General features: G+C 46.0%; 3 protein-coding genes, 1 long non-coding RNA gene and 1 pseudogene across 12 annotated transcripts in view; 2 read left to right on the top strand and 3 right to left on the bottom strand.

Annotated features, from left to right (window-relative positions):
- Window positions 1-14,169: 14,169 nt before the first annotated feature.
- On the bottom strand, window positions 14,170-21,116 carry LOC146892472 (interferon alpha-inducible protein 27-like protein 2). 6 transcript variants are annotated; one of them, XR_015739205.1, is made up of 9 exons: window positions 20,986-21,116; window positions 20,714-20,767; window positions 19,920-20,071; window positions 19,080-19,211; window positions 16,541-16,570; window positions 15,516-15,677; window positions 15,007-15,144; window positions 14,693-14,874; window positions 14,170-14,263 (listed from the first exon to the last, which is right to left on the bottom strand). XR_015739205.1 is itself a non-coding variant. In XM_087911553.1 (7 exons), the coding sequence occupies exons 2-7, from the start codon at window positions 20,035-20,037 to the stop codon at window positions 14,753-14,755; spliced, it is 702 nt and encodes a 233-aa protein (XP_087767679.1). In that variant the 5' UTR covers window positions 20,038-20,071; window positions 20,804-20,822; the 3' UTR covers window positions 14,170-14,752. The 6 variants fall into 6 exon arrangements, 1 of the variants encoding a protein (XP_087767679.1); XR_015739204.1 differs by lacking the exon at window positions 20,986-21,116 and adding an exon at window positions 20,893-20,908; XR_015739206.1 differs by lacking the exon at window positions 20,986-21,116 and having other exon boundaries at window positions 20,714-20,872.
- A 4,775-nt stretch (window positions 21,117-25,891) lies between these two features.
- LOC148120459 (uncharacterized) lies at window positions 25,892-36,244 on the top strand (annotated as a pseudogene). The gene is made up of 5 exons (XR_015739166.1): window positions 25,892-26,279; window positions 26,769-26,920; window positions 27,692-27,827; window positions 32,084-32,256; window positions 35,980-36,244. The product of XR_015739166.1 is annotated as an uncharacterized LOC148120459 (transcript).
- A 2,735-nt stretch (window positions 36,245-38,979) lies between these two features.
- LOC146892471 (interferon alpha-inducible protein 27-like protein 2A) lies at window positions 38,980-40,899 on the bottom strand. Its single transcript, XM_087911552.1, has 5 exons — window positions 40,884-40,899; window positions 40,434-40,485; window positions 40,287-40,316; window positions 39,624-39,785; window positions 38,980-39,168 (listed from the first exon to the last, which is right to left on the bottom strand). The coding sequence occupies exons 2-5, from the start codon at window positions 40,438-40,440 to the stop codon at window positions 39,089-39,091; spliced, it is 279 nt and encodes a 92-aa protein (XP_087767678.1). The 5' UTR covers window positions 40,441-40,485; window positions 40,884-40,899; the 3' UTR covers window positions 38,980-39,088.
- Window positions 40,900-48,295: 7,396 nt separating this feature from the next.
- Window positions 48,296-50,137, bottom strand: LOC125398428 (interferon alpha-inducible protein 27-like protein 2A). 2 transcript variants are annotated; one of them, XM_085697871.2, is made up of 4 exons: window positions 49,945-50,137; window positions 49,617-49,643; window positions 48,975-49,136; window positions 48,296-48,520 (listed from the first exon to the last, which is right to left on the bottom strand). In XM_085697871.2, the coding sequence occupies exons 1-4, from the start codon at window positions 50,120-50,122 to the stop codon at window positions 48,447-48,449; spliced, it is 441 nt and encodes a 146-aa protein (XP_085553997.2). In that variant the 5' UTR covers window positions 50,123-50,137; the 3' UTR covers window positions 48,296-48,446. The 2 variants fall into 2 exon arrangements, with proteins under 2 accessions (XP_085553997.2, XP_048287141.1); XM_048431184.3 differs by lacking the exon at window positions 49,945-50,137 and adding an exon at window positions 49,762-49,882.
- Window positions 50,138-64,811: 14,674 nt separating this feature from the next.
- Window positions 64,812-66,195, top strand: part of LOC125398429 (uncharacterized) — a 2,126-nt gene continuing 742 nt past the window's right edge. Inside the window, exons 1-4 of one of the 2 annotated variants that reach the window (XR_015004524.2) lie at window positions 64,812-64,985; window positions 65,064-65,143; window positions 65,266-65,339; window positions 65,646-66,195. The exon at window positions 65,646-66,195 is cut by the window's right edge and continues 742 nt beyond it. This is a non-coding gene — a long non-coding RNA (uncharacterized LOC125398429). Of the gene's footprint in view, window positions 64,986-65,063; window positions 65,340-65,645 lie in introns of both variants that reach the window. The other variant, XR_015004523.2, reaches the window with a different exon arrangement.

Here is a 66,195-nt window from a genome sequence, read left to right as displayed (position 1 = left end):
ATTCTATGGCAAAGGTGAGAGGTAGCCATGAACATTGATGTCAAAGCTCTTGGACCTTTGCCATCAATGGTTCTCAATAAGCAGGCGGATGAGCAGAACAGACCTAACCGACTGTACTGCTGAAAGACTGACAGAGGAGCTAACAGGGATGTACTAGGGTAAGAAAATGCCCTGGTACCAAAGGAAGGAGATAGAATCAAAAATGCTCACCTCCACACTATGTCTATAAAGTTGAAAAGGAGGCTGAAATTTCTGCCTTATGTCCTGGGACACTGACCATACCCCCACCCAAGGTCGGTAGTCATCACCCATGCAATGCATAATGCAGGGCTGGAAAAGGTCCACACTGATGTCCTGAGGCAGAAAGATTCTGCCCTTTGTCAAACCATTGGGACACAGTATACCATTCACAGTAATGATAGTCACAATCTTGGAACTCTAAGAGTCAAGGGCTTGATCTTCAGGGAATGATGCGGAAGACTTACAGGAGGAGGGACAAATAGATGCCTCAAGGAGAGGCACCCAGAAATCTCTCAGGGGGAGCAAAGCAGAGACATAAGGCTGTGTGAGGGCATCAGCTAGGTCTGGTCTGCTGGCTGCCCTGCATTAATCACTTCCAGGCAATCATGGAGAAACTCTGTCGGGTCATTGTCTATCAGCAGGATGGCTGGGATGATGGCTGAAGTTTTTCAGAAACAGGTGTGCGGCTGGTCCAGAAGTGGTTGATTGTTGAGTCCCTACAGGACAGGCCATCGCATCCCCTTCTTGATCTGTTTTGCACCCTTGAAATTGGTTGAAACAAGGTACAAAACCAGGACCAATCTTTTGTTTTCAGCAATGTTTCTAAGGATGTTTACCCCTAAGTCATTGAGTTAAGGCGATGTGATTCCTGCTTTTACTGTCTTGGCCTCCCCTGCTGAGGGCTATATATACTGTGTTAGAAAGTGGAATAAAGGCTTGTCTGCAGAACCTGAAATTGTGTTGCATTTTAATCCTGACGTCCCAAGCTCAGAACTACAGTTGCCATGCTGGGGCGGCAAAGTTGAGGTTCCCACCAAGATCTGAGAACAAAGGTGTAGAGGTTCATCCTAGGTTCATCCTAGGTTGGTAAGGATGAATTGGGGTAAAATGGGATCCACAAATAATAAGAGACACCTGATATATAAGATAGTTAAATTGTTAGAGAAACAAGGAACCACAGTCAAAGAGAGAACTATAGAGGATTTTCTTAAGAATATAGCCGCAGCAAGCCCATGGTTTTTGACATGTGGAGGTTTGAACATCTCCAATTGAAAACAAGTAAAAACAGATTTGCAGAAACGGCTGCAAAAGGAGGGTGCCAATAGCATCCCTATATTTACCTTTTCACTGTGGCACCTGGTTCGCAATGCCCTACTTACTGATAAAGTGAAAGTGAGACTGGATGTCTTTGCTGCCAAAGAGATACATGAAGAAATACAGAAGGAGGAAACTCACTGGTACATAGGATCAGCAGAGTTGCATTGGGACAAAAAGGAAATGTCAGAGGTGCCAGGGGGAACTTTGGAATCTGGCCCAGGACTAAGGCTAGCGCCAACGTCTATCTGCTTTCAGGTGCAAAATCAGATAGCAATAACCTCTGAGTCAGAAAATGGGGAAGACAGCCTCAGCTCTAGTGCAGAGAATAGTTATCTGATGGGGAAGCACAGCTAGTGCAGAAAATTAAGGCACTTCAGAAAAGGCTGAAGCGCTGCAAGGGGAAGGATGCCTTATGTGTGCCGTCAGTCCCACCTGCTTTTAATGCATATTGGGGAAGGAAGGAGTCCCGGTGGGGACTGACAGATGACAGGGAGGCAGAAGAGGACTCAGGAAGAAGAGGAGGTGTCTGTTTTCAGCCTGGGCACACAGTTGTTCCGGTTATAGAGGTACCTGATCCTAACAATCCAGGACAGAATCTGACACAACATGTGGCCTTGAGATTTAAAGGAGATGAAGCAATTGAAAGAGGCCGTGGTGGTATATGGCTCTCAGGCCCCATTTACTCTTGCCATGGTAGAGTCTTTTGCAGCATTAAATCTTCCACCTATTAATTGGCAGCAGCTATACCATGCAGTACGATCGGGAGGAGATTACTTATTGTGGAGGGGAGAATATCAAGAAAATTGTTTACAAATGGCTAGGTTAAATGTGCAAGCGGGACAGGCACAGTGCAATCTAGACATGCTAACTGGAGCAGGAGCTTATGCTGACTAGGCCAACCAAATTGTGCTCGATCCTGCTGTATAGCTCCAGATGGCGACTGTGGCTTCCAAAGCTTGGAAAGCCCTGCCAAATAAGGCTGCCGGGGATCAGCTGTCGAAAGTTCTACAAGGGCCTTCAGAACCATTTCAGGACTACGTGGATAGGATATTGCAGTTGGCAGGGAGATTATTTGGTGATGTGACCACAGCTATGGCCATAGTTAAGCAGCTGGCATTTGAGAATTCAAATAAATACTGTAAGGAAGCCTTGCGGCCACATCAGGGAAAAAGCTTAAATGAATACATCCAGATCTGCTGGGATATTGACAGGCACTCATTTAGGGCCACGTGATTGCCACCGCCATCAGGTTTGGGCAACGATCCCAGACAACTGAGCATAAAACCTGCTTTAACTGTGGTTCTGCTGGTCATTTTAAAAAGGAACGTCCACAGCTCACTCAGGGAACTACTGCCAGACCAGGAAAGTGCCCATGATGTAAAAGGGGGGGCACTGGGGAAATGATTGTAGATCTAAGACAGATGTAGATGGAAGGCCTCTGTTCATCCAAGGCCAACAGCAGGGAAACTGGTAGAGGGCCCCACTCCAGGGCCCCAGAACCTCAGTGTATGGAGCAATGACACCAGGAGTCAGGTGGTCCCACCCCAGCAGTGGCCATTTCCAGTTTGTTCCACAGGGCAATCCTTTTGCATTGCGGACCTTGCCTGCGCCATCCCAGAAAGTGGAGGACTGAACCTTAGTACCTCCGCCCGAGCAGTCTTGACAGCCCAAATGGGGGCTCAAGCTTTACCCACTAATGTTTTTGGGCTTCTCCCTAGAGGGACCTTGGGACTTATCTTAGGAAGAAACAGTACCATCTTGAGGGGACTTCAAATTCATCCTGGGGTTGTTGATGCAGATTATCAAGGAGAAATAAAAATTATGACATCAGTTACTCAAGGAGTTACAGTAATTCCTCAGGGGGATGGTATTGCCCAATTGGTCTTGGTACCCTTAGTTAACACCTCCAAACCCGTGGCCAGGTCCAGTTGGGGTGCTGAGGGTTTTTGGTCATCTGGCACTGCAGCCTTTTTTGGTAGCTCATATGAAAGAAAGGCCACGATTGGAACTGATTATTGATGGGAAGTCATTTAATGGAATTTTAGACTCTGGAGCTGACGTCTCCGTCCTGTCCTTAGAATTCTGGCCTAAGAAGTGCCCATTAGAAAGTAGTACTGCTTCCCTACAAGGAATAAGTCAAGCAAGCCCCAAGAAGAGTGCAAAAATATTAAAATGACAGGATAATGAAAGTCATGAAAATTACTTCCAGCCATATGTCCTCCCAGGATTACCTGTTAATCTCTGGGGAAGAGATGTCCTGAGTGAGAAGGGAGCTGTCTTGACCACTCAACTAACACTACCACCACCAGCATCCCAAATTATGCAGCAACTGGGATGGAGACCAGGACAGGAGCTGGGAACCAAGCCTGCCCCAATTCCTATAACTTGGAAATCTGATGATCCAGTTTGGATGGAGCAGTGTCCCTTGACTCAAGAGAAATTGCAGGCTGCTCATGCCTTGGTCCAGGGTCAGCTGCAGGCTGGGAACATTGTCCCCTCTACTTCCCCATGGAGTACACCCATATTTATCATTAAAAAGAAATCTGAAAAATGGAGACTATTACAGGACCTCAGGGCTGTCAATAGGATGATGCAGCCTATGGGTCCTCTTCAGCAGGGATTGCCCTTCCCTTCAGCCATACCCCGAGGCTGGCATATAATTGTAGTAGATTTAAAGGATTGCTTTTATACTATTTCTCTAGCCAAACAGGATTGCCCTCATTTTGCTTTTAGCCTCCCTTCAGTTAATTTTAAGGAACCAACTTTGCTAGTCCATTGGATTGTAGTCCCACAGGACATGGTAAGTAGTCCTACCATCTGTCAAACTTATGTTGCTGGTGCTTTGGAGACTGCCCGCTGTCAGTTTCCACAGTTATATATTGTTCATTATATGGATGATTTATTAATAGCAGGGCCTGATCAAGATCAGATGCTCAAGGCTTATACTCAAATGCAACAGGATTTAGAGAAGGCAGGGCTGATCATAGCTCCTGAGAAGGTCCATATGCAAGCCCAATATTCTTACCTTGGGTACCAATTGGCCATGGAAGGAATTAAACCAAAAAAAAAATTAACTATTGACACCTCTCATCTTAAAACCTTACATGATTGGCAGCAGTTACTGGGAGACGTACAGTGGATACGCCCCTCACTAGCAATCAAAACAGGTGACTTAAGACCATTGTATGATATGCTCTTGAGAGATCCTGACCCAACCTCTCCCCGAATATTGATGCCTGCAGCCAGGCAGGCCTTAAGGTTTCTTCTGGACAACATTAAAGGGTCCATATCCAGCAGATTAATTATGGTCAATCATGAAATTTTGTAGTTCTTGCTTCTAATTTTGCCCCTACAGGAGTCTTTTGGCAGGATGAACCTATTATATGGGTACACATGCCTGCCTCTCCAGCAAGGGTAGTCACCCCATACTATGAAGCTATATTACAATTACTTTGGAAAGCTAATAAGGTTGCTGCCCAGACATTTGGGAAGTACCTGACAAGATTATAACACCTTATAATAAAGATCAGCTAGTACAATTACAGCAGTACCATGATGAGTGGACCCTTTTTCTCACCTCCTTTTCTGGAAGTTTTGATTCTCATTATCCTCAGCATCCATTAATGGTCCTGTTCAAAAATCATTCATTATATTCCCCCAAGTGATTAGAGGATCTCCCATACCCTAGGCTTGTGCTGTCTTTACAGATACTTCCCCTAAAGGTAATGCAGTAGTGGTCTCTGGAGGAAAAGTATGGAAATGTCCTGTGGGGGATGTATCAGCCCAAGCTGCAGAGGTAACAGCCTGCCTTATTGTACTCTAGCTCTTCCCTGGGGAACCTGCAAATTTGTATACTGATAGTGTGTATATGGCCCACATCTTTAAGCCATTGGAGACATCTGCATATATATCACCTACCTTTAAGGTCCATCATCTGCTCAACTGCATTCAGCATTTGAATTGGCAGCAGGCTGAGCCTTGTTTGTCAGAAATATTCCCAGTCATACTCGGCTGCCTGGGCCATTGTCAGCAAGTAATGATTTAGCTGACAAATATACACGTTTGCTTTACTTCTGACCGCACCCAAGAAATACATGATAAATTTCACCTTAATGCACGCTCCCTTCGGCATCATACTCAATGCACACGAGAAGTAGCACAAGCCATTACATCTTCTTGTCCTCAGTGTGCTCCTTTTCTAAGCAGCCCCAATTTAGGAGTTAACCCACAAGGGTTACAAACAAACCAGTTATGGCAGATGCACGTTACACACCTGCCTAATGCAGGGAAACTTAAGTTTGTCCATGTATCAGCAGACACCTTTTCAGGAGTAATTTTCACATCCTTGCATTCAGGAGAATGAGCAAAAGATGCCATTGCACACTGCCTATCTGCTTTTGCCTATATGGGCAAAACTGAGGTTATTAAGACAGATAATGGCCCAGGATATACCAGCAAATATTTTTAACCTTTTGTTCATTCTATGAAAATTTCCATAAAACAGGCATCCCATATAACCCAATGGGTCAAGCATTCTTGGAAAGAGCCAATCAGACGCTCAACAATATTTTCAAAAGACAAAAAGGGGGAAGTTCATATTATCACCTATGGAGCGCCAAACACAAGTTAGGGCTCAGAGCCTAGGATGGGTTCGTTGGAAAGATTTGCGAACAGGAAGATGGATGGAACCAACCCCCCTTGTTGGCAATGGTGAGGGGGGCTGTATGTGTATTTCCCCCAGGAGTTGATAAATCAATTTGGGTGCCAGAGCAGTGTGTAAGGTCAGTGACCCAGGATGAAGAACACGATGCTCTTTCTGCTTCAGGTGATGACTCTGGTAATAACAACAGAATTATGAGTGGTGGGGAGTATGCTGAGAAATCCCCCACTTTTAATGCCAGTTAGTATTGCATAATACCTATGGTCCCAAACCTGCTCCTCAGTGTTGGGATGCTGATAGAGATTTTAGTCTCCACCCCACATTTATGTGGGTAAAATGTGTCACTCAAGAGTCTGATTCGCTATACTGCTGGGCGCAATATGACTCTTTGATCCTCTGCTTGCTTTCCTGTCACATTTTTCTTTGTATTCTGGAATGGCGCTTTGGGGGGTGATATTCTTAATTGTTCTTCCAGGATCTGCAAGCTGAGTAATTTCTGGGACAGTTCTGATGGAGGTTTGATCGAGTGCCTGCTGTGATTCCTCTGCCGGTGCTGGTGTCTCAAGAACCTCAGGAGATCATCCCTTATCGACAGCAGGTAAAGAGCTCCAATTGTTGCTGCTATTGCTGTCACTGCCACTGTGGCTACGGTTGCTGGAGTTGCCATTTCACAAACAGATGTAACTACAGAGACTGGATCATCTCTCTGGAAGGGTTAGCAAGTCCCTGCAGACACAGAGTGCTCTCTCTCATATTGGACTCGGACTTTTAAATTGAAATCAACAAACTCCTTTTGCAAAAAAAGATAGATTCCCTTTGACTCCTGCAACAAGTGTCTTGTATGTTACACCTGCTAATGTTATAAATGCTTCTGATATGATTGAACAGTTGAATGCATGTTTGGATGGCCCATGGAATTTCTTTTTGAATTTCACCCCGCAGACAGCTTATCATATTGTTAGTATTAACAGCACATGGGTCCCTGCTGTGTCTGGATCCAGTCAGTAGAATGCCATGGCCCAGCTTGGGGGCTTGGTCCAGCGATTGTCTGGAATGCTCACTTGTACTCGTATTGCTATTGGGGTTATCTGTTTTTGGATTCTCTGCCACTTTATGTGGCAATCCCATGTACAGCACACTGTCACTCGACAAGTGTTGCTTGGACTGTCTTCTGGTAATCAGGAGGTGCCCCAAGTCTGGCTGCAGATATTGCAGAAGTCATGAGGGATCCCTACGACGGGCAACTCTCCTGGTATAGTGAGCTCGCCTAAGACAGGGATTAAGGCCTCCCGTAGACGGGTAAGAGTCTCTATCTGGGGGAATTCTAAAACAGGGGCTCACATGCTTTTCAAATAAAAAGGGGGAATTGTTGTGTCCCTAGAGGACAGGCCTTTGCACCCCCACTTGATCGGCTTTACACTCTTGCAGTAGGTTGAAAACAGGAACAAAACAAGGAAAAATCTGTTGTTTTCAGCAATGTTTCTAAGGATTTTTACACCCAAGCCATTGAGTTAAGGGTGATAAGCTTCCTGCTTTTGCTTTCTTGGCATCCCCTGCTGAGGGCTATATATACTGGGTGAGAAAGTGGAATAAAGGCTTGTCTGCAGAATCTGAAGTTGTGTTGCGTGTTAATCCCGGCATCCCTCGCTCAGAAAAACAAAGGTTGACATGCTGGCATGGCAGTTGATAATGCATCATTCAGGCATTTGATACCCACCTCTCTGGAGTGACCACTCTTGAGGGCCTCCATAAAGCAGATGGGGTTAGGAATCAATCCTGGTCCGAAGTCAGTCTCTCAGCTTCCTTATTAGCATAGCAGTAGTAGCCAAGAGACAGGAACAGGATCAAGTCTGTTGGACAGATAGGCCACTGGCCTCTTCCAGGGTCCCATTATCTGAGCTAGGATGTCCTCCATCTTTGAAATCATTTACTTAGGGCAGGATGCCCTCGATGCCCCTTCTTTACTGGGGTCTCTGATTTCCCTTCTGGGATTTCTTTCATAGGTCTTTGTGAGCATGGCTAATACTGCTGAGGTCAATCTTTGGTTTTGCATTTTCTCCTACAGACGTCATGGTTATGTTAACCTTTACAGCAGTCTCCAGTGATTAGGGCTTCTTCGTATCTGACTTGAGAAGTTTCTTTCTACTAACTGGGCTGACACCATAAGAAAACAGAGACTATAGCTGGCTGCATTTCTGTTCTTTCTGTGCTTATGGGAGTAAAATTCAAGTGAGGGTCACAGAAGCGCCTTGGGACCCTGTGGGTGATTCCGGGGACTCTTGTGTTAAGTCTCTTACTTAGACACACTGGTAAGTTTTCCATAAGCATCCTTCAATCCTTGTAAAAAGGAGCTGGGAAAAATTGCTCAGAGCCTGCTTTTCTTGGGCAATGCTGGAGTCCAAGTCAGGTCAGGAAGAAGAGAAAACGCACTCTAAGAGGGCTTCAGTGTCTGGCAGTGATCCTCGGTCAGGACCCAGACTGGCTTTTCTGCTCCCATGCCTGAGTCTGTCCCAAGTAGAAAACTCTACAACTTCCTGAGATCAAGTGTAATCAGTGAGGCATTTTCCGCATACCAAGCATGGTCAAGATCTGTGCTGGACATACAAAGGGGAAGACAGTTCCCTCCAGTGAGGCTGTGCAACCGAGAGAACAGGCAGAGGTTTCAGGTTTCTGTGTGGTAACTGGGCTGAGACAAAAGGTTAGAGTGCAGGTCACCAGTAACAATCACTGGATACATAGTGCAAGGGCGGTAGGAATGCAAACCAGGCTCTGGTGATGAGACCAGTGGCTCAAAGCAGGATGCCATGCTAAATCCTCATGGGGACCGAACCCACCTACACCTGCCTGGTCGATTCAGGTCAATTCCCCATGCAGGGAGCAGCCACTGAGGAGGTGACAGGGCAAAGAGCAACTTCTGTTTGCATGCTGAGATCTTTTCACCTGAGCACTCACCTACCCCTGTGTCTCTGTGAGAAGATGGTGGAGACAGAGGTGAGACTAACACACCCAAGCCCAGGGAACAGAGGCGACATGCCGTGCCATCACCGGAACTGTCGTTCTTCTGAGCAAGGGATGTCGGGATTAACACACAACACAACTTCAGGTTCTGCAGACAAGCCTTTATTCCACTTTCTCACCCAGTATATATAGCCCTCAGCAGGGGAGGCCAAGACAGCAAAAGCAGGAAGCTCATCACCATAACTCAATGTCCTGGGGTAAACATCTTTAGAAACATTGCTGAAAACAACAGATTGTTCCTGTTTTCATTCCTGTTTTCAACCAACTGCAAGAGTGCAAAAGAGATCAAGTGTGGGTGCAAAGGCTTGTCCTCTAGGGACACAACAATTCCCCCTTTTTATTTTAAAAGCATGAGAGCCCCTGTCTTAGGACTCCCCCAGATAGAGACTCTTATCCGTCTAAGGGAGGCCTTAATCCCTATCTTAGGTGAGCTCACTATACCAGGAGAGTTGCCCGTCGTAGGGATCCCTCATGACTTCTGCAATATCTGCAGCCAGACTTGGGGCACTTCCCTATTACCGGAAGACAGTCCAAGCAACACTTGTCAAGTGACAGTGTCCTGTACGTGAGATTGCCACATAAAGCGGCAGAGAATCCAAAAACAGATAACCCCAATAGCAATACGAGTACAAGTGAGCATTCCAGACAATCGCTGGACCAAGCCCCCAAGCTGGGCCATGGCATTCCTACTGACTGGATCCAGACACAGCAGGGACCCATGTGCTGTTAATACTAACAATATGATAAGCTGTCTGCGGGGTGAAATTCAAAAAGAAATTCCATGGGCCATCCAAACATGCATTCAACTGTTCAATCATATCAGAAGCATTTATAACATTAGCAGGTGTAACATACAAGACACTTGTTGCAGGAGTCAAAGGGAATCTACCTGCTCTTGCAAAAGCACAGTTGTTATTTCAATTTAAAAGTCCACGTCCAATATGAGAGTCCAGAGCACTCTGTGTCTGCAGGTACTTGCTAACCCTTCCAGACAGTTAATTCACAGTCTCTGTAGTCACAGTTGTCTGTGAAATGGCAACTCCAGCAACCGTAGCCACAGTGGCAGTGACAGCAATAGCAGCAACAATTGGAGCTGTTTGTCCATTGTCGATAAAGGATGATCTCCTGATGTTCTTGAGACACCAGCACCGGCAAAGGAATCACAGCAGGCACTCGAATGATCAAAGCTCCATCAGAACCATCCAAGCAATTACTCAGCTTGCAGATCCTGGAAGAACAATTAAGAATATCGCCCTCCCTCAAAGTGCCATTCCACAATACAAAAAAAAAAAAAAAAAAATGGGGGAGGAACACAAGCAGAGGATCAAATAGTCTTATTGCGTCCAGCAGTATAACAAATCAGACTCTTAAGTGATACATTCTTCCCACATAACTGTTGGGTGGAGATTAAAATCTCCATCAGCATCCCAACACCAAGGAGCCGGTTTGGGACCATAGGTATTATGCAATACTAACTGGCATTAAAAGTGGGGGGTTTCTCAACATACTCCCCATTACTCATAATTCTGTTGTTATTACCAGAGTCATCACCTGAAGGAGATGGAGCACTGTGGTCTTCATCCTGGGTCACTGGCCTTAAGCACCACTCTGGCACCCAAATTGGTTTATCAACTCCTGGAGGAAATACACATACAGCCCCCCTCACCTTTGCCAACAAGAGGGTTGGTTCCATCCATCTTCCTGTTTGCAGATCTTTCCAACGGATCCATCCTAGGCTCTGAGCCCTAACATGTGTATGGCCCTCCATAGGTGAGCGCCCTTCAGCATCCTCAGTCAAAAAATTTAAAATAAAGAGAATGGTGGATAATTGAGTAGCTGGAGAGAATATGAACTCCCCCCTTTTAAGTTTTTGAAAATATTGCTTGAGGGTCTGATTGGCTCTATCTACGATTGCTTGACCCATTGGGTTATATGGAATACCTGTTTTATGGGAAATTTCATAGAATGAACAAAAGGATAAAAATTTTTTACTGATATATGCTGGGCCATTATCTGTCTTAATAGCCTCAGGTTTGCCAATATAGGCAAAAGCAGATAAGCACTGTGCAATGGCATCTTTTGCTCGTTCTCTTGAATGTAAGGATGCGAAAATTACTCCTCAAAAGGTGTCTACTGATACATGGACAAATTTAAGTTTCCCTGTGGCAGGCCGGTGTGTAACGTGCATCTGCCATAACTTATTTGGTCATAACCCTCGTGGGTTAACCCCTAAATTGGGGCTGCTTAGGAAAGGAGCACACTGAGGACAAGAAGATATAATGGCTTGTGCTATTTCTCGCATGCATCAAGTATGATGCCGAAGGGAGTGTGCGTTAAGGTGAAATTTATCATGTATTTCTTGAGTGTGGTCAGAAATAAAGCAATCATGTGTATATTTATCAGCTAAATCATTACTTGCTGACAATGGCCTAGGCGGCCGAGTATGACTGCAGATATGTCCAACAAACAAAAGCTCAGTCCATTGCCAAATCAAATGCTGAACGCAGCTGAGCAAATGATGAACCTTAAAGGTAGATGATATATATGTAGATGTCTCCAATGGCTTAAAAATGTGGGCCATATACACACTATCAGTATACAAATTTGCAGGTTCCCCAGGGAAGAGCAGGAGTGCAATGACACAGGCTGTTACCTCTGCGTACCATAGCCCACAGGACGTTCCCATACTTTTCCTCCAGAGACCACTACTGCATTACCTTTAGGGGAAGCATCTGTAAAGACAGCACAAGCCTAGGGTATGGGAGATCCTCTAATCACTCGGGGGAATATAATGGGATGGTTTTTAAACAGGACCATTAATGGATGCTGAGGATAATGAGAATCAAAACTTCCAGAAAAGGAGGTGAAAAAAAGTGTCCACTCATCATGGTACTGCTGTAATTGTACTAGCTGGTCTTTAGTATACAGTGTTATAATCTTGTCAGGGTACTTCCCAAACGTCAGGGCAGCAATCTTATTAGCTTTCCAAAGTAATTGTAATATAGCTTCATAGTATGGGGTGACTACCCTTGCTGAAGGGGCAGGCATGTGTACCCATACAATAGGTCCATCCTGCCAAAAGACTCCTGTAGGGGCAAAATTCGAAGAACTACAAAATTTAATGATTGATCATAATTAATCTGCTGGAGATGGACCCTTTCAATGTTGTCCAGAAGAAGCCTTAAGGCCTGCCTGGCCGCAGGTGTCAATATTCGGGGAGAGGTTGGGTCAGGATCCCCCAAGAGCATATCATACAATGGTTTTAAGACACCTGTTTTGATTGCTAGTGAGGGGTGTATCCACTGTATGTCTCCCAGTAACTGCTGTCAATCATGTAAGGTTTTAAGATGAGACGTGTTAGTAGTTAATTTTTTTGGTTTAATTCCATCCACGGCCAATTGGTACCCTAGGTAGGAATATTGGGCTTGCATTTGGACCTTCTCAGGAGCTATGATCAGCCCTGCCTTCTCTAAATCCTATTGCATTTGAGTATAGAACTTTTGACAGCTGATCCCCCGCGGCCTTGTTTGGCAGGGCTTTCCAAACTTTGCTAGCCGCTGTAGCCATCTGGAGATGTACGGCAGGATCGAGCACAATTTGATTGGCCAAATTGGTATAAGCTCCTGCTCCAGTTAGCATGTCTAGATTACACTGTGCCTGTCCCGCTTGCACATTTAACCTAGCCGTTTGTAAACAATTTTCTTGATATTCTCCCCTCCACAATAAGTAATCTCCTCTCGATAGTACCGCACGGCATAGCTGCTGCCAATTGCTAGGTGTAAGATTCAATGCCGCAAAAGACTCTACCATGGCCAGAGTAAAAGGGGCCTGAGAGCCGTATACCGACATGGCCTCTTTCAATTGCTTCATCTCCTTAAAGCTCAAGGCCACATGTTGTCTCAGCATCTGTCCTGGATTGTTAGGATCAGGTACCTCTATAACCGGGGCAACTGTGTGCTGGGGCCGGAAACTGACACCTCCTCTTCTTCCTGAGTCCTCTTCTGCCTCCCTGTCAGCTGTTGGTCCCCAACGAGACTCCCTCCTTCCCCATTAAAAGCAGGCGGGGCTGAAGGCACACATAAGGAATCCTTCGCCTTACAGCACTTCAGCCTTTTCTGAAGTACCTTAATTTCCTGCGTTAGCTGTGCTTCCTCATCATATAAACTATTCTCTGTACTGGAGCTGAGGCTGTCTTTCCCATTTTCTGACTCAGAGGTTATTGCTATCTGATATTGTGCCAGAAAGCGGGTAGACTTTGTGCTAGCCTTAGTCCTGCGCCAGATTCCAAAGTTGCCCCTGGCACCTCTGACATTTGCTTTTTGTCCCAATGCGACTCTGCCGATCCTATGTACCAGCGAGTTTCCTCCTCCTGTATTTCTTCAAGTATCTCTTTAGCTGCTATGACCTCCGGTCTCACTTTCACTTTATCAGTAAGTAGGGCATCGCAAACCAGGCGCCATAGCGAAAAGGTAGATATAGGGACACTATTGGCACCCTCCTTTTCCAGCCGTTTCTGCAAATCTGTTTTTACCTGTTTCCAATCAGAGATGTTCAAACCTCCACCTGTCAAAAATCATGGGCTTGCGGCGACTATATTCTTAAGAAAATCCTCTATAGTTCTCTCTTTGACTGTGGTTCCTTGTTTCTCTAACAATTTAAGTATCTGATATATCAGGTCTCTCTTACTGCTTGTGGATTCCATTTTACCCCAATTCGTCCTTACCGGTCTAGGACGACCCCTTCTTTCTCAGATCTGGGTGGGAACCTCCACTTTGCCGCACCAGCATGGCAACTGTCGTTCTGAGCGAGGGACGTTGGGATTAACACACAATACAACTTCAGGTTCTGCAGACAAGCCTTTATTCCACTTTTACAAACAGTATATATAGCCCTCAGCAGGGGGGGCCAAGACAACAAAAGCAGGAAGCTCATCACCATAACTCAATGGCTTAGGGGTAAACATCCTTAATAAATTGCTCAAAACAACAGACTGTTCCTGTTTTCATTCCTGTTTTCTACCAAGTGCAAGAGTGCAAAAGAGATCAAGTGGGGGTGCGAAGGCCTGTCCTCTAGGGACCCAACAGCCACAGTCCCTGCTCAACCTTCACCACACAAACAGTGTACATGATGATGAGGAAAACGCTGGCAACACCTTGGTTTTATTTTTTATTTCCAATTAGGATTCTGACACTGGCAGATCGTCTTCTGGCATTAACTGATCCCTCCCAAGGTTGACCAACCAGGGAGGTGTGACCCGTCCAGCAGGCCAGGTTATTTATGGGTCTCGAGGGGGCCTCACCTGAAAATAATGGGGGGCGAAAGGGAAAGGGAACCAAGCGCGTAAAGAAAGACAAAGTCAGTCTGAGATGCGTCAAGGCTCCGTTTATTGCAGGCACAGTTTCATTTTTATAAGGCAGTTCTTGCAGGGAGGGGGTGAGGGCAGAGGGGAATGGAAAGCTTCCAAGCCCCAGATGCCCAGGTCAAAGAGGAAGTAACTGTCTTGCTTCTATAATCTATATGGCATATCTTGCGGTCACATTGCTGTGAAAACTATGCCACAGCTGTCTGCACTTTTCTGCAGCAGACTGATTATGTAACAAAGGTGTGAAAATATGAAGGAGGTGTGAAAAGTTGGCCAGCTCCTCTGGCTTGGGGGTCTTTTGGTCCCTCACAGAGGTGTCACCTCTGCTTCCCTGTCCTCTCAACAGAGAAGAACTGGATCTCACACAGGTGCCATTACACTATCCAGAAGAGAAGATCCTGCACATCCCAAGAGGACAGATCTTTCCCTGAGGTTAACGGATCACTCTCTGGGTTGGAGATGCTGGGGGGTGTCTCTTCTGCTTCCTTGTCTGCTTCTGTGAGGAGAGAAAGGGTAGATATCTTAGAGACGCCATTATGCTGACACAAAGATAGATCCTTTAGATGCCAGGAAGACAGATTGTCTCCTGGGGTTAACTGAACGTTCTCTAGGATGGACAAGCTGGTACCTGTCCCTTCTCCCTTCATGTCCTCTTCTCTGAGGAGAGAAGAGCTGGAACTCTGTGAGATGCCCATCACACTGGCCACCAGGGCAGATCCTGCAGAGCCTAAGAGGACTTTAGATGACACGGAGAGTCCTGCAGCTCCTGAGGAAGAAACAAGTGATGAAAAATGTCAGATGGGATCAAACTGGGTCCCAGAGGGTCATCATGGCTAGCATCAATCAGATGGCCTAAGGCACAAACTCTCCACAACATAGCTACTTCCAAAGTCTCTGGGATCTGTGTCCAGCACAATTACTTTTGCTAGAAACAAAAGGAAGTCCATAATTGAACTCTAGGGATATCATCCCTGTCTGTTAGGGAAGTAGGCTGGACCCAAGGTGGAGCTTTGTCCCCCAGATAATCCTTCCCTCCCTCTTCAATCTCCCCTGCTAAAACCCTGACAGAAGACAAAGCAGGAACTGAGAAGCTGGACTGTGTTGCCTTCTCTCTAGTTCTCCTGCCATGATACTTACCCACTGACTGCAGAGTGGCCACCAGGCTACCAGCTGCGACTCCACCCCCATTAGCAATAGCTGACAAGGACATCATCTTAGCTGCTAGAGAGGAGGCAGCAATTCCTGTCCCAGTGAAGCCCACAGCGCCCAGCACGGGGGGCACAGCAGCGACGGTCATGGCTGTGGGAAGAGGCTGGTGTCAGGTGGATTTGGGGAAAGGGACCCACAACAGCCGGGGTCAGAACAGAAAAAGACTGCTGGGGTCTGGAGAAGGAGAGGATGAGCAGAGCAGACTGGGTCAGGGCTTTTCCTCTTCCCTCTAAGGCCTCCTTAGGGAAGCCCAAAGCACAGGTGGAAAGTGGGGCCAGAGGCAGCTCTGAACCAGAGAGCCAGGACTCAGGAATCAGGGAGCATAGGCAAAGAGTTGAAGTTTGTCACTGAAGATAGAGTCCTGGGCTGGCTCTGATGGGTAGGAAGACCTTCACCAGGAAAGTTGCTGTTGAGGCCTCAGTGTCTGTCCTGATATGGTCTCATATTTGGGGAAGAGATTGGCCCAATGTATGTGTTTGCAGAGGATCACATTTTTCCCAGGAGACAGGAGATCCAAGGGAAACAACCACTGAGGCTGGAATGAGGCGTCAAGAGCCCTGCTGTGTTTGTGTCTCCAGTGAGCATGTCAGAAGCCAGCAAGCTGATGCGGCCTGCATAGCATGTGTAGTATGTTCCAACTCTCTCATCTCAGACATACAGCACCCTAGTCATCTCTAAGTTCCCTTAACAAGGTCATTTTTATAGAGGAAAAGTAGGAGCTTGAAGGAGTTTCAATCCATTCCCCAGGCATCAAGGTGACTATTCTTAAACAAGAAAGGGGGGTACCTGCTACAGATGTGGCCTGTGACTACAGTCACTCCACCCTTGTGTCAGGACCATTTCTTCCTCTCATCTTCAGCCTTGCTTAGCACCTGCAACATGGGCTGCTTCCTGGCTCCCTGTTTACAGGGAGGGTGGCAGTAGACCTGTACCCCTTCCCTGAAGATACTTACCTCCCCCAATCACAGCAACAGCAGCCTTGGCTAGAAAGAAAAAGAAAATCCTGTGAGAGGCTCAGCACTGTCCCCTCCCCCATCCGGCTTACAGGAAGGACTGAGCCCTGTCTGTTCTTCCCTGAGAGAGAGAGAGAGATAGAGAGGACCCACATGCATCTGTCTGCCCTGAGGAGGCACAGGATGCTTGGCTCTGGAGAACTTAGACATCTCACATGGATTTGCTCTGTTCTTCCATGATTTGCCTGCTTGCTGTTTGCCTGTTGTGGGGAAGGAAGTCTGATGTGGTTACCTTTTCTTTTCCCTGTAGACCCCAATGCAGGTCAAATTCAAACTAAACAAAACCAAAACCAGCTGGGGACACAGACTGATAAGGAAATGACGGTTGTGGCTCCATGAAAAAAGAGAAAAAGAACACTATTCCTGTGGGTATCACTAGATAGCATGTGATAGCCTCTCTCGGTGAGCACAGAGTCCTCGGACTGTCATTGGCAGTCATGGTTTGATGATGGAGGGCTTATCTGTCATTATGGTCAGGAGCACAACAGCAGGCAGGAAGTCACAGGAGGTTTTTGAAACCTCAGAATCTAAACCCAGTGACACACCCCCTCCAACAAGGCCACACCTCTTAAATGTTCCCAAAATCTTCCACCAACTAGTGACGCAACAGGGTAATATGTGAGTCTTTGGGTTCTAGTCTCATCCAAACACAATAGCTATGATGGTGGGTTCTTCACTTCACATTGGCTGCTTCACATTGGTTGACAGGAAGCAGTTTCAGTGTTTGCCAGTGTGGATTATCAGACACTCTCCTTGTTCCTACAGGAAGTAGAAAATCTCTAGGGCAGAGAAAGAGGTACTTCTTGGTAGGGTCTAACTGAATCGAGGCAGCACATCTGTGATGAAAACTTGTGAACTGAATGTTACTTTTTTTTTTGTTTTGTTTTTTAGGCTACAGTGTTTCTCTGTGTAGCCTTGGCTGTCCTGGAATCACTGTCTAGACCAGGCTGTTCTTGAACTCAGAGATCTACTTGCGTCTCATTTCCAAGTGATGGGATTGCAGGCATGTGCTACCACCACCCGGCTGAAGGCTACTTAAGAGACCTGCTTGGGTGAACTGAGGTACCAATTCATTGTTCACTTCTCCAGGAAGCCTTTCCAGATCCCTTTGAACAGAATTCATTAATTTAAATATAGAGCTACCATATTAAGCCTTATTTGGGCACACATGATTTCAAGGCCTAACAGTGTGAGCCTCCAGGCAGCATGCAGGATCCTGGTCCCCAGCAGACACTTGGGCCAGGATTGAAAACTCTGAAGCTGGTAGTGCCAGGAGGTCAAAGGTAACGCAGAGAGCTTAGGCAGCTCTCTACTGGCCTATGGGTTAAGCTAGGGAAATGGAAGCCAGGTTTGTACAAGGCAGGTACTGAATTGCCAGGAGTGTTACCTGGATGGCATGTGGAGTCATGGCTTATGAGCATGGTTGGAAAGCATCTGCTGTTCACTGGAACTGGCAAGCAGGGGAGGTAGTTACCAGGCTGCCCTGGCCATGAAACATGAAGGCCTTTGCTCCAAAAGAAGTGCTATCTGTCGCAATAACAGCATGCTGGGCTCCACTGAAGGCCACAGAAGTAGGCAAGTGTTTTGGAGATATTAATAACTTCAGTCTTGGGCTTCTTCCCACCATCACTCCCACAACTCTGAATTTCCTTTTAATTTACTGGCCGTGGCAGAAGGAAAACCCTCCAATTCCTCCTGCCCAGGGCCTTCAACAGTGGCCACTCTGGTCAATGAGGAAGAATAATGACAGGCATGGTGACTGTGCCAGCAGTTTCAGTATTGAGACAACGGACAGGAAATCTGTCACAGGCTTAAGGACAATTATTTTTACTGGGCGACATGCACAGTGACTCCTAAGCTAGCCTGGGTTATAGATTCAGCCTTTGCTCCAAAAAGGGAGGGCAACAATGTTATCTTCCTCTGAGGCTATTAGAACACTTTAAGGAACTTATCATTGTACTAGGTTAAAATTGAGGCATGAATCCATGCAATAATATCCTACTGATCCTAAATTATCTACTTTTCTGGATTCCCTAACGGTGCATTTTTGACAAGCAGAAAGGAAAGAAAACTGTTGCCTGTTGTAGTCCTTGTTTAGTCTTGAGCTTTCTCCAGGATCCTGGCATATACCTCAGACCCCTGGCATGGGAATTGTATTAAAACTAGTCTGAACTCCAAATCCCAGCATGCTAGTTCCTGACTGGTCAGGACCACTCCCACAGGGTATTTACGTGGGCTCCCAGAGGAGAACAAGCAGTTTCCGGTTTGCATGTGCTCCCTGCTTTCCTGTCCTCCTGCCATGAGCTCAGCCTCCCAAGAGCATTGTACTTAATAAATGATGGGCATTTTAATTTGGTTTGATCTGACCTAATTGGATTTCATTGCGTCAGCAGAGATGCCCCTCTTCACATTTTTTTCTAACTGTTCTCCGTGGCAATTCCGGGCTCAAGTGGGCTGTCTGATATGCAGGGCCACTTACCTCCAGTGGGACAAACAGCCAAGACATAGGCAGGACCCCCTGACAGGATGCTTCCAGCCTTCAGTGCTCCCAATGCAGATCCAAACACAGATGTTCCAGAGCCCAGGGCAGTCTGGGCTAACAGGGTGAGCCCTGAATGGATAATGTTACAATTTGGGAAGTGTCAGAAGCACATCCTCCATGAATTACCTGCTGTGTGGTCTAGAGAAATCCTCAAGTGCATCTGCCTGGGGATAGAAAGGAAAAGAACACTACCTGCACAGAAGACTGTGTGTGCTTTGAGAATCCATGTCTCTAGGTTCTTCTAGGGACACAGGTGGAGAACCATGCAAAAGATAAAATCTGTCTGCAGAAACACACACACACACAGACACACAAACACACAGACACACATTGACACTAAAACCCTGAAATTTGTGCGTGAAAGAGAAGATATCTGTGAGGAAAATAAATAAATAAAAGGAAAGAGGGGCCCACACACACTGGAGGAAGGACTGCAGGGTAGAACTTTTGAAATCGACACCCTTCCTTGTAGATTCAGAAGGTCGAAAGTTTGGAAAAGAAAAAATGTGAATTTTTCTGGTACATCAGAGACATGAGAACAGAATATAGCACCCAGATCCAGACCCCAGGAACCAAGTTCTCTCAGTAGAACCTTATGAGGCATGTAGGTCTGTGCTGTCAGGGAATAAATGCCCAGGACGATGCTAGGGTCTGGTCTCCTTCAGGGCTTTCTCAGAGATGAGGCCAAGTGTTTGACAGTGGGCAACAAAGGGCAGGATGCTGTACTCTGAATCACTATCTCCTCACACCCACTCTCGAGCCTCCTTGGTCACTTACCTTGGGAACCAGCTAGAATGGTGCCCGAGACTGCACCTCCAGCTTTGGCCATAGCTGTTGAAGCTATTATCTTGCTGACAAGGGAAGCCACTAGTGTGCCTGTTCCAGACAATGCCATGGAGCCCAGTAGAAGATTCAAACACAACCTGAATCTGTTAACGGAATTGGAGTTTTGCTGAGGAGACTGGGGACCCAGTAGTGGATTCCCACCATCCAACCTGGAAATCCCTGAGACTCCAGGATGGATTGAGTTCCCGGTCAGAGTTATTGGTAACAGTGCAAAATCCTGGACCTGTTTAATTTGGGAGCTCAGGAACCATTTCAGTCACTGCAAGTGATTTGCACAGAGTGAACGGCTCCATGGCAAAGACATGCCCGTCCAGCTCCTGACAAATGACAAGCTCTCACGATGTTGTTCTAACCCTTGGAGCTCATCTCACCTACTCTGGAGCCTACAGGGGCAGCTGAAGCCTTGGGTCCCTTCCTCCTAGCTAGGCACTCTTGATGGTGCTTTCATGACAACAAAAGATGGGTCAGAGAGTGAGGGTACACTGGCCTCCTCTCAACCTTGAAGGGACTAAGCCACCAAGGCTAGAGGCTCCAGGAAGGAGCAATCTGTCTCCTGTCCTTACCCAGTATAGGTTTTCTGAGTATCCTGAAATGACACTTACCACCACCAACCACGGCCCCACCCTTGAATCTCTCCACCACTCCACCCCCGCCATCTTGAATCTGTTTCTGTTAAATTCACTTTTTTTTCAGAGTGGAAAATCTACCCTTGCTTGAAGACACACCTAGAGATGCACAGCTGTCCATTAAATAAGTTTCCTTTTCCTCTGTTTCCAGTCCTGAAAAAAAAAAATCCACTCTTGTTGAAGACACACCCTGTGGTCCAAGGCTGCTGATGAGACAGTTTTCGTTTTCCCTGTTCTCCCCAGTTCTGAAATAAAATCCAGTCTTGTTGAAGACACACCCAGTGATCCAAAGCAGCCAATGAGATAGGTTTCATTTTCCCTGTTCTCTCCAGGCCTGAAAAAAAAAAATCCACTCTGATCAGTCGACAGACCCAGTGATCCAAAGCAGCCAATGAGATAGATTTCGTTTTCCCCAGTTCTCTCCAGGTTCTTCTGTGCTGTAGCCAGGGCAGCCTGGATAGCTGAGACTGGTGGGGGTGGGGGGTGTGCCGGGAATGAGACACAGAGGTTTCTTTTCAGGTGGAAGAACAGTAACCTTTATTTTGCCCAGCAACCTTTTATACCTCTACTGCTTCTGTGGAGACCCACCGGCCAGAAAGAACACAAACATCCTTGTCAATTACAGACCACAAGGAAGTTCCACTTTCAGTCAGGGGGAGTAAGGACAGCTGGATCACAACACTTCTGGGGTGGAAAGAATATGCTATTATTCTATAACTGTGGCCTTCTGAGTGTTACTGTGTTTACAATGTATTGTAACATATTACTTCTCTGCTGGGGCTGTTTTTACCCCAACCCATGACAGTGTCCTGTAGGAACTGAATGCAATAAAATTGATGTTATGAAGATTTATTAAATAATCTTGCTTAGGAACTATTATGCCACATTAAGTGGAATTTATCTAAAGAAGTGCTGCTTCCAATATGACTATAAAAGTTCAAGTTATATAAACAGGTTTGTTGTAGGTTGTCATAAAGAAAAGTTTGTTATATAGTGTAGAACCCTCACCCCTTTTTCTCAACGGGGTGAGAAGAAATTTCCTAGCAGAATGTTTTCCCAGGAAGAGTCTGGTCTTCCCCTCCACTACTGGGGAGATTCCAAGCACAAGGACACTAGGCCCAGACTAGCCAGCCACCTGGTATAGGCTGATAAAAATGGCCTAACTCAGGAACTCTCAGAACAAGGAAAAAGGTGACTTAGCAGGATGGGAGGGAACAAAAGTCCTTGCACCCGGTGCCAAAGCAGCTTCAAAAAGCCTCTTTGTAATTATGTCTTTAAAAGCTTACCCCACAGAGGAGATACAACTCCTCTCTCTACCTCACTGTACTGGGGTCAGGAGACAGGGGTTCCAAACATGTTTGTATTATGCTGATTAAACCTTGCTTATTACAGTCTGGGCCTCTCTGGTGGTCTCTCTCTGGGGGTTGTAATCTGGGCACAACAATAGTTGAAGTTTCAGGTTGTTGAGAAAGTTTCTGCTATTGTTCACCGTGATCGACCCCCACACCCCCAATTAGGCCCCATTCCCATAGCAACAGGAGACAACCCTGACTCTCAATCAACCATTAGTTCCCTCCTCAGGGAGCATTGCAAGGTCACAACTACCAGTGGTCCTGGTCTGCCATCAAGGTCCCTGATCTCATATTAGGTGGGCAAGATGGACCTGTACCATAGCCCAGGAAAGGAATTGCCAGCTTCTGGACTGTGGGCAGGGTTCAGAGGAGAGTTCACAGCATTGCGAAGCTAAGACTTTTTGCTATCTGAGGGTGTTAGGGAAAAGGAAAAAGCACACACTTTCCTGTTGACTTCACTCTTTATTTTCTCATGTTGAATTCTGCCACCTCTGTTTGTTCGTCACAGCTTATAAAGACCCACAAAACCTTTCAGGCTTTATATCTGAAGGTCGCATGCCATTTCTTAAGTAAATGGTAAGAAACAGAGTCATAATAAATCCAGATCAACGGTCGCAGGAAGGAGCATGTTCTCTCAGTCAGCTCCCTAATTAGTGGGCTGCAAGCCTAAGCTGCAAAATGAGGAGTCTTTTCTTATCTTACCCATAGAGGTAGGCTCACAGAAGTAAACTCCTAAGTAGACTAGGCGTAATAAGGAAGTTGTGTGCTATATTCTGTACTACTAAGTGTATAAACATTTTATACATTTTTGTGGTTAGTGATCTTAAAAGCAGGACGTTCTCAGCCTGGAGACTGTTTCCAAAGGGTGATTGCTGTCAGAGAGAGAGGCAAAGCTGAGTCAGTGCTCCCCTGAGAGGACCTTGCAGTGTGAGTTATAGGGCAGGGGTGGGGCCTGAAAGGCAGATGAGTTCATGCAGCCTTCTCCAAGGCACGGTGACTGTAAAAATATTTGAAATCTTACAATATATTTTCTGTCCTGCATGTAACCCTTGACCATGGAAAAGGAAACTTGTAATGCTTGCTTGGGGCTATGACGTTAGTTTATTTTTTGTAGCCCCGGCCTGTTAGAGAACCTGTTGGGACCAGCCCCAACAAAAAACAGTTCTAACCAGGGTAGAGGCGTGGGAAAAACAAAGACACAACTCACACAACAGTATCAAGACGGAGTTTCAGGGATTATTCAGATCCCGAAATCGCCCACGTTTATATTTTCCAAAAGATTTTATACCAAAGGTAATCTGGGGGAGAAGGTAACAAAAAGCTTTATTAACGTTCTGTTGCCTAGGTAGCGGGAATGACTCAAGTCACGTTTCACGTATGTCCACTTGGTCACGTAGGCTAAAACACCTCCTCACCAAGTGACCTCATCGTTACAATGGAAGGAGCAGAATCACATTAGCATATCCTGGCACCTCAGGATGACGCTGAGTTTTCTTTACTTCATAAGAGCCAGGCAACCATCTCCTGTGTGGAAGATACAAATTGTGCCTGTAAGTCTTTGGACTTTGTTTCTCAGAGCCAAACTTTTTTGCCATAATGTTTTATGAATAATCATGCTCCTGGGCTGGAGAAATGGCTCAGCAGTTAAGAGCACTGACTGCTTTTCCAGGGGACCTGGGTTCAATTCCCAGCACCCACATGGAGCTCACAACTGTCTGAAAATTCAGTTCCAGGAAATCTGACATCTTTACACCAATGCACAGAAAAGAGCCGGGCAGTGGTGGCACATGCCTTTAATCACAGCACTCGGGAGGCAGAGGCAGGCGGATTTTTGTGAGTTCGAGGCCAGCCTGGTCTACAAGAGCCAGTTCCAGGACACGCTCCAAAGCTACAGAGAAACACTGCCTCAAAAACAAAACAAAACAAACAAACAAAATACAAAACAATGCACATAAAATAAAGATAAATAAATCATAAAAGATTTTGAAAAAAAAGTAACCATACTCCTAAAGGCAATAAGGCAATAGTCTCCTGGTTAAAGGAGAGGAGATCACCTGGGTTGAAAATGTTTTCTTCAGCTGGTCTAGAGCACCTCTTAACAATTTTATACTGTATCAAAATCTAACCTAAAATTCTTAACAAATGTGTTAAATTCAAACACTCACAGGACATGTCAAACTTTTCCTAACATCTTACAAGCAATTACAAATATTACCAGGTCACCGGGTGGATCTGGTTAATGTTCATTGTCCTGGCCAGTACTGAATAAGGCTTGCTTCAAATTTGGCAAAAAAAAAAAAAAAAAAAAATTGTGGTAGAGGTCTTATTCCTCTCGGACAGAATGAACACCCTCCCAGAGGACATTTGATGTAGTAAGTCAGTAAAATTCTGAAGTATTATCCCTTTTGAAGGTTCTGTTTTTATTGCAATAATATGCCTTCCCTGTGAGAAATCACTCCACATCTGTGGAGATTAGTAAAGGAAAAGTGGGAGGAGATTGGGCTCAGTGGTTAAGAGTACTTCTGCTGGTGCCTACGACCTGGGTTCAATTCCCAACACCCACATGGAGGCTTACCACCTCCTCAGACACCAACTGCACAGATATACATGCTGGCAAAACACTCATACACATAAAATAATAAAAATGAATCTAAAACATTTTTGAAGGAAAAAGTTCACTAGTAAACAAACAAATAAATAGGCTCAGAGGATCTGGCCATGCATTTAGGATTTGGCCACGAATAGAAGATTTTACTAGTGTCTTTACACCATAGGCTTAGCATGCCACACATGTTGTCATCCTTAAATCTCTTTGAGTCCCAGCCCTAGTGCTCACACACTTTCAACAATTTAAACTGAGACAGGAGATTGCACGTCTGGTCACGTGAGCAGGCAGGAGGTTTATGCAGCAGAGATAGTGTCAGAATCACTTCTTAAGTACATCAGCGTTGTTCTTTTCAGATGTTTGTACCCAGGTCCATCTTGCCACCTGCAGGATCAAGCCTTTCCTGATGTGAGGCCAGGGGACTTGATGGGAGACCAGGGCTCCTTGGTAGTTGTGACTTTGCAATGCTCCCTTAAACTGCCCTTTAGAGGCCTGTTCTTTGATGTAAATGGAACTAATGGATGATTCTGAGTCAGGGTTCTCGCCTGTTGTTGTGGGAATGGGGCCTAATTGGGGAGGAAGAATCTTGGTGAATAGCAGAAACTTTATCAACAACCCTAAACTTCAATTATGGTACCAACTTTTCTTTTTTACAGTCTGTAACAAACCTGGTTATATACCATTCACCTTCTAGTCATATTGGAAGCAGCACTCCTTTAGATTAGTGTGACTTAATATTTTCTTAGCAAGATTATTAGTAAACTTTCATAGAATCAATTTTATTTCTTCAAGTTTCTACTGCATCACTGTCATGGGTGAGGAGGGGTAAAAAACTGTTAAGCCTGAGTCCTGAGACCCCGCCCCCCACCCCATTCCCCCACCCCCCCACACCACCAGCAAGACCACCATGGAGTCGACTTGCGATTCAATTATACAAGTTTCTTTATTGTACAGACTTACAAGCCCTTGTCCCACACACCCGGTACAACTGGTAAGGGAGAAAGGCTCCAAACTCACAGTGCAGGGGATCTTTAAGGGGAAAAAAAAATCCCAAGTAGGGAGTTACATACCTTGGCATTACCGGATTGAGTAGGGGGATAGCTGGCTCTGAGTCAGTCAGGAGGAGATTTTTGTAACTTTCCACAAAACCACCAGGTAACTGTAAAAGAAAAAACAAAACAAAACAAAACAAAACAAACAAACAAACAAACACAACTGTTTGCCTAGCTTCTGGTTGGCTGTCCTCAAGTCTCTGGGCAACCAGGCAATTTTGGGGCCAGTTGTGGCTTTTCTCTGAATTCCCAGCTACATGGAGTGGGGTTCCTGCTAGGTTAGACTCTCGCAAGGATCAGGCCTGGGTTTAAAATGGCTTTAGTCTTATCTCTTCAAAACAACCCTGGCAAAGAAGTAATATGTTACAATACATTGCAAACACAGTAACACTCAGAAAGCCTCAGTTATAGAATAAGAAAGCCCTGGAGAGATCAAGGAAAACGAAACCCTCTCACTGGCTACCTTCCGTCATTGTGTGAGTTTTCAGCCACAGTGGATGTTTTCCAGGATTGGAGAGAACAGGAAAAAAAAAATGAAAACTGTCCCATTGGCTGCCTTGGATCACACTGGGTGTGTTTTCAACAAGAATGAGTTTCCCAGGCCTGGAGAGAGCAGGGAAAAAGAAAACCAGCTCACTGGCTGCTTGCATCTCTAGGTATGTCTTCAACCACAGTGGATTTTCCACTCTAAAAAGAACTGGATTTTCCAGAAACATATCCAAGATCCAGCAGGGACTGGCGGAGGGTAGGGATGTTGTGGTTGTTGTTGGTGGGTATCATTCCAGCTTCCTCAGGAAATCTCCCTTGGGTGAGGTCAGGAGACAGATAGTTCCTTCCTGAAGCCCTAGCCTCAGGTGGCAAAGGCCCTCCGTGTCTGAAGGGAGGCCAGTGTACAGCCCCTCTCTGACCCTCCTTTTGTTTTCACAGAGGAATCTATCATCAAAGCTGTTTACCCAGAAGGGAAGGGACCCAAGGCTCCACCTACCTCATTAAGCTAGAGGGTAGGTGATATGAGCTCGAGTTAGGGGTTACCACCAATTCTGAGCAGGCAGTCTCTATACCCTGGAGTCTCAGAGTTTTCAACTGATTGGTGGGAATGCACCTCTGGATCCGCAATCTCCTCATCAAAGTTCCCCTTTTCACAGGTTTGGGTGGTGTTTGGAACCTCTACTGGGCTCCATGGTGCTGTCTGGAACAGGTATGGTGGTGGCTTCCCCTGTCTCGAGGATAACAGCTTCAGCAGCCATGGTCAAAGCTGGAGGGACAGTCTCTGACACCATTCCAGCTGGTTTACAGGGTGAGTGCCCACGGAAAGTTCGAGAGTGGGGAGGAAGGGGGCAGTTTCAGAGAGTACAACATCCCGTCCTCAGCTGCCCCCTGTCACTCCTCCACTGTGCCTTATCGCTGAGAAAACCCTGAAAGAGATGAGACCCTAGCATAGTCCTGGGCTTTGAGCCCCTAAAAACACAGACCTACATGCTTCATAAGGTTCTCCTCAGAGACCTTGGTTCCTGGGTCTGGGTTCTGTATTCTGTTTTTATGTCCCTTGGATTTATCACAAGAATTTACCTTCTTTCTTTTCTTTTTTCTTTTTCTTTTGCTAAAGGCTTGTCCTTCTAGATATATGAGCTCAGGTCTTGATTTCAACAAAGTTCTACTCTTCAGTCCTTCCTCCGTGTGTGTGGCCCTCCCCACTTTTGTTCATTTCTTCTCCTCACAGATCTCTTCTCTCTCACCCCCAAGTTTCAGCCTGCTGTGTCAATGTGTGTCTCTGTGGGTGTGTTTCTGCAAGCAGTTTTTATCATTTGCACGACTCTTAGTTCTCAATGGATAACATTGTTTTATTCCTTTGCTTTTCTTGAACTGAGGCTGTAGAATCCCCCAGTGTCCCTAGATAGAAGAACCTGGAAGACATGGACGGCTAAATCCACACACAATCTTCCAGTGCTCTTTTCCTTTCTGTCCCCAGGGCAGACACACTCACGTGTTTCCCTAGACTCCAAACCACACATTTCACGGGGATGGGCTTCTGATTCCTCCAAGATGACCTGTGTCCTTCTCCCACCAGGGCTCACCCTGTTAGCCCAGACTGTTCTGGGCTCTGGAGCATCTGTGCTTGGATCTGCTTTGGGAGTATTGAAAGTTGGAAGCATCCTATAGAGGTGCCCTGCCTGTGTCTTGGCTGTTTGCCCTACTGGAGATAAGTGACCTTGCGTATCAGTCAGTCCTCCTTGGACCCCAAGTCTGCATGGAGAACTATGATCAGCCACAGCTTGCTTTCCTTTCTTCTTGTAAGAAATGCAGGTGGTTAGGGAATCCACAGGAGCAGTAGAATTTTAGTGCACACATTGAGGCCTCAATTGCTAGCCTATTACACTGATAAATTCCTTGAATTATTCTAGTGGCCGCAGAGGCAGATAACATTGTTGCCCTCATTCTTTTGGCTAGTTCAGGAGACACTGTGTATGTAGTCCAGGATGATTGCCCTTAAACCTGGGTCAATTTTCCTGCAAGATTCCTGAGTGCTAGGATTATTGGCACAGCCACCATGCTTCTCAATATTATTCCTTACCTGACTGGTGGGGACCATTGCTCCAAGGCCCTGGGCAGGAGGAATTGTGGGAGTTTTCCTTCTGCCAGGGGCAGTAAGTAGGAAGGAAATTCAAAGCTGTACAAAAGTAGGGACATGGGGCTGACGGTGGCATGAGGCCAAGAACTGTAGTTCTAAACACCTTCAAAAGGTTTGGCTAATTCTGTGGCCATCAGTTGAGCCCAGCATGCTGGCAACCAGACAGATAGTGCCCCTTTTCTGTGGGTGGGTCTTGCTGTCTCATGGCCCAGGACAACAAGTTTCCAGGCAGCCTGGTAACCATCTCCCCTGTTGGACATTACAGTTGAATGGCCAATGCCTTCCTAAAATATACTTGAGGTCCTGGGTCCGCATCCCTGCAGGTATTCCCTAAGGCCACTCATACCTGCCTTGTACAAACCTGGCTTTCATTCCTCCACCTTTACCCCAAGGTTAATGGAGAGATGGCTAACCCTCATGGTTCCCTTTGACCTCATGGTCAAAGCGCATCTTCAGAGTTTTTAAATCCTGGCCCCTGTGCCTAGGTGGGACCAGGATCCTGGAGCCTATGTTGGGAGCTGAGCTCAGATGGACCTAAAGAAGGCTCAGGACAGTAGCTCCATGACTAGAGTAATGAATTCTGTTCAAAGGAATCTGGGAAACTTCCTGGAGGAGGGGACAATGTCGTGGAGCCTTAGTTCATCCGAGCATGTTTCTCAAGTAACATTGAGATGAACATGTTTGCATCACAGGTGCTTGACCTGGATACAATTAGATCCTCCCATGAAGCACCTCTCGCTAGCCTGAGAATTTCCTACCTCTGTGGGATAAAGAGAGTATCTAATAGCTGACACTGGCAAATGCTGAACCTGCTTCTAATTAACTAGAAGCCCTACGGTGGAGGGAGGTGCTTTGGGAGCTCCTTCTGTTCCTTCAGCCAATAGCCTTTAAAATACCAGCCCACTTGGGCATGGTCTCTTTTGTTTTAAAAAACAGCAGTAGCCTTGCTCTCTCTTTCTCTCTCTTGCTTCCAGTTCCGCTTCCAGCTACTAGACTCTGTTCCTGGTCTTGCAGAGGGCTGTTGTCTAGGACACTTATCTGTAATTTTTCCCCTTAAATAAATAACTCTTTTATTAATCATAATTCCAAACTGGTGTGGGATTGTTTTGTGACTTACATCCACACCTGGCGCCCATGTGGATTTAAATGCCATGCCTCCCGGGCTCCACGAGCCCAGACAGTCTCTGCCCTCCTGGTTTGCTCTTTCCTGAGTGGTTTTTAAATTCCCGTTACAATGCAGCGCAAGTCAGAGCACAAGCAGTTGCCAAATGCTGCAACACCACGGGACTACTCATTGTTGTGTGGCAGCATATGCAGCTTCCGGTTTGCTGTTTTCTACCCCTGGAGTCTAGGTTTCTGGCTCCATGTATGAAATTGATTTAATTACATTTACTTTGTTGAGCAACTCATATTTTCCAGTATTTAACAAATACCAAGTGGACCCTGAAACAGGGCCCCGATTCTGTCACCTTTGCATTAATTCTAGTCGCGACACTGCCACCTGCTGGATAACAGGTAATATGGCAGTTTTCATTTCCAATGCAACTTTTACTGCTTCTTTTACTAATACAATGGATTATATCCTGTCTCTGCCTCCCGAGTGCTGGGATTAAAGGCATGTGCAACCACTGCCTGGCACTGGGTTTAGATTTTGAGGTTTCAAAAGCATCATATGACTGCCTGCCTGCTATCATATTCTGGACCATAATGGTAGTTATGCCCTCCATGAATCAAACCAGGAAAGCCAACTACAGTCCCAGTACTCTGTGCTCACTGAGAGAGGCTACCACATGGATTCTAGCGACACCCACAGGAATAGTGTTCTTTTTCTCTTTTTACATGGAGCCACGACAGTCATTTCCTTATCAGCCTGTATCCCCAGCTGGTTTTGTTTTTGTTTAGTTTGAACCTGAACTGCTTTTGGGGGCTGCAGAGAAAAGAAAAGATAACCACATCAGACTTCCTTCCCCACAACAGGCAAACAGCAAGCAGGCAAATAATAGAAGAACAGAGAAAATCCATCTGAGATGTCTGAGTTCTCCAGAGCCAAGCAGCCTGTGCCTCCTCAGGGCAGACAGATGCATGTGGGTCCTCTCTCTCAGGGAAGAACAGGAAGGGCTCAGTCCTTCCTGTAAGCAGGATGGGGAGGGGACAGTGCTGAGCCTCTCACAGGATTTTCTTTTCCTTCCTAGCCAAGGCTGCTGTTGCTGTGCTTGGGGGAGGTGAGAATCTTCAGGGAAGGGGTGCAGGTCCACTCCCACCCTCCCTGTAAACAGGGAGCCAGGAAGAAGCCCATGTTGCCCCAGGAGACTTCCCTGCAGGTGCTGTGGCAAAGGTGTAGATGGGATGAAGGAAGTGGCTAGAAAGAAGGACCTGGGACTGGAGGATGGCTCAGAGGATAAGAACACTTACTGGCCTCTTCCAGAGGTCCTGAGTTCAATTTCCAGCACCCACATGGCAGTGTACAATTGCCTGAAAGTCTATCTCTAATTGAGCCAACACCCTCACACAGACATACATCAGGCAAAATACCAATGTACATAAAATAAAAATAATCATTAAAAATTAAATAAAATGCTTTTTCTATAAGCTGTCTTGGTCATGTTATTTCATCACAGCAAGAGGGCAGTAATTATGATAGTAACTTTGTCTTGAAAGAGAGAGAGAGAGAGAGAGAGAGAGAGAACTGAAACAAGGAAGTCTCAGGGTCCCGTCTGACTTGTTTGTCTATGTTTGGTGGGAGGGATGAGGATTAAGACATAACTGATAGAAGCAGGAGGGCATCCACTGCATACTCTGATTCGCCAAATTTATTTACCATATCCCTTATCTACCCCAATCCAAAAGCAGGGAGGGCAAAAAACTCCTTTACCATAATATAAAGAACACATAAATGTGATTACCTCCTCACATCTCAAAACACCACCACCTAGAACACAATATCCTTTGTCTAAGCAAAGCATTTTAAACCACACCTTAGGTCAAAATATCCTGCCTATAACCTTGATGGAGCAAGAACAGATCTGAACTCTCTGAAAACTCATTGACGTGGAAGGGATTCACTTCTGTGGTCCTCCACAAGGAGGCAGTGTCGTGCAGCCAGAGGCCACATCTTTAGTAGGTACTCACCACTCTCAGTGAGAAAGTCACCATGGGGCCTAGTGAATGTATTTAAACTCTTCTGAGCTCCTGTTTCTTGGGAAAAAAAAAAAAGAGCCTGTCAAGCTAACTTAGAGATATCTAGGGTGCTGTATGGCCAAGATGAGCAGAGAGTTGGAACATACTAGACATGCTATGCAGGCCCCATCAGCTAGCTGGCTCCTGACAAGCTCACGGGAGACACAGCAGGACTCTTGAAGCCTCCTCCTGTCTCAACAGTTGTGTCCCATGGATCTCCTGTCTCCTGGGCAAGATGTGATCCTCTGTAAACACATACATTGGGCTTTTTGCTTTGGGCATACTTTGCTCTTATCCCAGCATTAGACCAGGACAGACACTGAGGCACCAGCAGCACCTTTCTTGATGAAGGTCTTGCTACCCCTCAGAGCCAGCCCAGGACTCACTCTATCTTCAGTGACAAACATCAACTCTTTGCCTTTGCTCACTGGTTCCCGAGTTCTGGATCTCTGGTTCAGAGCTGCCTCTGGCCCCACTTTCTACCTGTGCTTTGGGATTCCCAAAGGAGGCCTCAGTGGGAAGAGGAAAAGCCATGGCCCAGTCTGCTCTGCTCATTCTCCCTTTTTCCAGACCCCAGCAGCCCCTCCCCACTTTGACCCAGTGTGTTGTGGGTCCCTTTCCCCAAATCCACCTGACACCAGCCTCTTCCCACAGCCATGACCGTCGCTGCTGCCCCCCCCCCCCCGTGCTGGGTGCTGTGGCCTTCACTGGGACAGGAATTGTTGCCTCCTCTCTAGCAGATAAGATGACGTCCATGTCAACTATTGCCAATGGGGGTGGATTTCCGGCTGGTAGCCTGGTGGGCACTCTGCAGTCCGTGGGTAAGTGTAGTGTGAGACCACTTGTTTGTTACCAGCTTCTCAGTCCTGAAATAATCACACAGAAACCATATTATTTGCAATACTTTTGGGCCAACAGCTTAAGTGTATTTCTGACTATCTCATATCTTAAATTAACCCGTCTCCATTAATCTGTGTATCGCTATGAGGCTGTGGCTTACTAGGTAAAGTTCCAGCATCTGTCTCTGGCAGGGTTACATGACTTCTCACTGATTCCACCTTCTTTCTCGCAGCATTTGGTTGAGTTTTCCCCACCTAGCTAAGTTCTGCCTTGCTATAGACCAAAGCGGTTTCTTAATTCATTAACCAATAAAAGCAACACACAGACAGATGGACCTCCCACACCATTTCCCCTTTTCTGTTTAAATAAAAAAGTTTTAACTCTAACATAGTAAAACTACATATAACAGAACAGGCATTAAACAAGATTACAGTTACAATATTTATATCTCCTTTATCTTTTATCATAGCTAAGGAAAACTATATCTGTAACTGTCTATTCTTCAATTCCATCAAAGACTCCAGGAGGATATACTATTACCTAAGTAAACAGGAAGCCCATTGTAAGCAACTTTCAAAACTCCAGTGTAGTAGCAAGTCGCTAGCTCATCCTGGACACTCAGAACTGAAATAATCACATGGAAACCATATTAATTAAATCACTGCTCAGCCGATTAGCTCTATCTTCTCATTAGATGACTCTTACGTATTAATTTAACCCATTTCTATTAACCTATTAAACTGTGTATCTCCATGTGATTGTGGCTTACAAGCTAAAGTTCCAGCATCTGTTTCTGGTGGGGCTACATGGCTTCTCCCTGACTCTGCCCTTCTTTCTCCCAGCATTCGGCCTAGCTTTCCCTGCCTAGTTCTGTTCTTCCCTGCCATAGGCTCAAAGCAGTTCTTTATTCATTAACCTATAAAAGCAACACAAAGACAGAAGGAACTCCCACACTGTGCTAGAATTGACAGAGCCATCTTGCTACTTGGACAGTCATCCAAAGTTCTCCTGTAGCATTGCAGCATCCAATCTTCAGCCTACAGGCCCATAGTGTCTGACAGACTTTTCCATGAAGCAGGAAATTTCAAAGTCAGTTCCGCCTATATTGGCAGTTTGTCAGTCACTTTTTTTCTATGTCCTGCATAATGTCTGCAGATCTTTCATGTAGCAGGAACCCAAAGGTCCATGTCACCTTTAGGCAAGTTCAGCAGTCTTTTCTCTGTGGGTCCTGCATGTCTGGTTCATCAGGCAAGAGCAGTTTCTTGCCCAAATGGCTAACAAACTCCATAAGGAGCCTTTTAGATGCCCATCTTCTTCTTGAAGTGATTGGTGCTTCCAGGAGCAGATGTGTCTCACTGTCATGAAAAGTCCCAAGTTCTTAAACATTTTAAATGTCATATTCTGAAGTTCTCTGAAAGATTTGAAGAATACCTAACTGAAATATATCTCTCTATATCTATAAAACCTAACGAACATAACTACAAACTTGACTATTATGGATGATTTTCAATTAACCTATCTTTCTTAATTATACATTACATTTTTAAATGAACTGTAAACACAATACTTTAATCAAGAGCAGAAATATATTTAAAATATACATAACAAAATTGATCTTAAATTTGTATCAATAAATCAAGATCCATACCAATGCAAAGTATACATCTCTATAGCATATCCCCCTTTAAATGTAAACAAACATTTATAAACAATATTTGGGAATTTGGGCATAGTCCTCTCCAAACTGCTTCCTGCTTTTTGTTGTGTGAAGTAATTTTGGGGGGTGTTCATGGCAGCCTTTCAGGGGCTCCTGGGCCATCAAACTACATTAACCTGGAAAGAATCCATAGGTTCTCATCCTCTGTGGAAACAAAGGAAAAACCTCCTTTCCAAAGCAACAAATTCTTAGACCCAAATTCTGAAGTCATGATGCCTTTAGAATATATATGCAGGCTTATCTTAGCAGCCCATACAATGAAATGTCTCTCTGCACTTAGTTCCTTCACAGTCAAAAAATTCAAAGAAAACACAATAATATACATAATCAAGACTCTCTTATGTATATTCCATCTTTATGTGGCTTATTTTTCTTACTCTACTACTTTTTCTACAAGTTTACTATTTATTTTATTATCTTTACTCATTTACTCTATGACTACCTGTACTCTATTATATTACATTTACTATCTCTTACTCTTTTTCTTCTCTCTCCAAAGCATATGTACATTTATCCAACACTGTGTCTCATTTAGAGTTCTTTTATGTCTGAATCTGTCCTATTGTGTATCTGTAATCCTTTTCTGTCCTAGAGAGCTTTTAAAATGGTAAGCAGCTTGGGCACAGAAACCCTGGGTTCTGACGCCACCTCTCTCTGCTTTTCAAAATGGCAGACACACCATTACCACCAGTTCTGGAACCGCCAGGTAGGAGCCGTGCTCATCACTTTAATTCTGAGAAGGGGGGTGCAGCACATAAACCCTTTTTATCTGTGTAATTGATAAATCTGCCCTGCAGCACAATGCATGTCTTGGAAATATCTCTGCGTATGACAGCAGGAATCTGCGATGCTCTCCTGCTTGTGCATGCCTAGTAGACCTGATCCTGCCGCCTGCCCAGGCAGGAAGCCCTGAGGTATGGCCATGGTCTCAGCTACTTTCCTGCCAACTCTGAATGGTCACACAAGCATCTGTGCCAACAAATGCCATTCAAGTACTCAGCTTCCTGAAAGACAGCACGGTTTGTGCTGCCGTTTTGAAACCGTGTGGGGTTTTTTGTTTTTGCTACAACCACTGAATCAGGAAGACCTCTTTTAAAGGAGCTGTGGCATGCTGCCAGCCAGCAGAGGCCATCCAGAAAAAAAAATGTGGCTAAACTTTGTTTTTTAGTGTCTAGAATTCATCTCCAGGCCCTCTCAAGTTTCATGTGGAATTAGCTAGTATGCGTTAGGTGCCAATTTGTTGTATGAGACTGCTTGTTTATTCCTGGTTGTTCAGCACCTAAATAACCACACAGAAACTGTATTAATTAAATCACTGCTTGGTCTATTAGCTCTAGCTTCTTATTGGCTAACACTTACCTCTTAATTTAACCATTTTTATTAATCTATATACCACCACATGGCTGTGGCTTACCCGCAAGGTTCAGGCTCATCTGTTCCCAGCAGTGACTGCATGGAGTCTCTGACTCTGCCTTCTTTCTCCCAGAATTCAGTTTAGTTTTCCCTGCCTAGCTCTACTATGCCCACAGGACAATGTAGATTCTTCATTCATTAACCAATTGTATTCACAGCATTCAGAAGGGAATCCACATCAGATAAGTGTCATGGCAGGAGGACGAGAGGGAGAGTAAGACACAGTCCAGGTTCTCAGTTCCTGCTTTACCTTCTTTCTGGGTTTTAGCAGGGGAGGGAGAGGAGGGAGAGAAGGATCCCTGACCAGCTTGTCTGAGTTTCAAAGCTCCACCTTGGTCCAACCTTCTTCCCTACAGAGGGGATGTTATCCAGATGGATTGATATCCCCTGGAGTTTCTACATTGAGACATTCTTTGTAAGTAACTGTGCTACACACTGATCCTGAGAATTTGGAAGTAAAGAGGATTCTGTGGAGACTCAGTGCTTCGTGCCATCCTGAATGACCTGAAAACGATGACCCTCTGGGACCCACAGTTTCATTCCATCTCACGTTTTTCATCCTTTGTTTCTTCCGCGGGAGCTGCAGGACTCTCCGTGTCATCTAAGTTCCTCTTGCGCTCTGCAGGATCTGCCCTCATGGGCATCTGAGTGTCCTAGCCCCTCTCTGCTCTGAAAAGGGGACATGGAGGCAGAGGTGACGCCTCCAGCTTGTCCAAGCCAGAGAACAATCAGGTAACCCCAGGGTACAGTCAGTCAACTCAAATACCCAATTTGGAATAAGAAATAAAATGGGGTTGTTGCCAGCATTTTTCTATACCATGTGCGCTGTTTGTGTGGTGAAGGTTGAGCAGGGACTGTCGCCTCTGTTCCCTGAGGTGGGGTGGGTTATACTCACCTCTTTCTCCCACCATCTTTTCACAGAGACACAGGGGTAGGTGAACGCTCGGGTGGAATAATCTCAGCGCACAAGCAGAAGTTGCCCTTTACCCTGAGAACTCTGAGAAGGTCACCTCCTCAGTGGCTCCTCCCTACATGGGGAGTTGACCTAAATGTCTTCCCAGATCCCAGGCAGGTGCAGGTTAGCTCAATGTCTATGGGTAGTTTAGCATGACCTTCTGCTTTGAATCACTCATCTCAAAGCCAGAACCTGGTTTGTATTCCTACAGTCCACTGCACGAGGTATTCAGTGATTATTACTCGTGGCCTGCGTTTAAACCTTTTGTCTCTGCTAGGTCACCAGAGAAACCCAAAACCTCTGCCTGTTCTCTCAGTTCCACAGCCTCACTGGAAAAAACTGACTTCCCCCTTGTATGCCCAGCACAGCCCTTGGTCTTGTGTGGGGAGGGAAAAACAGTTCACTGGTCACACTAGGTCTGGGGAAGTGGCAGTATCTTCTACTTGGGCTCCCACCCTCTTCCACAGAGGCAGAGTGGCTCTAGCTATGAGGGATCCAGGAGGAATTTCCCTGGGGCAGAGGCAGTCCTTATCCTACCTCTAAGGGAGGGGAGCACCCCTTGGTGTCCCCAGAGTCAAAGGCTCTCCCCTCTCTGCCTTTCAGCATTCATGTCGCCTTTTTAGCAGTGATCTGTAGAATTGGAAGATTCCAAATCCACCATCTCCTGAAAAACCTCAAGTCCTCTTTAGTCTCCTAGAGACAGTTTTTATGCCTAGCAGCGTCCTGGAATGACAGCCCGCAGATCCTTGTCACCCTCTTCATTGCCGAAGGGACAAACTTGGGCAAGGAAGTAGAGAATCCACCTTTGGGCCTGGCAGAAAATCACTGCCAGACAGCCAAACCATCTTAGAGTGGGTTTTCTCTTCTTCCTGACCTGACTCAAATTCCAATGCTGCCCAAGGTAAGGAGTTTTTCCCAGGTCCTTTTTACAAGGATTGAAGGATGCTTATAGAAAAATTAGCAGTGTGTCTAGGTGAGAGACTTAACACAAGAGTCCCTGGAATCACCCACAGGGTCCCAAGGCGCTTCTGTGACCCTCACCTGATGTCCACTCCCATAGACACAGAACGACCAGAAATGCATCCAGCTATAGTATTGGTTTTGTCATGCACTCAGCCCCATGTACTAGAAAGAAACTTCTGAAGTTAGATACGATTAGGCCAGATTATTGAAGATCACTTAAAGGGTTAAAAATAACTATGACTATGTGGGGAAAAATAAAAAAACAAAAGATTCATCTGAGCAGTGGTGGTACCCCTCAGGGAGACCTATAGAAGAGATCCCAGAGTGGAAGTTGGAGAAATCAGGAAAGGAAGAGGAGACAAGGGCATCCCCTCCTATATAAATGGTTTCAAGTAGGGAGGCATCATAGCACAGGTATTGGGACCCTGGAAGAGGCAAGTGGCTTATCTATCTAACAGACTTGATCCTGTTTCTGTCGGTTGGTCACTATTGGTCACTACAGCTATGCCAATAAAAGAAGCTGGCAAACTGGCTTTGGGCCAGGACATATTCCCAACACCACACACTCGATTTAGGCATTCTTGAGGGGGACCCTAGAGAGGTGGGATCCAATGTTGGAATGATGCATTATCAAGCACTTCTCTTGGACCAGCTGCACATCTGTTTCTTTTTTCGTTCTTAAAGGCACGTACCACCACCTCCCAGCTGCCCCACACCTTTTTCTGTAAAACTTCAGCCATCAACCCAGTCAGCCTGTTGGCAGGGAGTATTGCAGCAGAACCTCTCCTTGATTGCCTGCAGGTGACTGCAGTCCAGCTCAGGAGACCAGACCTCACAGATGCCTGTGCACAACCTCATCTCTCTGTGTGCTCCCCTCAGAGACTTCTGCATGTCTTCCCATGTCCCATATTTCCAGATCTTTGCATGAGATCGGATCCCAACCTCTTGTTGTATTCTATGAATGTGCCTGGTACCTGTCACCACAGTGAGCAGTGTCCTGTGTCATGATTGTTTTTCAAATACCAGATTCCTCCTGCCTTGAAGTCCTTTGTGTGTCAGTGTGGACCCTGTTCAAAGGCTGCATCATGCATCACAAGGACGATGACTTCCAACCTTGGGTGAGGGTGTGGTCAGGGTTCCAGGACATAAGGCAGGAATTTAAGCCTCCTTTTCAATTTTATAGACATTTGGTGACCAGTTTTGATTCTATCTCCTTCCTGAGGCACCAGTGCATTAGTTTAGCCCAGTGCGTCCCTGATAGCTCTCTGTCAGTTTTTCAGCAGCACAGTGGGTTAGGTCTGCCTGCTCATAGCCCTGGATTTCCAGAACCTTGATTAGGAAGGATTAAAAACTCTGGGGTCAATGTTCTTGGCTACCTTTCACCTTTGCCCAGGACAGGAACCTCTGTTAGGCCAACCTTTAATGAGGATAAAGTGAGGTTCATGAATTCCCCAAAGTGCTCCCATGCCACACAACCTATCTTCACTAAGACAGGGACCACCTCAAGCCTTCTACCTACTGACAGTGTACTGGCCAATCTGTCACTTCCCTTTTATCTCTTGCCTGAGTCTGGCTTAGAAAACCTAAAGACTTGAAGCGCCCAGTCCAAAATTCCCTTCAAAGAACCACCACAAGCAAAGATGGGGACATCAGAATAAGGCCTTTATTTTTTGATAACATTGAGGGATTTAGAGGATCATCTTGGGATAGATACACTGTCTCCTGATTAGTCCTTATAGGCTTTGGGATCAACTAGTAGAGGTGTCATCTCCTAAGTTCCAAACAAGGCTCCAATAGCTGCACCAACACCGACCAGGATCACGTTCCATAATCTAGAAAGTCCAAGGACCCCTGGGAAGGGACAGTGCAGTGACAGTCAGTGGTCTGAGGCTTAGAAATGCCCCACTGTGTTTTGGTAGGAACCAAGGGGCTCTGCTTTACACAGAGATATTCAAAGTAGACCAGAAAGAGAAGACAGATTTGGGTAAACTGAGATACAGGAGAAAAAGCTCTACAGAGAGGATGTCCCCTCTATATTGCAGTACAAAAGGGATACCTTGGAGAAGGACACTCAGTTAGGGAAGACTCAGAGCCCAGGGAGCATGAATGTTGGACCAGGGCTCTTTACTGCTCTGTTATCCAGCTTCCCTTACTCAACACCACACCCCAGCCTCACTCATAATTAACCAGAGAGCAGGGGCAGAACTAGAAGACACAGGTGATATAAAAGGTGGGAAAGGGGGGAAAGGAAGGGAGATGCCATCCTTGGCTGTCTCTCCAGTCATCTTGCCAGGAGGGTCACTTACCTATTCTCTGTAATGCTGCAAACAGGCCTCCTGCTGGAACTCCACCCCCATTGGCAATGGCTACTAGTGACATAATCTTGGCTGCTATGGATCTTGCTGCTATTCCTGTCACCGTGAATCCCATGAGAAACAGGGCTACTGGTGCACCTGCCACAGCCACAGCTGTAGGGAGAGGAGTTGGGTGGTGTGGGCTTAGGAAAAAGACGCACTCAGGAATTCCTGGACTGTTTGGGGGTCTTTCTTTTCCAAACAGCAGGGAAAGGATCCAAAGGAAAAGATGCATAGGGCAGGGAGCCAGGTGGAGGTCAAGAGGTCAGTGGAGGATCTGACAGAGTCGGAGTCTTATCAAGTTGTGTGAACTTGTAGGATGCAGCATCCCTCCCTGAACCTCACATCTGTGAAGCGTTGATCAACTACTGCAGTTTTCACTAGCCGCCCCTCCCTGTGCTCAACATACTTCTCTACTTGCTGTTCATTTTATATAAAGCCTGGAGGAGAAACTAGGCAGGAACCTTGAAGCTCATCCCCAGAGTGAGTGAGCACAGCTCTGACCCAGGCTCTTCCCCCAGGCAGCTCCAGAATCCAGCAGAGACAGGAACTGGAGTAGAGCCCACCACAAAGCACAAAGCCCACACAGCCTCACAGCAGGCACAAGAAACATACCAGCTCCTAATGCAGCACCTACGAGTGTTCCTAGGGAGAGATGGGGTGGGTACAGAAGGTTAGCATTGGTTGATATCAGTGAGTTCTTTTCAGGTTTAGATCAGGGAGTCCAGTTCCCAGCCCACACCAGCGCTGAGGTCTACTTACCCAACATGGTGAGATGTCTTCTCAGCTGGTTAGTTTAGGAAGTGACTTAAATCTGAGAAGACAGGGGCAGACCCTTGCTCCTGAACCAATAGAGACATGGCCCATCCCTTGCAATGAGTCAGCTCCCTGGTGTCGGTTTGAAAGCAATAGGGGAAGCAGGTACTTGCTCCACCCAACTGCCTACTTCTGAGTAGATGGCTTCCATTAGATTTGTTTCTATCCTGACTGATGTTTAAAACACACACATACACAAACACATAGACACACACACATAGACACACACACACACACACACACACACTCAACCACCCCTCTTCTGCCCACCTCTCTTTTTACACTTTTTTCTCCAACCCATAACAGCCATGTAGCTTTACAGGGATGGGGAGGTGGGAAGGAGTGTGGGGGCGTCACGGTGATGACACAAGAAGTTATATTGGAGATCAATTTTACCCCTCTGATCAGAGGGCCAGCCACAGCCTGAGACTTGTGATGTCCGGTGTTTCTTCTTCTCTCATTATCCCTTGTGTTCTTGCTCCATTCATGGATATATTGGTCATCTTTGAAATTTTAAGTTCACTAGTGTCTACATCTTCAATCAGACTGGATACTTTTCAGGACAGGAAGATCAGGGAAAGTGAAAGCTATGTCATCGGCTGCCTTGGATCACCGGGTGTGTCTTTAACAAGTGCGAATTTTTCACGTCTGGAGATATCAGGGAAAAGGAAACCTAACTCCTTGGCTGTCTTGGATCACTGGGTGTGTCTTCAGCCAGAGTGGACTTTGCAGGCCTGGAGAGAACAAGGGAAATGGAAACTTATTTAATTGGCCGCCGTGTATCTCTAGCTATGTCTTCAAGCAAGGATAGATTTTCCACTCTGAAAAAAACTGAATTTAACAGAAACACATTCAAGATCCAGCGGGGGTAGACAGATGCTAGGATTGGGTCGTGGTTGGTGGTGGTGAGTTTCATTTCAGGATACTCAGAAAATCTATACTGGGTTAGGTCAAGATACAGTTTGCTCCTTCCTGGAGTCCCTAGCCTTGGTGGCTAAGTTCCTTCAAGGTTGAGAGGAGGCCAGTGTACCCTCACTCTCTGACCCTTCTTTTGTCCTCATGAAAGCACCATCAAGAGTGCCTGGCTAGGAGGAAGGGACCCAAGGCTTCAGCTACCCCTGTAGGCTCCAGAGTAGGTGAGATGAGCTCCAAGGGTTAGAGCAACATCGTGAGAGCTTGTCATTTGTCAGGAGCTGGACGGGCATGTCTTTGCCATGGAGCCGTTCACTCTGTGCAAATCACTTGCAGTGTCTGAAATGGTTCCTGAGTTCCCAAATTAAACAGGTCCAGGATTTTGCACTGTTACCAATAACTCTGACTGGGTACTCTATCCACCCTGGAGTCTCAGGGATTTCCAGGTTGGCTGGTGGGAATCCTCCACTCGGTCCCCAGTCTCTTCAGCAAAACTCCAATCCATGAACAGATTCGGGTTCTGTTTGGATCCTCTACTGGGCTCCATGGCATTTTCTGGAACAGGTACACTAGTTGCTTTCCTTGTCTGCAAGATAACAGCTTCAACAGCTATGGCCAAAGCTTGAGGTGCAGTCTCGGGCACCATTCTAGCTGGTTCCCAGGGTAAGTGACCAAGGAGGCTCGAGAGTGGGGAGTGAGGAGATAGTGATGCAGAAGGATATAATATTACCTAAGTAAACAGGAAGTACATTGTAAGCAATCCAAAACTCAAGTGTAGTAGCAAGCCGCTTGTTCCTCCCGGCCACCCAGAACCTAAATAATCACACGGAAACCATATTAATTAAATCACTGTTTGGCCCATTAGCTCTACCTTCTTGTTGGATCACTCTTACATATTAATTTAACCCATTTCTATTAATCTGTGTATCACCATGTGGCTGTGACTTACCAGCTAAAGTTCCAGTGTCTGTTTCTGATGGGGCTGGATGGCTTCTCTCTGACTCTGCCCTTCTTTCTTCCAGCATTCAGCCTAGCTTTCCCTGCCTAGTTCTGTTCTTCCCTGCCATAGGCTCAAAGTAGTTCTTTATTCATTAACCAATAAAAGCAACACATAGACAGAAGGACTTCTGACACCGTGCTAGAATTGACAGAGACATCTTTCTACTTGGACAGTCACCCAAAGTTCTCCTGCAATGTTGCAGCATCCAATCTTCAGCCTTCAGGCCCATAGTGTCTGGCAGACTTTTCCATGTAGCAAGAAATTTCAAAGACAGTTCTGCCTATATTGGCAGTTTGTCAGTCACTTTTTTCTGTGTCCTGCATAATGTCTGCAGATCTTTCATGTAGCAGGAACCCAAAGGTCCATGTCACCTTTAGGCAAGTTCAGCAGGCTTTTCTCTGTGGGTCCTGCATGTCCAGTTCATATCGCATAGAATCAAGCAGTCCAGGCAAGAGCAGTTTCTAGCTCAGATGGCTAACAAACTCCATAAGGAGCCCTTTCAATGCCCATCTTCCTCTTTAAGTAATTGGTGCTGCCAGGAGCAGATGTGTCTCACTGTCTTGAAGAGTACTAAGTTCTTAAGCATTTTAAATGCCATATTCTGAAGGTCTCTGAAAGATTTGAAGAATACCTATCTAACTGAAATACATCGCTATATATCTAGAAAACCTAACCATAATGACTACAAACTTGACTATTATAGATGATTGTCAATTAACCTGTTTCTTTACTATACTTTACATTTTTAAATGAGCTTCACAAACACAACACTTTAATCAAGAGCAGAAATATATATAATATATTATATATACTGTTATATGTAATATATATTCTATATAATATCCCCTTTGTTATAGAATATAATAGAATATCCCCCTTTCAAGGTAAATAAATATTATAAACAGTATTTGGGAATTTAGGCAAAGTTCTGTCCAAACTGCTTCCTGCTTTTTGTAGAGCAAAGTAAATTCTGGGGGTGTTCACAGCAACCTTTTGGGGGATCTTGGTATATCAAACTACATTAGCCTGGAATGAATCCATAGGTTCTCATCCTCTGTGGAAACAAAACAAGAACCTCTTTTCCCAAGCAACAAATCCTTAGACCCAAATTCTGAAGTCATGATACCTTTAGAATATATATGCTGGTTTATCTTAGCAGCCCATACACTGAAATGTCTCTCTGCACTTAGCTCCTTCACAGTCAAAAAATTCAAAGAAAACACAATAATATACATAATCAAGACTCTCTTATGTATATTCCATCTTTATGTGGCTTATTTTTCTTACTCTACTACTTTTTCTACAAGTTTACTATTTATTTTATTATCTTTACTCATTTACTCTATGACTACCTGTACTCTATTATATTACATTTACTATCTCTTACTCTTTTTCTTCTCTCTCCAAAGCATATGTACATTTATCCAACACTGTGTCTCATTTAGAGTTCTTTTATGTCTGAATCTGTCCTATTGTGTATCTGTAATCCTTTTCTGTCCTAGAGAGCTTTTAAAATGGTAAGCAGCTTGGGCACAGAAACCCTGGGTTCTGACGCCACCTCTCTCTGCTTTTCAAAATGGCAGACACACCATTACCACCAGTTCTGGAACCGCCAGGTAGGAGCCGTGCTCATCACTTTAATTCTGAGAAGGGGGGTGCAGCACATAAACCCTTTTTATCTGTGTAATTGATAAATCTGCCCTGCAGCACAATGCATGTCTTGGAAATATCTCTGCGTATGACAGCAGGAATCTGCGATGCTCTCCTGCTTGTGCATGCCTAGTAGACCTGATCCTGCCACCTGCGCAGGCAGGGAGCCCTGAGCTGTGTGCTTGGTCTCAGCTACTTTCCTCCCAACTCCAAGTGGGCACACAAGCATCTGTGCCCACAAACGCTATTCAAGTACTTGGCCTCCTGAAAGAGCCAATACAGTTTGTGCTGTCGTTTTGAAACCAGACAGATTTTTTTTTCTACTACCACTGAATCAGGAAGACCTCTTTTAAAGGAGCTGCGGCATGTGGCCAACAAGCAGAGAACATCCGGTAAAAAAAAAAAAAATGTGACTAAACTTTGTTTATTAGTGTCTGGAATTCATTTCCAAGCCCTCTCGACTTTTATGTGGATGTATCTAGCACACGTTAGGTGCCAAGTTGTTGTATGAGACTGCTTGTTTGTGCCTGGCCTCTCAGCCCTTAAATAACCACACAGACACTGTATTAATTAAATCACTGCTTGGTCCATTAATCTAGCTTCTTATTGGTTAACTCTTACCTCTTAATTTAACCATTTTTGTTAATCTATGTACCACTATATGGTTGTGGCTTACCCGCAAGGTTCAGACTCATCTGTTCCCAGCAGTGACTGCATGGAGTCTCTGACTCTGCCTTCTTTCTCCCAGAATTCAGTTTAGTTTTCCCTGCCTAGCTCTACTATGCCCACAGGACAATGTAGATTCTTCATTCATTAACCAATTGTATTCACAGCCCTCAGAAGGGAATTCACATCAGGTAAGCGTCATGGCAGGAGGACGAGAGGGAGAGCAAGACACAGTCCAGGTTCTCAGTTCCTGCTTTACCTTCTTTCTGGGTTTTAGCAGGGGAGGGAGAGGAGGGAGAGAAGGATCCCTGACCAGCTTGTCTGAGTTTTAAAGCTCCACCTTGGTCTAACCTTCTTCCCTACAGAGGGGATGTTATCCAGATGGATTGATATCCCCTGGAGTTTCTGCATTGAGACATTCTTTGTAAAGTAACTGTGCTACACACTGATCCTGAGAATTTGAAAATAAGGAGGATTCTGTGGCGACTCAGTGCTTCGTGCCATCCTGAATGACCTGAAAACGATGACCCTCTGGGACCCACAGTTTCATTCCATCTCACGTTTTTCATCCTTTGTTTCTTCCGCGGGAGCTGCAGGACTCTCCGTGTCATCTAAAGTCCTCTTGTGCTCTGCAGGCTCCGCAGGATCTGCCCTCACAACCCGTGTCATGGGCATCTGAGTGTCCTAGCCCCTATCTGCTCTGAAAAGGGGACATGGAGGCAGAGGTGACACCTCCAGTTTGTCCAAGCCAGAGAACAATCAGGTAACCCCAGGGTACAGTCAGTCAACTCAAATACCCAATTCGGAATAAGAAATAAAATGGGGTTGTTGCCAGCATTTTTCTTTACCATGTGTGTTGTTTGTGTGGTGAAGGTTGAGCAGGGACTGTTGCCTCTGTTCCCTGGGCTGGGGTGGGTTAGACTCACCTCTTTCTCCCACCATCTTCTCACAGAGACACAGGGGTAGGTGAGTGCTCGGGTGGAAAGATCTCAGCGCACAAGCAGAAGTTGCCCTTTGCCCTGAGAACTCTGAGCAGGTCACCTCCTCAGTGACTCCTCCCTACATGGGGAGTTGACCTAAATGTCTTCCCAGATCCCAGGCAGGTGCAGGTTAGCTCAATGTCTATGGGTAGTTTAGCATGACCTTCTACTTTGAATCACTCATCTCAAAGCCATAGCCTGGTTTGTATTCATACAGTCCTCTGCACGGCGTACCCAGTGATTATTACTCGTGGCCTGCATTTAAACCTTTTGTCTCTGCTAGGTCACCAGAGGAACCCAAAACCGCTGCCTGTTCTCTCAGTTCCACAGCCTCACTGGAAAAAACTGACTTCCCCCTTGTGTGCCCAGCACAGCCTTTGGCCTTGTGTGGGGAGGGGAAAACAGCTCACTGGTCACACTAGGTCTGGGGAAGTGGCAGTATCTTCTACTTGGGCCCCCACCCTCTTCCACAGAGGCAGAGTGGCTCTAGCTATGGGGACTCCATGAGGAATTTCCCTGGGACAGAGGTAGTTCTCAATCTACCTCTAAGGGAGGGGAGCACCCCTTGGTGTCCCCAGAGTCAAAGGCTCTCCCCTCTCTGCCTTTAAGCATTCATGTCTCTTTTTCAAGCAGCGATCCTAGAACTGGAAGATTCCAAATCCACCATCTCCTGAAAAACCTCAAGTCCTCTTTAGTCTCCTAGAGACAGCTTTTAAGCCCAGCAACGACCTGGAATGACAGCCAGTAGATCCTTGTCACCCTCTTCATTGCAGAAGGGACAGACTCGGGTATGGGAGTAGAAAAACCACCTTTGGACCTGGCAGAGGATGACTGCCAGACAGCCAGCTCATCTTAGAGTGGGTTTTCTCTTCTTCCTGACCTGACTCAAATTCCAGTATTGCCCAAGGTAAGGAGTTTTTCCCAGGTCCTTTTTACAAGGATTGAAGGATGCGTATAAAAAAATTAGCAGTGTGTCTAGGTGAGAGACTTAACACAAGTGTCCCCAGAATCACCCACAGGGTCCCAAGGCGCTTCTGTGACCCTCACCTGATGTCCACTCCCATAGACACAGAACGACCAGAAATGCAGCCAGCTATAGTATTGGTTTTGTTCTGCATTCAGCCCCATGTACTAGAAAGAAACTTCTGAAGTTAGATACGATTAGGCCAAATTATTGAAGATCACTTAAAGGGTTAAAAATAACTATGACTATGTGGGGAAAAATAAAAAAACAAAAGATTCATCCTAGCAGTGGTGGTACCCCTCAGGGAGACCTATAGAAGAGATCCCAGAGTGGAAGTTGGAGAAATCAGGAAAGGAAGAGGAGACAAGGGCATCCCCTCCTATATAAATGGTTTCAAGTAGGGAGGCATCATAGCACAGGTATTGGGACCCTGGAAGAGGCAAGTGGCTTATCTATCTAACAGACTTGATCCTGTTTCTGTCGGTTGGTCACTATTGGTCACTACAGCTGTGCTAATAAAAGAAGCTGGCAAACTGGCTTTGGGCCAGGACATATTCCCAACACCACACACTCGATTTAGGCATTCTTGAGGGGGACCCTAGAGAGGTGGGATCCAATGTTGGAATGATGCATTATCAAGCACTTCTCTTGGACCAGCTGCACATCTGTTTCTTTTTTTCATTCTTAAAGGCGTGTACCACCACCTCCCAGCTGCCCCACACCTTTTTCTGTAAAACTTCAGCCATCAACCCAGTCAGCCTGTTGGCAGGCAGTATTGCAGCAGAACCTCTCCTTGATTGCCTGCAGGTGACTGCAGTCCAGTACCTCACAGATGCCTGTGCACAACCTCATCTCTCTGTGTGCTCCCCTCAGAGACTTCTGTATGCCTTCCCAGGTCCCATATTTCCAGATCTTTGCATGAGATTGGATCCCATCCTCTTGTTGTGTTCTATGAATGTGCCTGGTACCTGTCACCACAGTGAGCAGTGTCCTGTGTCATGATTGTTTTTCAAATACCAGATTCCTCCTGCCTCGAAGTCCTTTGTGTGTCAGTGTGGACCCTGTTCAAAGGCTGCATCATGCATCACAAGGACGATGACTTCCAACCTTGGGTGAGGGTGTGGTCAGGGTTCCAGGACATAAGGCAGGAATTTAAGCCTCCTTTTCAATTTTATAGACATTTGGTGACCAGTTTTGATTCTATCTCCTTCCTGAGGCACCAGTGCATTAGCTTAGCCCAGTGCGTCCCTGATAGCTCTCTGTCAGTCTTTCAGCAGCACAGTGGGTTAGGTCTGCCTGCTCATAGCCCTGGATTTCCAGAACCTTGATTAGGAAGGATTAAAAACTCTGGGGCCAATGTTCTTGGCTACCTCTCACCTTTGCCCCAAGAGAGAAACCTCCGTTAGGCCAACCTTTAATGAGAAAAAAGTGAGGGTCATGAAGTCCCCAAAGTGCTCCCATGCCACACAACCTATCTTCACTAAGACAGGGACCACGTCAAGCCTTCTACCTACTGACTGTGTACTGGCCAATCTGTCACCTCCCTTTTATCTCTTGCCTGAGTCTGACTTAGAAAACCTAAAGACTTGAAACTCCCAGTCCAAAATTCCCTTCAAAGAACCACCACAAGCAAAGATGGGGACACAGGTATGAGGTCTTTATTTTTGATCTTTTTTTTTTTTAACAACATTGAGGGATTTAGAGGATCATCTTGGGATAGATACACTGTCTCCTGATTAGTCCGTATAGGCTTTGGGATCAACTGGTAGAGGTGTCATCTCCTAAGTTCAAAACAAGGCTCCAATAGCTGCCCCAACACCACCCAGGATCACGTTCGATGATGTAGAAAGTCCAAGGACCCCTGGGAAGGGACAGTGCAGTGATAGTCAGTGGTCTGAGGCTTAGAAAGGTCACACTGCCTTTTTGTCTGAACCTTAGACATAGGTTTAGATATAGATATTCAAACTAGACCAGAAGGAGAAGACAGATTTGGGTAAGCTGAGATACAGGAGAAAGAACTCTCCAGAGAGGAATGTCCTCTCTACATTACAGTGCAGAGGGGGACACACTGGAGAAGGACACCCAGTTAGGGAAGATTCAGGGACCAGAAAGCATGAATCTTGGACCAGGGCTCTTTACTGCTCTGCCAACCAGCATCCCTTACCCTGCACCACACCCCAGCCTCACTCATAATGAACCAGATAGCAGGGGCAGAACTAGAAGACACAGGTGATATAAAAGGTGGGATAGGAGGGAGAGAAAGGGAGATGTCATCCTTAGCTGTCTCTCCAGTCATCTTGTGGAGGGTCACTTACCCACTGACTGCAGTGTGGCCACCAGGCTTCCTGCTGCAACTCCACCCCCATTGGCAATTGCAGCTGCTGACATCATCTTGGCTGCTATGGATGCTGCTGCTATTCCTGTCCCCGTGAAGCCCACGGCAGTCAGGACTACAGGTGCAGCTGCCACAGCCACGGCTGTGGGGAGAGGAGCTGGGTGGTACGGGCTCAGGGGAAAGAGGCACTCAAGAATTCCTAAACTGTTTCTGGGGTCTTTCTATTCTGTGCAGCATGGTAAAGGGTTCCAAGGTAAAGAAGGATAGGTCAGGGGAGGATCTGAGAGAGTCATGGTCTTGCCAAGTTGTGTGACCCTGGAGAAGTTGTCATCCTTCAGGGTTGTATTAGATAAAATTAACTACTGCCGTTTTAAGTAGCTGTCCCTTCCCTCCCCAGTGAATTCTCCACTTGCTGCTTATCATATATGAGACCTGAAGGAGAAGTTGAGCAGAAAACCTCAGCTGGGCAGCAAATCTAAATCTCGTCCCAGGCATAAACACAGCTCTAGTTCTGGCTCTTCACCCAGGCTGCTCCATAATCCCGCAGAAGTTAGGAACTGGAGTGGAACCTGCCACAAAACACAAAGCCCCCACCACCTCAGAGCAGCTGCAAGAAACATACCTCCTCCTATTGCAGCAGTGACAGCTTCTGCAAGAGAGATGGGGTGGACAAAAAAGGTTAGAGTTGGCCGATGTCAGTGAGTTCTTGACAGGTTTGGGTAAAGGAGCCCAGTTCCCAGCCCACGCCAGCACTGAGGGCTACTAACTCCGCATGGTGTGATGTATTGTTAGCTGGTAAGCTTAGGAAGTGACCTAAATCTGAGGAGAGAAGGACAGACCCTTGCTCCTGAACCAATAGAAACATGACCCGCCCCTTGCAATGAGTCAGCTCCCTGGTGTAGGTTTGAAAGCAATAGGGAAGTGGGCACCTGCTCCACCCATCTGCTTACCTCTGAGTAGATGGCTTCCCTTAGATTTGTTTCTATAGTGACTGATGTTTAACACACACACACACACACACACACACACACAGAGAGAGAGAGAGAGAGAGAGAGAGAGAGAGAGAGAGAGAGAGAAACAGCTGTTCGCCGCTAAATCAAAACTGAAACTAACAACACGCACATACATACATAAACTTAGCGAGGAAAAAATGTGGGCACAAAGTTTACATCTCTCACCTGCAAGAGGATGAGAGTTTACTGTGGAGTTATGCTTGAGTATCCAGATAAGTCAGTTACCCAAAATGTCATCTTCGCACACAGCAACGGTTTGATGAGGTTTTTGTAGTAATAGAACAAAGAAAGCTATAGATCAAAGCATTTCAAAATACATGTATTAGTGAAGACATGAAGTGGGAGGGTCAGAGACAATGGGGGAGCCTCTGTCATAGGCCTCAGGTAATAACTGATGGTGCTCCTCCCTTTGTGGTTGGTAGGAGCCAGGTGTTGGTGTATTACAAAGGCCTAATGGTCACAAAGGTGCCAGGTTAGGGACAGATGGGGACAGCAAATGGCTAGTAGAAGGACTAAAGATGTCCCAAGAGAATTTGACTCTGGATTTACAACATTTGAAATTCTCTGCAGTCATTAATCTTCTAAAGAGTTCATCAGGGCCTCCAAAGATGGTTCAGCAGTTAAGAGCATTGGTTGCTCTTCCAGAGGACCCAGGTTCAGTTCCCAGCACTCACATAGCAGCTCTCAACTCCCTGTAACTCTGCTGCCAGGGGCTCTGACACCCTCACAGACATGTGTGCAGGCAAAATACCAGTGCACATAAAAGATAAAAATAAATAAATTATTTAAAAAAGAGTTAATCATCTTTGCCAAGAGCTCAGACAAAGTTCCAGCTTCTTTGCTAGAACTTTGAACCACAAAAATGTATCTAATTTCATCAGTGTCCTGCAGAGGGAACTCTCCGCATGTCTCTGAGGAATTTCCTTCCATCTCCGTCCCTCCTAATATGCACCAAACCATTCTGACTACACTGTGCCTGCTGCTTTACAAATGACTCCTTCTATTGAACTAGCTCTTTAGATCTATGTGGGCTATTTTCTGGGCATCAAGTTATTCAAAATATCATTTAGAGAAGCTATCATCACACTTTTAGTAAAGCTTCTATAACTTTGGATGAAATTTGGTTACGTATGCAAATACCGACTCAGATCTGGAAACTTCCATCACTTCTCTTACCCCCTAAATTGTCTCATCTCTCCTTTTAAACATCCCCTTCTAGCCGACCACTGATACTCACTCAGTCTCCACACACTTGCCCTTCCAGAATACCCGTGTTAATACCCGAAATTCTGCTATGTGGACCTGTGCTAGCTCGCTGTCCCAGCCTCTCCTTTAAGGGTGTTAATTCTAATCCTGGCTTTTGCAAATTACCTAAGATGAGATTGTAAGACCCTACCCTTTTATGACAGAGCCTTAGACCCAAACAGGAGATTTGAAAATTGAAGCAGCTTCACACAGAAAGAGGAACCAGGTGAGGCCCAGCTACACAGGATATTTGCGGTTAGCCAGCTTTGCAGAGAACTAGGTCAACAGCAAGATAGCAGGAACAACAAGTCCCCATGACATTTTGTCTAGACAACTAGTGTGCTGAACTTAGCTTTATCTAGATTTTAGGGTTTTTCCGAGTAAACGCAGATAGCCTAACACCCTTGTCCTACATTTGCTCCCAGCCCGCCTGAGATGTAACCAATGAAATGCTTGTTGCTATGCCTCAGCCTATGTAACCTCAACTTCACTATAAAAATCAGCTGTAAGCTCAGCCTGGTGTGCTCAGTCAGCTATGCTGCTGAAGCACCCTCAGGCGTCTGTGCAATAAACTGCCTCTTGTTCTTGCATCCAGTGTACTGGTTCTTGGGCAGAAGGCTCCAAATGAGACCCCCTTGTCTTTTGGGGTCTTTCAAGATGATGACATTGTGGTGCACCGGTCTTTCCTGGTCATATATTCCTATAGGAGAATCTGCATCTCAGCACCCTTGTTCTCAATAACAGGGCAGATTTCTGGCTTAGTCGGGGCTCCTATTGCTGTGATGAAACACATGACCAAAAGCGACTTGGAGAGGAAAGGGTTTACCTGCCTTATGCTTCCCCATCACTGTTCATCATCAAAGGAAGTCAGGACAGGAACTCAGACAGAGCAGGAACGTTAAGGTAGGAGCTGATGCAGAGGCCATGCAGGGGTGCTGCTTACTGTCTTGCTTCTTCAGTGAAGACGTGCAGTAGAATGATCACTAACAACCATGCAACAGAACCAATATTAGGCTGTCTAGAAATCTCTGCCAATAAGATTTGCTCAAGACTCTTTGGTTTGGGCCTCAGGAATACCCTTAGGACAAGAGGGGAATGCAGTTGCATTCTGCCAAAATAGCACACAAATCTCACCTAGTTCTTCATATTTTCCCCCTGTGAGACTTCTTGAACTTTCTCTCCACAATCCACATTGCTCTCAGAACTCCTGTCTTCCAAGCACCTCCTCAAATAGCCCATTGGTCCCATTTAAATCATTAAAGACCTTTCCTAGTCCAAAGTACCAAAGTTTTCCACATTCCTTCCAAGACAGCATGGTCAGGCCTGTCATAGCAATGGCCTGCTTTCTGGCACCAGCTTCTCTGTTAGTTACTTTTCTATTGCTGTGAAGAAACACCATTGCCGAGGCAATTTGTAGAAGGGAGTTTATTGGGATTATAGTTTCAGAGACGAGTCCATGACTGTCATGGCTGGGAGCATAACAACAGGCAGGCAGACAAGCATGCGGGCAGGCAGGCTACTAGAGCAGCAGCTGACAGCTTAAGTCTGATTCTCAAGCAGAAGGCAGAGAAAGAGAAATAACTTGGCTAGCCATGGGCTTTTGAAACTTCAAAGCCTACCCCTGTGACATGACCTCCGCCAACAAGACCACACCTCCTAATCCTTCCCAAACAGTTCCACCATCTGGGAACCAAACACTTAAATAGATCAGGAACTCATGGAGATCATCCTACCTTTGCCTCCAGAGTGCTGGGATTAAAGGCATGTGCCACCACTGCCTGGCTGTTATTCTTTTCTAATGTGTGTGAATATGTTTTTGTATGTGCTCAAGGAAATGAGACAGGTGTCAGCTCCCTGAAGCTGGAGTTCTAGGCAGCTGTGAGCTGTCTGATATGGGAATTGAATATCCCCACATCTTCTGCAAGAAGGACCCTAACATGTGTTCTTAACCATGGAGCCTTTTTTCCAGCCCATCTTTTCTTTTTCTTGTACCTGTTTTCTATTGACATGGTTTTCACTGGGGGCCTGAGAGATGGTTAGTGTGTAGCAGCACTTGTTTATCCAGAGACGCTGACCCGGACTCCCAGCACCCATAGCAGGAAATTCACAACTGCCTGTAACTCCTGCTGCAGGGAATCTAACAATTACTTTTGTCCTCCAGCCATTGGCACACACATGGCACATACACACATGTACATGGAAATAAAGATTTTAAAGAATAATGTACAGAAATATTTCTGTACATTAATGACCTTAACCCATTCACATATGAGATATAGATTTATTTTCCAGTTGTCATTGTGTAATGGATTAAGTAAAATTGCTGCGGATCCCCAAGTGGCTGCAGTGGCAGAAACACTGCAGGTCCTCCAGCAGCAGCAGTGGCCAGCAGGTACCCAGAGCAGCCAGTCCCAGGCAGGAATGGCGCAGTTCCCTAAGTGGCTGCAGTGGGCCACGAGGGGCAGTGAGTCCCACAGCAGGGAGCCATGTGGAGGGTGAGAGACCTTGATGGGGTAGCCAGTCCCATGAGGAGAGACAGGCAGATGGGCACACCACGAGACCATGCTGCAGGTCTCTGAAGGTGGCTGGTCACCGGCAGGGAGCCACACAGCGGGTGAGAGACAGAGACATGGATAGGCATGCTATGCAGACTAAGGTTGGATATTTATTTAGTGGGTTATGGAGGGGGAAGGGGAAAAGGGAGAAGAGCAGAGAGGCAGAGAGAGAGAGAGAGAGAGAGAGAGAAGGGAGAGACAGAAGCTGCCTCTTCAAGAGGGAGACGAAAAAAGGGGAAGAACTCAGACTGGAAGCTGAAGATCAGCTTGCCTCAGTGGATGGAGCAGTGGGGGGGGGGAGAGGGAGCGGGCGTGGCTTGTCTTTTAAAGGGACAGAGTAGACCATTACACATTGCCTGTTTTTGTTGTGGTGATTTTTTTTTGCTTTAGGCTACTATGTAGCCCAGGCTAATCTAAAACTTGAGCTCATCCTATATCAACCTTGTGTGTGCTGAGATTACAAGTGTGTGTGCTGAGATTACAGGTGTGTGGCACAATGCCCAACCTAGGCTATTTTTGTTGTTATGTTGGTGTTTGCTTTTTTTTTTAGCCCAGAAAAGTTTATAATACCCATGTAAAATGATCAAGATTTAACTTTTGTTTCTAATTTAAAAAAAAAAAAGCCCTGTTGGAGACTAGCTTAAGGGTAAGGGCATAGGGATTAGAAAAACAAGTAAAGAGAACAGAGATACAAGTGAAAACAACAAACAGCAGCAATAGTGCCAGGAGGGCGACTCAGCGGATACTGAATGCTGAATTCTGAGTTCTGAGTATTGAGTCCCTGTGTCTGCCCGTGTTTAATTTTTTTATACACTTTTATATCCCAATGCTAAAGGAGAAAAGAAGGCAAAAGACTGCTTTAATGTGTTACAAAGGACAATCAGAAAATTTACTTACTTCAATACTTTGAGACATCAAGTTGTCAATTCATGAGAAAATCCTTCTGTTGTTTAGGCAGGGAACCCACTCTAGACCAAGAATCCTAAAGGCAGTCACCCCCTAGGTCAAACCTCCTAATTCAAAATAAGGAGCAGAAGTATGCTTGAATATCTGACCTTTGATCAGGGTGGAGTGGATCTATTTGCCATCTTAATGCCCAAAACACCAAGTAACCACATCCTAGGTCAAAGTGTGAAGCTATAGTTTTTGTCAACAACTTTGTTGTTGTTGTTGTTTTTAAACTGGTTAGCTCTTTTCTGTAAGGTTCTGCCATCTTCAGTTTTTTTTAAATTTTATTTATTGTATATCTAGTATTCTGGGCACCAGATCTCATTACAGATGGGTGTGAGCCATCATGTGGTTGCTGGGAATTGAACTCAGGACCTCTGGAACAGCAGTCAGTTCTCTTAACCTCTGAGCCATCTCTCCAGCCCTTGTCAACAACTTTGAGCAACCTAAAACTCTGTGACCTTCAGACAAGGTGGAATAGGCACACATTTTTGGGCCTCTACACAGCCTCCGCTAGCGATAAGATACAGCATCCCTTGTGTTTCCTTTAAAGTCTTCTAAGAGGCACTCTTAAATGTTAACTTAGTCACCTGACATTTATTTTGGTACATATAGAATGTTTTACTTAGATATTTATGTCTTAGACTATTGTTCCAACATCATTTATTAAATCTTTATTTTATCATTGATTTTATGCTCCATTTTTCTGCTCAAAATTCATGTACTGGTCTCTCTCTCTGTGTGTGTGTGTATACATATATATGTGTGTGTATAGATATAAGTATGTAACACATGTATACGTGTGTGTGTGCCAGGATACTAGTTCTGAAATTTCCTGTGATGTTCCAAAGATTCGTCTTTTGTGGCAACGATATCACACTGCTTTGATGCTTATAAATTTATTATTGATTTAAAGTTTAATTGATAAGTAATATAATTATTAATTCAAAGTCACATAAAAACACATTTTTTTTTTCTGAAACGGAGTTTCTCTATAGCTTTGGAACCTATCCTGGAACTAGGTCTTGTAGACCGGGCTGGCCTCAAGCTCACAGAAATCCACCTGCCTCTGTCTCCCAAGTGCTGGGATTAAACATGCTTCACCACAGTCCAGCAAGAACACACTTTTAAAAAATAAAGTTAAAAGATACTTTGTAAGGGGCTGGAGTTAAGAACTCTGGCTGCTCTTTCAGAAGACCTGGGTTCAGTTCCCAGTACCCACATGGCAACTCACAATCTGTCCAGTTCAGCTGGATGAAAAGTTCAGGCTACTGAGTTACAGGAGCACAGGCAACTCAAAAGGACCACTCCCAGGCAATGCTCTGCCTCACGATCCCTCAGTACTTCTAGGATTGCACACAGCTGAGGCAGGGGTGGGTGGGGCTGGCTGCTGAAATCACAGCCTTGTTGCCATAGACATAAGTATCACCAGTGTTGGTCTGTTTATCTCTTTATTAAACCATAAACCAGCGGTTCTGTAGGGCCACCCTGTTTCAGAAGAGCCAAGGTCATGTCAAGCCTGGAGAAAAGACCTATAGCACATTCTTCTGCTTACACCATGTGTTGCTGAAACTATCATCCAAAAGGGAAATGGAAAAACACTGAAACAGCCCACATTATAAAATGCACATGATAACATGCGGGGCTGGAGACCTGGTTCAGTGATTAAGAGCATTGGTTGCTCTCTCCACAGGACTCACGTTCAGTTCCTAGAACCCACACCTCAGTTCACAACTGTCTGTAACTCCAGTTCCAAGGGATCTGACACCTTCACACCCATGAACACAAAATAAAGTTAAATAAGTTATAAAATAGTAATAGTAATAATATGCACATCCTCAAAAAACCCATTTTGATGACATAATGAACCAGTTCCTTGTATCCATGCTAGTTTGGATTTCAGATAAATTTATGATCAGATAAATTTTGAAACATTGTGATCGCTTTTCAAACATTAACACACACACACACACACACACACACACACACACACACACACACACCACATATGTGCAAGAGAACCACGGTGCAGTCTTGCCCCTGCTTGCTATACGGCATTTTTTCCAGAAAAATCCCTGGTTGTGAATCACACTCTGGGTACCACCTGTAAAACATGGCTCCTAGGTTTGGATACGTGTGTGTTTTACTGCTTGGAAATAGCTTTAAATGTTCTATAAGTCACATCTGGACTGGGTAGTACATGTGCGTGATCCCAGCAACCAAGTTGCTGAGACAGGAGTGGGTCCTTAGCACTGAATTAAAAGAATGTGTAAATGTAATGGTTGGAGAAGTTAGAAACTTCCAAAGTGTGAAAATTATAATAAGGAACTATACGTGAAGAGACTAAGGTAACACCATCTTGTCTTGACTCATTTTGTGTTTGCTTACAAGCTTCTCAACTGTCTATCCCCTAACAGACACCTCTGTCATGGAAACACATTAGGGATTTTCATGACTCCGACCATGGTCCAGTTGTCTTAAGCAGAATAATTAATGTTTATATAAACTAAACATAAACCAAGATTGCTGGACAGTGGTGACACACACCCTTAGTTCCAGCACTCGGGAGGCAGAGGCAGGAGGATCTCTGTGAGTTCGAGGCCAGCCTGGTATATGAGAGCTAGTTCCAGGACAGGCTCCAAATCCACTGAGAAACCTTGTCTCAAAATACCAAAGGGAGGGGGGGGAATATAAACCAAGATATCTGAAAAAGGCATAAATCAAAATTGTTGTGTTGTGTCTGAAATAAACTATGTTCTGACAAAACAAATGCTACAAAGTTACTCTGACCTCTAACACTGATGTGGTCATGATGTTTGCCTACTAAAATGTTGTACCCCTAAGCTTTAGCATCAAGAGACTCTGAGGCACGAATCTGTTCTCGTTTGTGGGCCAACATAAAGGACTCATATGCTTTTAATTGGCTTCATCAGCATGAGTTTCTGTATCTTTCTCAAGTTGATTATTTCATATAGAAATGAGGAACCTGAAAACCCCAGTAGACAAGATTCAGCTAAATCGATGGAGAAGACATGAGCACAAGAAAAACAGAAACAATGTAACAGAAAAAGTAAATATGTTAAGTATTGAGAGCATAGTTATGTACTAAACAGATGAAACAGAATTCCCCACCAAGAATAAACAGTCACAACAACATTAAACAGGATGAGAAGGGGGTGGCATAAGAAGTTTATCCTATAAATTTGATGATATAAATAAAATGGAAAAAGTCATTGAAAAGTTAACCTGACTTAAGAAGCCAGAGAACTTGAAGTCAGAGGCGGTCTGCTATCCGAGGCCACACAGCCTGGAGGCACAGGATGCCCATGATGTCTCCCCACTGTGTAGCAGTTAGATTTGATTTGTGCACCATTGAGGACCTTCCAAGCCCAGGGAGAAGCACTGTGAAATGTATCAGCTAAGGAAGAACTCTACCTACTTTATGGGAGCTCTTTCAGAAAATGAGAGAGAATGTTTCTAATTTGTATCATCATGGCAGTATCAGTCTGGCCCCCAGATCTGACACCAGGATTTCAGAAAAAGAAAACTACGTTCTAAGATCTCTTATACCCAAATTGTGGTGGCACATGCCTTTAATCCCAGCACTTGAGAGGCAGAAGCAGGTGGATCTCTAAGTTTGAGGCCAGCCTGATCTACAGAGCAAGTTCCGGGACAGTCAAGGCTACACAGAGAAACCCTGTCTCAAAAAAACCAAAGCAAAGCAAAACAACAAACAAACAAACAAAACAAAAGATCTTTCACAAACACACATGTAACCAAGCAAATACCATGGACCCACAATTAGCAGATAAAACCTCAGACATGACTCCGAGAGAAGGGCCACCCAGAATCTGAGGGCAGGCTATGTGAGGTGACATTTGGGGACAAGGGTTGAGGCGGTCTCAGAGTTCAGGAGTATGGAGGGTGGCTATAGGTAGGGTCTGGGTGCTGGGATGCCCCAGGGTTATCCCCACATCTCCCTAACCACTTATAACTCTGATTCCCACCTGTCACTAGCCTTGCCCAGCCATGTACCTTAAACAGGTTTTGCCCCTTTAGACAGAAGCTCTCCCAGCTGTTGGCCTTCCCACCCTTGCAGCTTCCCGGCTGTGTATACTCTGGCTAAGAGGTGAAACCATTCCCACCTGGGTCCATTCATGGACTAGGCATGGTATAAGAAACGTCAGGCCGTGTATCCAAATCCTCCCTAACTGTTGGAATTCCTTCCATATGCCTACGTTGACTAAAACTCTTGTTGAGATGTTATCAGTGTCCCCTATCTGGTGGGAGAGCAGTTCTGGGAAGGAGCAGTCTCAGGAGGGGGGGACATTCCTGATGGGGGCAGTCCTAGGGGCTCTTCTCATACATTGAACCTGGTCTAGACCTTGCCTGGACCTCACCTGCACTGAGACTCGCATAAAACCTAGAGCCTGGGATTTGAAGTCCTCAGAAGCCATAGAATTCATAGCTGGAATGTCACTTTGTAACTGGTTTCTGTCTCTGCCCTGATCACTACCCAGGGTTCTCCATGTTCCCACCTTTGAAGTCTCTGTGTGGCCCAAGGGAAGAGGTCTTTCTGTCCCATTCAGGTTTCTCCCTTCTCTGGACCTTGAACTCAGCAGCCCACGTACCGAAGACCCGAAGACGTGGGTGGAAGAGGACTGGAGCACCTGTCATGCCATCCATCCCCACCCCCACTCTGCAGTGAGGGCATTGCTGGTGGGGAGCTGACCCTGGGCAGCTGGTTTCCTGCCTTGTCCTGCTGCTGCTTTTCTGCCATGGTTAGGAATTAACTTTTTTTTTTTAAATTTTACTGATTTTTGTTGAGCTCTATATTTTTCTCTGCTCTCCTCCCTTCCTCTCCCCTCCCCTTCAATCTTCTCCCAAGGTCTCCATGCTCCCAATTTACTCAGGAGATCTTGTCTTTTTCTACTTCCCATGTAGATTAGATCCACGTATGTCTCTCTTAGAGTCTTATTGTTGTCTAGGTTCTCTGGGATTGTGATTTGTGGGCTGGTTTTCTTTGCTTTATTTTTGAAAACCACTTATGAGTGAGTACATGTGATAATTGTCTCTCTGGGTCTGGGTTACCTCACTCAAAATGATGTTTTCTAGCTCCATCCATTGCCTGCAAAATTCAAGATGTCGTTATTTTTTTCTGCTGTGTAATACTCTGTTGTGTAAATGCACCACATTTTCCTTATAGAAATGAACTCTTAAGAGTCAGAGGTTTCTCTGCAGGCAGTGGGGTGGGTGTGGGTTTAAAACTGGGATCTTCTGGATCTTTGAAGTCATTCTATGACCCAGGTAAATGTCACTTACTGAGGCCAACCTTTCCCTCGTGGCCTAAGTCCCTCAGTTGGTGTCAGCCTTCCTGTCTAGTTCCTACAAATCCCATTCCCTGGTTACTGGCCCTCTCCCTCCAGGGTTCTCTCCATCCCACATCAAAGCCTGGTCCAGAATGAAGGAGCCTCCTCTGCCCTGTGTGAGCTGTGTCGGCATCTTCCAGCCAGAGACCCTGGTCCTGTTGCCATCTCTCTCATCTCCCATGATGCACTTCTGTGCTGAGAAAGGAGCTGGAGCAGCTGTCCCCGACTTGGGGAGCAAAGGGGACTCCTGCCTCCTCCACCTCACACCTGGCTGCCTGAATTCCTATCCTTCTGGTGTGGGCACACAACAGGGATTTGACAGTGACTTCCTGTGTGAGATTCAGCATCACTGTCGTCACTGCCCAGGACCACATAGGTCCTTGGATGCAGATATCTACTTTATCTGACTCTTTCCATAGGGCCCATGTCTGTGGACTTCTGGCAGCTGGGCCCTGGCTGGAACTTTTCAGTCTAGGTGTTTAGATTGGTGCTGGTCACAGGCCTCAGCTGCTCACCAGAGTGTAATCTAGTTGCTGGAATACTTAACTCTCTGAGTGCTGCCCTCTCCTCTCCTCCCTGGGCTTCCAGCCCCACCTAAGGACATGCCTCAGGTCCTTGCAGGTTCTTGCCTGCTCATCTACGGGGGCTCTAGGCTTCCCTCTCCTGGGTGCTCCCATCAATATCCTGACTTGCTAGGCAGGCCACATCCTTGGCTTCCTTTGTGGTCTAAAGCAGGTGAGGAATATCATCAGCTTGTGTTCTCAGTTTCTGGACGGCTGTGACCTTGAGCAAACCTCCCAGCCTCAGTTTCCCCATCTGGAGTGATAGGTAGACTAGATGAGTATCTTGTTTCTGGGACTGTTTCCAGGAACCCCCTTAGGGGTTCGGAGCTCTGCTCACTCTTTCGCCCCATTGCCATTTATGATTAACTTAACTTGTGATTCAGTGTCGGGGCTCGATTCATCACAGCGATGATCGGAGACTTCTTGGACTACCCTGGGCTCCTCATCCAGGCCTCAGAGCCCTGAAATCTTCAGCTTGATCTGGCTCATTCAGCTAAAATAATCCAGTGGCTTACCTCTGCAGAACAGCAGCTCATGACAGCCTCGCAGGTCCCATGCCCCTTGCCCCTGAGACCACTTGGCCTCCCCACCTCTGCACCCTGTAGAAGGTCTCCCTCCCTTCCCAGTAGGACTCAATGTCACCCCTTCTAAGATCAGTTGAGCCCTTTAAAGCAAGAACCAGCCTGAAACTGTTAGGCCAGTATTTTAGTTTGCCAATTGTGTGTCTTGTCCCTGCCCAGGGAGCCACAAGGCTCCCCTGCCCTTGCATCCCATAGGATTCCCTACTCATCCTGTTAGGGCCCTACCCTGTCCTTCTTGACGCTAAGCGCTTGTCATCTGTTGACTCAAAGCCCTCTGTTGGGCTCCTTCTACCTTTCCCCTACACTGAGAGTAGGGCCCTGGTTGTTTCTAGTAGATTGACCTATGGGCCTCAAGGCTGCTTCTCCTCCTGTGGGAACACTAAGGCTCAGGGACAAAGGTCTTGCTCAAGGTCACATTATGAAGTCTTGTTGCCCCCTTTCTCCTTCCTATCTTATTTATCTCCCCTCAGCCTTCTCTCCTTTCTCTGCCCTTCCCTTTTTCCTTCCCATCCTTCCAGCCCCCACCATACTTCTTACTCCTCTCCCACAGTTCTCTGTGGGATGCTCTGAATTTCAAGGTGTTGGGTTGGGATGGGGGGATGGACTGCTTTGCCAGTTCTCAGCCTTTCCTCAGTGCACATCTGTATTCCAGAGGCAGGAAGCTATGGTTTGGAGTAGCAGCAGTGGGTACTGGGGTTGAATGACTTCAGGGCTGTATCAGGCCAAGCTGCACCTTGAGCCTGGGGCAGTTAGAAAACACCTGTTTGGAAGCCTTGTACCTATTTCCAGAGGAGAGGCTCCCATCCTGAGTCATTCCCTGTGAACTCTGGCTCTGCCCCTGCTAGCATCTCTTCTCAATCAGGTCCTCACCACTCTGACTTACACTGTTGTTGCTGATCGTGGCCGTGGGGCAAAGCGGTGGGCTTGGGACCTTTCTTTCTATGCTTGCTCCCTCTGAGTCCTGCCTGGTGGCAGTAGAGACTGGGAAGAGGGCATATCCAGGAGGGCATTCTGTGGGATACAGACCCCTGCTGTTCGGGCATCCACCCTGACATCCACCCTGGCATCCACCCTGGCATTCAGGTCTCTATTCCTGAAACTCTGAGTGCTTGCCTCCCCTGTGTCCTTTGTGGAGGAAACCCTGACCCAGTAACTCTTGCCTCGCCTAACTACTCCACATCAGTTCTTTTCTTGGGAGGCCCAGACTGATCCGCTTGGAGGAGAGAAGGCACTGGTGCCCAGAGTAAGTCTATGACATCATGTATTTCCTATCCAGCCATCTGTGGTCTCGTAGCACTGCCAGGTGATGGCCCTTTCTGAGGACTCCACGGAGCAGTCCTACCCCTGGGTTCCATCCCAAGAGGCCTCCAGGTCCACAGAGCTGTACCACTTGTGTATCTACTAAGCCTACCCCTCCCCAGAGGGCCATGGAGTACCTAGAGGGGCCCAGGACTGCAGTTGGGAATCTCCGGGTGGGGGTGGGGGTAAGAAGGAGGGAAGGGCTCTCCCTTTCAGAATGCATAGAGTTCTAGCTGTGCCAGATCTGGTCTTGAAGGACGCTGGCTGCTCTTGAGTCTTCTTTCGGGTAAGAGGAGGAAGTACTTATTTCACCTGGTGTGTGAGAGACCACCCCAAAGCCTAGGTAAGCCTGTTCCTTTAATCACCTCCAGAAGACCCTGAAATGAAACCAAGAATCTGCAGTGGTACTAGGCCTGCTGGGTAATATGAGGTCCAAGGGCAGTGTCTGATGCTCCCGGGTAGGCCAGCTTTTCCCAAGTGACAGAACTAGGGCTGGGAAGAGGAGGGGGTCAGGGCAGCCTCAGGCCTGAGCAACTTCTAAATCCCCATTGCCCAGAAGGTCTGGGCTAGTCCTTAACCAGTTTAAAGGACAATCATTAGGTACCTTGGAATACGTACTTGGCAAAAGTCTGACTTACCAACACATAGATTGCTGCTGCCTGTCCCTGTTTGAACTTCGGCACAGAGGCTGTGCCTTAATCTAGTTCACCCAGCAATTGCAATTCCGTGGGTTCGGGCCCACTTCTCGTAGCGGCCTGACCACTCAGGCCACAGTCTGGCAGGAATTGCTCCTGCAGGCACTGGCCCTGTCGCTGCCTCTAAATGTAGCTTTAACTAGATCTCTACTCTATTTATGAATAAGACTTGAGAGTCAAAGGCTGGGGAGGAAATCTGTGAGCTCAGAGACTGAGTAGCAGCTAGCTAACCTCTCTCCTTGTGGGTGTCCATGGAGGAGGACCTGTGCTTCCGCTTGGCCAAATCAGAGAATGCTGTGCCACTCCAAACCCCACCCGATACTTCCTCTGTCTCTATATCTCTCCCATGCACTCTGATTACTTTCTGTTGTCTAGTTGCTGACACAGCCTCCTGACCCAAGGTTAATTTTATCTAATTAACACAAATGCAAACTCAGGGTTCACAGTGTGATCAAATATCCCCCAATATGCCTCCTCCATAGCGGCCAGGATGCTAAAGGATGTGCCATGTATTTTATCAACAGCGTATTAGTGCTTACCAAGTGAGAGAGCTTATAAATGGCTTATATAAATGCTCAATAAAGGCACTTTGGTTATTGCCTTCCTCAAGTTTATCTTTCAGGCTTGGCCTTCATGGAAAAGTGGAAGCAGGCAGGACAGGGTGGAGGGAACTTCCGTGGGAAAGGATGGAGGGAGCTGGCTCACTGCTCGGACCACCTCCTGGAGGAAGTCTTGATAGGACCAGATGGAGTGACTTGAACCCATTGGTTCAAAAGGTGATGATTGGAAGCTTAAATGGGACGAACTTCAGAGTGCCGTATAGCAAGATGTTACTAGGTTATGGACTAGAAAAACAGTTTCATAAATTTTTTAAGATCTATTATAATAAAACCAAATACTGATTTTTGAGAGGAGGAAGTTATTTTTCTTGTCTAGGGATAAATAAAATTTCTCAGATTCACAAGATTTGGGCTCCAACTCCTTCTCATCGCTGCCCTGAGTTTATTTTGTGTGGTCAAAATCCCAGTGATGACTCTCGTGTATCAACTTTCTGAGCTGTCCCACTCAGCAGGCAGTTACCTGGTCTCATTTGACTAGCAGGCTGGCTTCAGTTATGTGAGCCAGGGTCACCTGGGAACTTCCTACTTACTGTAATTTTGTGTGGGGGAGGGGGCGGGAGCACTCAGATTTGAGTAATCAAGTGTTCCGTGCAATGACTTTGGGGTCCTCTTCAGTAGAGCCCACATTCTGATGGAAGTATGCGGGAAAAGCTATATTCCCCAATTTTAGATCAAAGAACTCTTAGAGGGAAACCTTTTGCAAACTACAAAACCTTTATCATAACGCCAGAACCTGCTCACTCCCCACGGAAAGAGAAGAGCAGCAGGAATGTTGGAATACAGACAGTTTATAGAAAATACAGAAAATGTTAGATGCAACCATAGGTCGACCAATTAGAACAGACAAAATGTCCACAGACTGCAAGAGCAGAATGGCATGTTTACAGAAGAGGTTAAGGGTTGGCCAGTCTCTTGAGATCACAGCACTTTTGGTGTCATGTGTTCAACACCAGTGTGACGGGTTTTACATACCTCATGCTTTGTCATCTCCAAGGTTGGAACCCCACTGTGGCAGACTTTCCACGTCCCTGCTCTACAGTTCCTAAGGCAACCGGGAGATCAGTTAATCCCTTAGCAAGCATTGGGTGTTAACCCAGATCCAGGTGAGGAGTTTTAATTTTCATGGCCACTCCAGTGGCTGTTTTCTTTTATGGTTTGTTCATTTTTTTTTTTTTTGACAGGATCTCTCATATGGTAGCCCAAGTTGTTGAGCTTCCGTACAGTCTTCGTGCCCGAGCCTCCCAAATGTGGGATCACAAGGGTGAGCCCCAGGCTAGTGCCAAATTGCTGTCAACAAACTTCCAAAGCCATTTCTGCCTTTAACATGCCCATCAGCTGGAGAGATGGCTCGGAAGCTAAGAGCGTGGTTTTGCTTCTGCATAGGACCCAGGCTCTGTTCCAGCACCTGTATCGTGGCTCACAATCATCTGGAACTCCAGTTTCCAGGAGATCTGATGGTAATATTACCTTCCCGACTTTGCCGTAGATGCCACCTATGAAGGTGGATTATTAATAGTTGCCTAGGTTATTTGAACATTTATTTTTTTTCCTGCCTTATTTTTCTATACATATCAGGTAGAGGTTTCAGCCAGGGTGGAAAATTCGACCTCTGCCTTCACTCTGTGTGTGTGTTCTGTCCTCTTTTTTTGTGCTACCACCCCCACCCCCCTTCACTTGGTACACATTAACCATGTAAGGAATGTTTGCTCAGAATTGGCAATGTCAACTGATACCCAAACCTCCCTATTCTCCTTTCTCTTCAGGCTGGTGGGATGACAAAATAGAGCCAAAGGTTACAAGGCACCCAGGAGCCCAATGTTGCAGTATTATGTGTGAGCCAACTGTCAGCTTTCACGGTGCCCTGTTCCAGATCCTGGAAGCAATACCTCACATCAGCCACCCCTGGAGCTTCTTTTCCGCATACTGAGGGGAGTTGGGAGTTCCCTGGTTAAATGGTCTTTCCTGGTGTCATCTTGGTTTGCCTGTCATCTTGGTTTGCTGGCTTCCGAATCTTTAGCGTCACCCCAACAACTGTTCTTGGGTTTTGTTTGTTTGAGGAGGATTTTTTTGGACCTGAAAAGACTTGAACTTGTCTTTGTCAACAGGGACAGTGTGTCTAGTCTGGTGGCTCTGAGGGCTTTGCCTGGCAACTAACCAAACCCCGCCTCCTCTCATGAGGTCTTGTCAGAGAGTCTTTTCTCAGCAGGGAGTCTCACACACCCCCCCCTCAACGGTCAGGAAAAGGGTCCCAATGAAGCCTGCTGCAGACATTCATCTGGAAAGATGTCTTGTTTCTGTGTATGGGGAGAAGGG

Source organism: Myodes glareolus, chromosome 11 (assembly GCF_982192425.1).
Source record: "Myodes glareolus chromosome 11, mMyoGla1.1, whole genome shotgun sequence".
Taxonomy (NCBI): domain Eukaryota; kingdom Metazoa; phylum Chordata; class Mammalia; order Rodentia; family Cricetidae; genus Myodes; species Myodes glareolus.
The sequence above is the reverse complement of the archived record's forward strand: the minus strand, read 5'-3'. Positions and strand labels throughout refer to the sequence as shown.

Excerpts from the sequence above, each read along its gene's own strand:
- LOC146892472 (XM_087911553.1), bottom strand. The coding sequence starts at position 20,037 with ATGGCATTGTCTGGAACAGGCACACTAGTGGCTTCCCTTGTCAGCAAG. Across the intron at positions 19,212-19,919 it reads CATTCTAGCTGGTTCCCAAG|GGCTCACCCTGTTAGCCCAG; the intron begins GTAAGTGACCAA and ends TTATCCATTCAG. Across the intron at positions 16,571-19,079 it reads GGCTGTTTGTCCCACTGGAG|CCAAGGCTGCTGTTGCTGTG; the intron begins GTAAGTGGCCCT and ends TTTTCTTTCTAG.
- LOC146892471 (XM_087911552.1), bottom strand. Across the intron at positions 39,786-40,286 it reads AGGTGCTGCATTAGGAGCTG|CTGTGGCTGTGGCAGGTGCA; the intron begins GTATGTTTCTTG and ends CTCTCCCTACAG. Across the intron at positions 39,169-39,623 it reads TGCAGCATTACAGAGAATAG|GGGTCCTTGGACTTTCTAGA; the intron begins GTAAGTGACCCT and ends GTCCCTTCCCAG.
- LOC125398428 (XM_085697871.2), bottom strand. The coding sequence starts at position 50,122 with ATGTATGTGCGTGTTGTTAGTTTCAGTTTTGATTTAGCGGCGAACAGC. Across the intron at positions 49,137-49,616 it reads CACTGCTGCAATAGGAGGAG|CCGTGGCTGTGGCAGCTGCA; the intron begins GTATGTTTCTTG and ends CTCTCCCCACAG. Across the intron at positions 48,521-48,974 it reads GGCCACACTGCAGTCAGTGG|GGGTCCTTGGACTTTCTACA; the intron begins GTAAGTGACCCT and ends GTCCCTTCCCAG.